Here is a 72,089-nt window from a genome sequence, read left to right as displayed (position 1 = left end):
GTATCATAAGGAGGAGTGGGGTAGTTCTGAGTCCTGTACTTACTGCATAAAATAACCTTGCCATACTTCACACGTTAGACATGTTCTACGTGATTTTAGGAAAGAAAACAGCCCACATAACCCTCTTTACTTCAGCACCAACAACAGAAAGAGGGCATCTGAGTAAGGCGTCAGGAGATATATGATGAGAGAGATCTTGGAGACCCAACGGCAAAAAAAAAAAAAAAAAAAAAAAAGTAGGACCTGGTTAAAAACGTGTGATTCTGGTTAAGAAAAATCTTCATTTATTTTGGGGATTTTTCTTAAAAAGTATCTCAAAGTATTTCATAAGGATTCTAAGATGAACTGCTGTCATATTTAGAGCATTCAAAGCAAGAACATATTGATCTCTTCATTTTCCAGCTGGGAACACTGACGCAACATGAAACACACTTCTGTTCCTCAAAGGATGTTGTGAAGAGGAGGAGAAGGCGCCAACCGAGCGGGAGAACACATCCGAGATACACATATTTGATGAGGTCTCACATACAACATCTTCACTAGGACCAAGACAGAGACCCTCACTCAAGAAGGATAAGAAGCTTAATCACGGAAGGGCTCTGAAACATACGAAAAGGTACAATCTGGTTAGTCATAGAGGAAGGGCAGATCGGAATTATAAGGACATACCACTACATAAGCAGCACCATGTTTATCATGTTTATCATAGACTACAAATAAACACGGGTCTGTGAACACGGGGAGTGACGGGAACCCTCGCACACTGCCTTCGGAAGCGTGATTGGCACCCATTTGGAAACTGACTGCGTCAGACAACTAATCCGTGTGATCAGAAGCACTGCCGAGGGGTGGGGCTGTGCTACGGAACCAGGGCCGGGGGAGTAGGGGGTGAAGACTTGGCATTCTGAGTCTTCAGCTGCAGGCCAGTCACATGAAGGTGTGACCTTGGTAAAAACACACCAAACCAGCACAAAGTGTGTGCTCCATTCTGTGAACACAGAACACATTGGGGATCCTGAAGTGATTCCATCTACCCCACGGGCCAGGACCCCACTAGCCATGGCTGCTCAGTTTCTAGGTAATTCGCTGAGGTTCTGCTCAGCTCCAGTCCTCTTGCTATAGGAGAGACAAAGACCTCCAGGAACTCTTCATTTGGGTAGCACTGGGAGAACCTTCAGCAATCTTAAGATTTGAGAATGTGATTGTTCTTAGGAAGCCCTAACTGGGGGCAAACAGGGACCAAGTTGTAAAAACACTCCTTCCCCAGTGGTGAGAACAGCGTGGCTGGAAGCAGACTCCAGAACTCACAGGCATTATCAAAACCAAATTCTCAGTAAACAAAAGCATTTCGTGCTCGTTGTGTCTGGAGAGAAGAGAATAGAGTGAAAGCATCAAGGATTATATGGTGGGAGCACCCATGCCTTCCTGTTTCTGTAACTTCAGCAAGCCATCTGCCTCTTCGTGCATCAAAATTCAGGGACATGGACACATAGGTCCATAGCTGAGCTTTGAATTTCATGGATGCAAGATACTGACCACAGAACAGGGTAAAGGCAAAGGGAGGACAGCCAGGCTCCACCACTTCTGGTAGTGAATTCCTGGATACATAAAAAGTAATGACAACTACAACTACTGACAGCCAGTAAACAAAAATATCTCTATTCCTTCCCAACAATGATATTGGTGTTTGGGGCGTATTTTCTTGTTTTGTTTTGCTCTTACTTTGTCCCCATAGAGTGTTTACTCCGTAGGGAGAAAGGCATTCTCTGTCTTGCTTCTTTATGACTGCATCAATCCACCTCACAGTCCAGACGCATGGTACATACTCAACAGATACCTACCGAGAGAAAGGGATGATGAATCACTATGGCAGGCTGTTTTTCCTTGCTGAGTGGAATATCCCCATTTTTTATGTCATCAGCAAAAGATGTCTATGTCACAACCTTGATTAAGACAGAGCTTGTTTGCTTCTACTTACAGATACATTCCTTTGGCCTAAAATATTTTTAGTATACCTGGACAGCTTCCAGAAGTTTTTTGTTTGTTTGTTTGTTTGTTTGTTTCCCCCCTCTTGACTCACCTGGAATTAGGGACTTCTCTTGAACAAGGATGAGCTGTTGAGAATCTTTGGTCCCAGAGTTTTGCACCCTCTCATGCTTACTCCGGTGGGAAGCTCCCCATCTACGCTGGAATAAACACCAAGAAGACAAGAACTTGGCCAGGGACAAGAAAGTCCAACGGAGCTGTTAGGTGACTAAAGAAGACTATCACACAGACCAGTTCATTCTCTTTTTTCTCTTTTCCTGAATCACCCTAACCCCTATGAACTCACAGCACATTTTGGAATTCCAAACTAACACGAATGGGTACTTATTTAGATTGTGTCCAACAAAGTCTTTCAGGCTGATTCTCTTTTTATTTAAATAGTGATTTTGATTCTTTTTTTTATTGAATTAACATGTTTTTGGAAGTACTCAATAAACTATTTCACTGCTATGTCCAAAGACCCTAGTCTGTGCCAGGCATTTTGCTAAAGATTTTCATATTTTTTTTTTCTCTCATTAAGTTTTCTGAATAGATTGATGGGTAAGTGATGATGTTATTAGTCTCTGGTCACTGTACATGTTAGGATAAGATGAAGTATAAGTAATAGAAAAAAAAGAGGAAAACTTAAAGTAGCTAAAACAAAGTAAGATGTTCTCCTTCCTCTTTTAGAATGTTATAAGTCATTGGTTCAAGGCTGGTGAGTCCTCCATGGTTTCATCATGAGGGTGTCTCATGGTTCAAGATGGCTGCTGGATTCCAGCCATTATATCCTCTTTGCATCCAGCAGGAAGAGGAGAGTGGATGGAGAGTAGGGGAAGGAGGGGGATAAGGACGTACTCTTCTTCAAGACACTAACAGAAGTTGCATCATAACTTCTGAATAGTCTATTGGCCAGAATTTAGCCACATGGCCACATCTATTTGTGATATGTGCTGGGAAGTGTAGTATTTGTGATGGGGAGCCAGGAGCCTAGCTAACATCAGAGTGTAAAATTACTAAGGGAAAAGGGGAAAGTGGATATTGGCAGTTAGAAGTCTCTACCACAATGTATGTGATCATTTGGCAATACAACATGATCATTAAAGTCAAAGAATTGAAGACTGTATCCCTATAGATTCTAATATTGACTTCCACATGTGGTCACATTTCCAGAAATTCAATGTAAGTACCGGCTGTTGTTCCTAGTTCACTACTTGGAATTTTGTCAACAGAAACTTTTCCTATTCTGAGAGTTTTTCTACACTGCAAAAATTGCACTAAGAAAGATTAGTTTGTAAGCATACTTCTAATTTATGGAAACTGAGTAAGCAATAATACCAAGCTGAGCAAAAACTATAAGAAAGAAAAAGAAGAAAGAAAAAGAAATCCTCCATTTTAAGAAGTTTGCAAAGCCCTCCATTCCATTTGTTGGAGCAGAAATGGGCTTGAAGTGACCCTCTGGGGAAGGACTGGGAGGAAGACCACTTCTGCTCATGGAGAGATGTTTCCCCTTCGTGTTTACTCTCTGTGTTCACCACTACTTCTCATTTACCAGTTTGAAACTCACCCAGGGGTATGGCAAAGACACCCAGTAATGCTCCTGGCCCATCGGTCAAAGATAACATCGTTTAATTCATGTCTTCAACAATATGGAGCCAAATCTAATTCAAACCCATTCACAGAGCTCTGTCAGCAAGGTCCCTGGTAGAGCAACAACAAACATTAACAAGTAAGGAAGTCTTTTCTTTCCTGCCCCATGGTGGGGGGGGGGGGGCTTTTAGGAGGAGGAGAATCATTTGGGCTTGAAGCTTAGGGTGATCATAACACTCTTGTCAACGAGAAATTATCCTTTCTACTGTTCAAATTTCTTTTTTTTTTTAATGATTCTTTTTCATTTTCAGTTCTGATTGTTTCATTCAGTTTATAATTGTCCTAACAAAAGTGGAAAAAATAACACAGATAAAGATTTAGAAGAGCCAAGATTCCGTGGGAGCCTTACACTGTAGCGTTTAAGATACTCCCTTTCAGTAGACCTGGCATCAGAACCTGGGACACGAAGCACCAAAAAAGCAACATAGAACATTTGAAAAAAAAAAAAAAACATGTAAGGTTGGGATTTCTGGAACTTTAATAGCTTTCCACTTAAATTTTTGGCTATCATGCACTTTAGCTAAGAGAAAAAAAAATAATGAGTTTTACAACATTCAACTTGCTTTATAACATATTACATAATGGCGTAAGCTCCATAAAGAAAGTTGTGTGCAATGCTGTAAAACTTATTAGGTCACCGATATTTCTAGTTTCATATTAAGAAATTAGAAATAATGGTTCAGATTAGAGTTACCAGAATTATTAAAAATCCTTTGAATTGAATTGGTCGTTCCCAAGAATACACTAATGAATGTGTAGCCTTAAAAAAGAAAAAAAAAAGTTTCATTTATAAATTCACCTGAGGTGAAAGAAGTCATGTTAACATTTTAAGTTTTATGTGGACTTTCCATAGGCTGGCGCGCTCTCTCCGCGTCGCCTCCTGCTCTATACAGCTCACCTTAATTTCCATTTTGTAGGCCCCAATGTGAGAATGATTTTTAAAAATCAGACATTTAGTCTGAATATAGTAATGACTAGCTATCCTCCTTCAAATGTTATTTTAAGTTTAAATGTTTAAATTACATGAAGTCGTCTTAGGTCCAACATGGTCTTCAAGTGCTCTTTGTCCTCCACCCCTTCTCGCTTCTCCGCCTTCCATGTCTGGGCGACATCTCTCACTTTTGGGTCCCAGCCATGGCCTCTGTGGATGGTGGGGCCACGGAACCCTGATCCTATGGTGCCTGCTGGTGCTGACACATCGTGGCCCGGTGCCCCCAGCTAGAGTACGAGTTTCTTGAGTTGGAACTATGCAACGCAGAGAGACCTTACAACGGGGGCTCGAAATGGTTCCTTCTGAACATGAGTGGGAGAAGAAGAAGGAAAGATACAGGATAATGTCATAGTTTATGCTGAATGCTGTTTCAGCAATGCGTTGGTGCTCCTTCTCTTTGAAAGCCCGAATGACAGCTAGCAAAGAGCTGATTCTTGATGCAGGTTATAATTCACTTGTCCTGCTCTCCAAGATAAAAAGGTGCTTGGATTGCACAAAGTGAATCTCCCTGCTTTTGGGGGCAGAGTGACAAAATACAGAGAACCCTAACCTGTTTATTAGTCTCACACCTCTTGGGGAGAGAACACTCCTTTATCCCTATGTATTCTTTATCCATTGATCGCTTCCATCCACCCACCGGTTACCATCCCATCACCTATCCCATCACCCATCCTATCATCCATTCAGCTCGCCAACCACCCAGCCAGCTTGACTCTACTCCCCACCCAGAACTGCTCCACCCAGGACTGTAGTGCCGTAGGTATCACTGATAATCTCTGTGGCCTCTGGGAACTCGCCACAGGCTGTACAGTCATAATAGAAAACATAGAAACAAAGCAAAAGTTAGAATACACAACTGATTCCATGGAAGTGGGATTTCCGACAGAGATTGTCGGCCGTTGGATCCACTTAACTTTCCGGAACTACTGAGATACAGATCTGTGCTTAATGACGGTCCATTCATGGGCTAATTTAAAACAAACAGGGGGGATACATGTATTCCTTTATACTACATCTAAGTCATGTTGCTCTGCAAGATGTACCTTAGTTTTATGTACTATTAAGAAAAAACAGCAACATGGACACTCTTACAGGAGACCTGTCTAGAGTGGGGTGATCAAACAGTCAGGACGTCAGTGTGAGGATTAACGAAAACAGAACCAGAACCCAACGAGGAACAGGGAGGAAACTTGCAGATCTCAAATCTGCCAACGGCGGAAAAATATTCCAAAATCTTCTCTAAGCATTCGCATCTCACGTGCTGACCTACACATGCGTTCTTAGTTGGAATTCACATTGCCAGCAAAGTCCAAAGATCCTCGGGCAGAGAATTCATCTTCAAGTGGTTTAAAGCTAATGGGGCTCCCAGATTAGGAAAAGTAGCAAAGGCAAATCCTCTTCAGAAGGCTCCGATCTCTATCCAGGCCTACAGTGATTACATGACACCATTGACAGAAAGCTGAATGTCAACTTCAGAGAAGATAAAATGCAAACATAAGTAATCACCTCAGAACCCTTACTTGTAGGCACGCAGTCATACGAATCGTAGGTGTGCATTCAAAATGTTTGTCTCCTGCTTGCTAAAACAGGTTATGAGATTCACATGGACTGGACTACTTAAATGTAAGGCCATGATGTAAATATGCGGCAAAACTTTGGTAAAATTGTTTTTGAGAAGTGTATTAACCATGCGTCTAGTAAGCCGTATGTCATGGATCGCTCCTCGCTGAGATGCACATTCTCCTCCGAGTCACTGTTCATACAAGTGCAACAGTTTGTACAGAGGACTCTGCTTCTGTGCACACACTTCCGCAGGTGGTGGCTACATTTAGAACATCTTACAAGGACTGGAATCTTTTCCCTTCACGATTGCCAAAGAAGAGAATTTTATCTTTATTTTTATTTTTTTAAAGATTTTATTTACTTATTTGACAGAGAGAGAAACAGAGGGAGAGGGAACACAAGTAAGGGAAGTGGGAGAGGGAGAAGCAGGCTTCTCATAGAGGAGGGAGCTCCATGTGGGGTTCGATCCTGGGACCCTGGGATGATGACCTAAGCAGAAGGCAGACACTTAACAACTGAGCCACCCAGGTGCCCCAAGAAGAGAATCTTAAAGAATAAAGAAGAGTAGGGACCCCAGGGTGGCTCAGTCAGTTAAGCACATGTTTTCAGCTCAGGTCATCATCCCAGGACTTTGAGATCGAGCCCCAAGGCACACTCCCCACTCAGTGGGAGGTCGACTTCTCCCTCTCCTCCTCCCTCTGCTTCTCCTCCCACTTGTGCTCTCTCTCTCTCTCTCACTTGCTCTCTCTCTCTCAAATAAGTAAAGTATTTTTAAAAAAGTATATGAAGATTGATGCTATATTGTCTTTATTTATGAGAATGGGGGCTCTTCATTGGTCTATGTGTTTTAGTTTTTTTACCAGAGTTTGGAATGAGTATTAATAAGCCATTCTAATTTCTTTGATAGACTTATTGAAAAGGTTCACTTTAGCAAGGCCGCTTCAAGGGTAAAGTCTGAGTGACATGGACCGCCATTTTCAACAGTGAAAAGAACCCTGAGACCCAGGAGAAGCAGGAATTAGAGTTAGATGTATGACTTGGCACCATGGGAGTTTCCGAGTGGCGGATGTGCACAGCTGTTTTGAAGGAATTCCTGTCACTTAACCCTGAGCTTAGAGCCATGTGACCAGAGGGTCAGGAGGGGTGCCTCCACATTTGGGGACAGAGGGGGAAGTGCCTTCTTTATACCTCAGTTTCACATCAGCATGGCATTCATTCAGCAGAAATTTATTGTCCTAATGTCTATTCTCAGTGCTCAGGGCATAATGTGGGATCAAGCCTTCTCTCATGGATGTCACATTCTGACATTTCCAGGAGCGAGCACATTATTCTCATGAGGATTTTGTGTACCCACCACGTTACAGCATGCCCTCGGTAATGAGGGATCAATGATATTATTATGAGAAAAATCAGTCATAGAATTCTCAACCGTTGAGTTGATAACTTTTGAGTTGAGAATATTTGTGACTCTGGAATATTTCAAAGAGGTAGCAATGAGATGCTTTGAAGGAAACATTCATGATACCAGGAAATGGAAACATTCCCTACCCGAGTATTAAAATATAAGTCTAGGATGTGTTTATTTAATTTTTACTTAAATTGCCCATGGAAATACATGAACTTTACCGGCAGGATCACCTCTGTTTTATCTTTTCCTCTATTCTTGATTTTTTCTCCTACGATCTTTGTTGAATGCCTACCTTGTAACTGGAGATTACGGAGCAAGGCATGTACCCTATTCAGGTCCAGCAAAGAGACAGACATGTAATTAAATATTAAAAATACCCTGTGACAAATGTTATCATCGAAAGATGCGAAAGGCATGGGAGCTGGTGATCAGAGGCAACGGTTGTGACTGCCTGGGGTCAAGGGCAAGGTGAAGTCTGGCAGAAAAGAAAGACAAGAGACAAAAGATTAGAATATGAGCCGCATCCTAAAACAAGGAGGAAAGCAACCCTGCTGAATTGAATTTGCTTCCTTCTATGCGTTCAACACTTCTCCCCAGGGACCTGCAGGGACAGACCTCCACGATGGGAGAGTGGTCACAGGAAACACACAGACACAAGTCACTCCCATGTTCCTGGGACTGCTCATGGATTCCAAAGAGCTTCAAAGACATCTGTGCATTCTCAGCTGCAAGGGATTGAAGACATGTCTCCGTGGTCCTGTCTGAGCAGAACCCAGGGCTGCGGAACTACAGCAGGTCAGGGAGTGCAGCAGGTCAGGGAGTGCAGCAGGTCAGGGAGAATCCTGCCGTTGCTCCGTTGCTGTCCTACGGCCCTCGTTCTCAGAGTGCGTGTTATAGACAACGTGCAGATTCTAGCTCTGACGGGGATGTGCAATTTTCCCTGGTTATCACGGTCAGTCCACGAAAGCTCCATGAATGGACGCACCGCGGCAAACTCTGTTTCTTGCACCCCGTACCCTCTAAGGATCTAAAATTCCGAGTCCCGCCTTGCCTTTTAAGACTTTGCCCTAGACCCAAAATCCTCCTGCAGCTTGCCTCATGTTTATTTTTATGGACTTACTTAAGTTGCATTCTTGAAGACCCAAATTAAGGTGTGTTTTTTTTTTTTTTCTTTCAAATAAAACAAATTGAAGTTAAAACTAACCACATGTCTCAGTGAAGTCAGGCTGCTTTGCAATTCTTGAAAAATAAAAGTAAGTGAGTAAGTGCTTTTCAAAGTGATATTTTAACCTCCTGCCAACACTTTTGTAGTAAAATATGATTTTTTATTATTATTCAAATGTGAGTTTGGGGACATGATTGAGGTTTTCCTATAATCCGTAAAAATGAGGAAACAACTTAAAAATGTTTGGGCAACCTCCAAATAGAGAGGAAAAAAAGTTTTTAAAGGTGAGTGAGTTAATGTAGCACATGTTATAATAAAAACCCAACAAAAAGTAGCCCTTATAGTCCAATATTCTGGCACACAAACTCAGCCATTCTTCAGGGAGACTTTACTACCTTATTTCTAATAGAGAGCCCTAATTATAACACAAACAACACGGAATAACGTTGGGAAGGTATGAATAATTATCTAGTGCCATAGTCAGAAGTGGGTGGAACCAAGTCTGTACCCCATCATGGGCTTTTTCCACCCCTTAAAAATTCTTTCGATTTACAATGTGTGACATTGAAAAAAAAATCTTGTCACTAAATGTAAAAGGTGAGGTAGCGAAAAGCAAAACTTTCAACGGCATTGAAAGCAGCCCTTTTTCTCAAAGAGGATAGTGTCTTGCTTTTATGACAACTTTCATCGATGCACCCCAGTTTCAGCTGTCCTCCGATGTCCTCTGCCACGAGGCAGAACTTAATGCGTGCTGACATAGGTCCTTGGGAGCCCTTGGTTCTTTTGACTGAGTTTAAAATTTGGTTAGTTTCATCAGAAGTGACAAACTCACCATCACTATAGCCTAATATATTCTAACTTTGCTGTTAAGCCATAGGCTTGAAGTTTATGGCCCAAAATATGTGTTGTTATCCTCTAATGACATATTTGACCACCAAGAGAAAAAGCGTTTGGAAATAGATTCGCGTGAAGTCTCGTGACGTCGTCATCCGAGGCCCCCGCCTGCCAGACCTGAGTAGCTGGGAGGACAGTGGAAAGTACTCCCCGCTGAGCATCAGCTGACATCAAGGACACTCAGGTGCCGGGCATGTTTGTGGAGCCTAAACTCCCACAGCCCATGGAACTCTGCGTAGAGTCTGTTCTCGTGTGATGGGTTTTATTCTGCTGTGGAGGAAAGTTGGTCAAGCCACTGACCTGCATATCGAACTGATCAATCTTGGTGCTTTGAGGAACACACAAAAATTCGCCCTGTTTTCAAATTCCAAGTATGCTTCAAGACTTAATGCCTTGTCACCTGCTGTGAAATTGGGTCATTGCAGAAAGAGGCGGCCAGAAGACATGTACAACACAGAGTGATGGGCATCTCAGGGGTGCCTGTTTCCCGTGAACAAGAGGCATGGAATAACCGCCCTTCCTCCTAAGGACCCCCCGCTGAAGGTACAGGGGAGGGTGCAGGAGAGGGTGCAGGAGAAGGTGCGGGAGAAGGTGCGGGAGAAGGTGCGGGAGAGGGTGCGGGAGAGGGTGCGGGAGTGGGTGAAGGAGAAGGTGTGGGAGAGGGTGAGGGAGAGGGTGCGGGAGAGGGTGAAGGAGAAGGTGTGGGAGGCCCCAGACAGAAGAGAGAGGTGGTGGCTAACATCCAGAGATCTGATGCAAGCTGGCTGCATAGACTCCCGTGTGAGTGTTTGAAACAAGTGTGGAGTCAGGCTCCCAAGTTGAACTTGGGTGAAAGAAAATGTGTGTGGAAGAAGCAGGCACCAAAAAGCAAGGATGGTACCTCATGGCCATAGTCAAGCGTGTGAAGTTATTCTGTCAGAAACAGGAAAGGGCCAGTGATGATGACTCCCACCCCCCCAGACTCCCCCCCCCCAGAAGACCATCAGCAGAAAACCAGGGCTTTATTCAGTGACCAGCGTGTATAAAAAGGGGGTGGGGGGGATTCCATTTCTAATCAGTATGTCACCTTGTTCGGTGAAAGGTTGAGTTCATCAACTTTTTGTGTTTTCACATGAATGTAGAGCAGATGAGCTCGACTCTTAGTTTCTCCAACAGCCACATCTTTCTTCACCGGGGACACTGCTGTAAGTAGAACTCGATCACCTCATTACAGATCAACGCGCAGACGTGTCTCTTCAGGGAGCGGCGTGTTCAAGGGGCACACGTCGTCAGAAATCTTTCAGTTGCTAAAAGAACTACTGTTTGTTTTAACACGTGTGTCTAATAAGAATATTCATTCAGCCAAAGCCTTGTTTTACTGTTGTAAAAATAAAATACGTCCTCCTACAGCAAAGAGATGAAAACTTGCTTCATGAACAGGGTATGTGTCCTCTTTTGAAGAGCCGAGGGCTCACTCCGTGATAGAGAGATGGGCCGTCACTGGTTTAACTCTGAGAGTTTATTCTGAACCTGTGTCCCTCTGCCTCTGCGCTGCTTTTGATCTGGGGGAACGGGAAGTTCCCGCATTTGAAATAGCTTCCTTCCAACACAGCTGCCTCTTACAGAGGATTGCTGATCCAGAATTTCTGAAGTTAACAAGGGAAAAGTCAGGGAGTAAGATCGATTCCTTAATCCCCCTCCTCCCAAAGTGCTTAAAACAATCACTTTTTATTGGATGATTCCATGTTAGGGTCTATTTCTAAAAATCTCCTTTTTCTAAAAAAATACAAAAAAACAAAAAAACAAAACAAAACAAAAAACCCACAACTTTTTCCTTGAAATGGAGAAGTTTTGAAGGAGAGGTATAGAATTTTATCCAACATGGCAGTGATTCTTAAAGAAAAAAAAATTGCCACCGTCCTGCACTTCTCTATTTCTTTGGGGGGTATTTCTCCTCTTCCTAATTCAAAGCTTTAAAGGAGTTCCTGGAAGCCGACTGGGGAAAAGCACCATTAGTCCAACTCAAAATGGAGAACTTTAAAGTTATGTTAAATTTTAGGCCTAAAGGTTTAATTTCCATGCTTTCTGGTTTTAAGCCAGACAGACTCCAAATACTCGCTTAATATGCTTTCTTATGGCTTAATGTGTAATAATTTCAGCATTTTAGAAATTTATTTTCCTGAAAAAATATGTGGTCCACTGATATTTCTGAGGGGTAGGGGGAGAGAATGTTTAAGCACAAACTTAACAATGAGAGTTATGATGCTCATTAGTAGAATTTAAAAAAAAAAAGCATAAAATAGTCCACATTTTCCCCCATTTAACCTGTATTTCATAAAAAAAAAATGAACAAAGTAATTAATAATAAAAATATGAATGCTATTTCGTATTCAGATTAAAATAATATGATAAGCAAATATGAAAACTTTATATGTGTCCAGGATGGCACATAACATTCTCTTGGTTCAGAGATTTCAATCTGGCGTAAGACGCAGAGCCTGCCTCTGCCTCACCTGTCCGAGAATGCCTCTATCCGTCAGAATCTGCGCAGTGCTGGAGACAGCTGACCGGCCAGACCCCGAGTCTGACCTGACCCCGAGTCTGGCCTGACCCCTCTTGCGTTCCTACACGCCAGCGAGGAGGAAGTGGAGGAGGCAGGAGCGCAGGTGCCTGGCACAGGTGCTCACCCCCAGCCACGCCCATGGCGCTCCTCCCACCTGGAGCTGCGCGGGCATCCAGGTGTGGCCAAAGGAAGAGGGAGCAGGAGCTCCGTGCCCATGATCCATCAGATCCTCAAAAGGCATGATAATGCCCCGACGACCTACATTCATAACATTTTGTGTAGTGGGTTACTTTTTGCACCCTCTACATTGTTGACCCTTAAATTGAGAAGAAAATGTGCTTTCTAACAAAAGGGGGAGAAAAAAGGAAATAAGTGTTACATAGCAGGAAGATGAGCATACACTTGGGGTGAGATTTAGGGTGGAAATTACAGGCATGTTTCCTCAAGCTGTGAAAGGATTCTTGGTGGTCCACAAGCCTCTTCCTCTCTGGCCAGGAATGGCACCGTGAGAAATGCATTTCTTCCATTTCCTCTGCCTCCTTGCTTTTACTCAGATATTCTTGGGCGCGGTGGGCCGATTTTGAATGCTCTCAAAGTTTAACGCTAGTCTTTTTCTCACGTTTCCTTTTTTCCCTGGGAGAAGCAGCATCCATTCCAGGAGAGAGTGTGGAGTGATAGGCAAGAGGAAGAGGAGGGCGGTTGACCGTCAGGTGCCACCTGGGTGACATCACCAGAATCTTTGCTTCACTGTCGAGATTTTTTTTTTTAATTTATTTATTTGACAGACAGAGGTCACAAGTAGGCAGAGAGGCAGGCAGAGAGAGAGAGAGAGAGAGAGAGAGAGAGGAGGAAGCAGGCTCCCTGCTGAGCAGAGAGCCTGATGCGGGGCTCGATCCCAGGACCCTGAGATCATGACCTGAGCTGAAGGCAGAGGCCTTAACCCACTGAGCCACCCAGAGTCCCCAAGTTTTTTTTTTTTTTTAATTAAACATAATTGACATGCAATCTCCTATTAGTTTCAAGTGTACATCTTGGTAATTCGGTATTTTATACATTCTGAAATGCTGGTCCCCTTGATGAGTGTAGTTTCCGTCTGTCATCATACAACGTTATGACACTGTCCTCCTCCACGGGATTCCCTACCGTGTCCATTACCTTCCCTGGACATATTCATGGTACAACTGCGACTCTGTACCTTTTATTCCATTTCACCCATCTTGCCTATCCCCACGGGCTCCTTTCTGGTAACGACAGTTTCTTGTACCTACATGTCTGTTTCTGTTCTGTTCCTTCTTTTTGTTGTTTCGTTTTGTTTTCGATTTCACAGGTAAGTGAAGCCATGCAGTATCTGTCTCTCCATCTCACTTATTTCACTTGGCAAAATGCTCTCCAGGTCCATCACTGGCGGAGGTTAATGGATTTTCCTTGAAAGCATACCTGAGAGCAGTGGTTCTCAAAGTGCCTTCCAGGAAGGTAGCAGCAATTTTAGGTGATTCTTGGTTATCCCAGACAGGATGGGCTGGAGACTCCAGAGGTGGGATGCCCTGTTCCAACAAGCATTCCAGGTAGTTCTGATGAGCGGGACAGCAGGCGGTTTCTCAGACAGCCTGGGCCAAGCACCCCAATCCTGCCTTGTAAGGACCAGTCATTCCTCTCTCTCAACGTTCTCCCAACAGGAGTCTCTGGGGAAATGGCCTCAAAACTTGTCATTTTAACAAGTGCTCCAGGTGATTCTCCTAAGCAGAGTACTCTGAGATCCAGGTCACACTGTCCGCAGCAAAGACCAGATCCCACCGACCAAAACAGAATCTGTTTGTTCACGCATTGACCACAGAGCTCCAATTTCTTCATATTCCTCTCTAAATTGTCTCTTGGTTGCAGCTTTCTTCTCCTTCAAGAGTTTCTATTAATTAAATGTAGAGAGGTGAACTTCTCCCTCCAAAATTACCTGTATCTCTTGAAAAATGAAATCATCTTATCAAATCCTTGAATCATAAAGTGATTGCATGTTCGGCCATATTTTTCGTGGGAAAGATTCTCTCCTCTATCTAACTGAATAAACAGTCTGGGAGCACTTATGGAGAAAACGGACTTTTCTTGTAAAAAAATAAAATGCAGCTCTAGGGGCAGCTTCAATCTGGAGACCAGTTTATGTGGAGGTCAATCTTGAGTTTCTATTTCCTACCCGGAGGGCTCTTGAATGTCAGACCCCAATCCCAGCCTCACTGACCTCAGATCACAGTGTAAGTCCCCGCACCCGATTCTGCTCTTTGAACGGCGAGCCACCCAGCCCCCAAACTGTGCTTTTTCTTGGGTCCTCTTGATCGAAGGTGCCTACGCTTCACCCTGTCACAAAGTGCGGATGTCCCTCGGTCGCCTTTCTCACCTCCCCCTTCCACTCCATGTCCAATTGGTCCACGTCATCTTTTCTTCCAAAATATCAATGTTGCCGGTTGTGTTTTTTCTTGAAGGGACTCTTCATTGCCTCATCCATCTGACGAGCCCCGGTGTTGTGTCCTCTCTCGCACAGGGTAGGATCCCAGGATAGAGTGTTTTGCCCAATGCTTCTGGCCAGAGAGCTAGGGTTTGAAAGTGGGGCTGCCCTAGAGACAGCTTCTGCCAAACTCCCGACCTCCCACACCTCCCACGTTGTCAGGCTGGTCGTGTCCATCATGTGGTCATGGCCAGAGAGGAAGCAGTGGTCATCCTCCAGAGGGGTAACATGTGCCCGGGCCCGAAGTGCTTTGTCAATGGTCCTTACAACCATGTTTAAGTTAGATTGTATATTTTATATGTAAGAGTAATGCTATGGTCTGAAAGGTCGTGGCCCTCCAAAATCCATATGTTAAAATCTTAATCCCTGAAGAGAGTAGTATCAGAAGTCGGGGCCTTTGGAAGGTGATTAGGTCATGAAGGTGGGACTATCATGAAAGATATCTGTGCTCTTATAAAACACACCCCAGTGAGCTCCCCCACCCTGCCTGCCATGTGAGGACACACTGGAAAGGTGCTGGCCGTGAACCAAGAAAAAGGCCCAACCTCGGCCATGCTGGAGCCTTGGACTTCCCAGCCTCCAGAATTGTCTGAAACAAATTTCTGCTTTTTATAAGCTACCTCGTCAGTGATATTCTGTTACAGCAGCACAAACAGACTAGGACACATATCTTGTGAAGCTCAACATTTTACAGGCAAGTCATAATTCAGAAAATTAGTTCTCCATTGGGGTGTGCTTTGCATTACCTGGGGAGAGCCCTAGAAATAATCTTCCCAGGATCCATGCACACATTCAGAATGAATCAGAATTCCCAAGGGGCGTATCAATCCCCGATCTCAAAGAAGCCCAGTGCCAGATGAAACGGATGTCCCCACTAACAGGACTCTCCATGTCTTGGCAAACATCTGTCTTTTCGTCTACGATGGTGGAAGTGGTCATGATTGAGTAACACGCCCCTCCTCCTTATCCATGATGGCATGTGGTTCTAATCACATCTCTGTGTGTTTGTTGATTTGGGGACTTCTGGGAGAGCTCTCAACTCACACTGTTGCCTTCAGGTGGAAACTGCGTCGTCACGGTCTAGAGTCCACCTCCTTTTCTCTGTTTTCTTTGCCTTAGCTGGATTTCTATTTCTCATCTTTCAAGGAAGTTTCCTGCTTATGAACTTGCCATGCACACAGCTGAGCTAGCGCAAAGCCTATCAGCTACGTGCGAGGCACCACAGGCTCGGGCGCTGCTGGCTTCCCCAGGCTGCTTGCTGAGGGGCGCCGGGAACCTAGTGACCCTTCGTACCGACGAAGGGTGAAGTGCGCAGGTGTTAGATGTGATGACGGGGAGCATTTCGTAATAACAATGGGAATGACTCGTGACAAAGATCATCAGCACATTCCTTCCTCCCTGTGGGACTTGAGTTGTCATCGTCCATGCACGGACCGCTTCTGTAATGTCAAGCTGCATTGGAATAGGAAAGCTTGACTCTAGTCCTGAGTTTGCTGGTAATGAGTGGTGCAACCTCAGTCAACTCACTTCCTTTCTTGGATCCCAGCCTCTTGACTTCAAAGAACTTCCTTGCTGCAAAACATCTTCTTCTCCCTTAATTCTGAGGGTTTTGCCAGGGACTTTGCAGCTGTGAACATCCATCACAAGTCTCTAGGATTCTCAATCTTTCATTCTTTCAGAAAGATGAGGCATCGGGCAGTATTTTTGGTCAGAGTCTGTATCTCCTTGGGATTTCTAAGGCTGTCTACTACCTTTGTATCATTTCTTTATTCTCTGTCAATATTAGCAAGAGAATATCTTGCTGGATTCTAAAATTGTTGAGATTGTTCCCCCCAAAGAAGAGGAATTATAGCTAGATGATAAACACACGTTGTCTCCAGCCATATGTTTTTGAGTGATTTATATATGAATAACCACACATATGCATATCGATAGATCACAATTGCTACCTATTCTATTTAGGTTCACGGTTTCTGGTGGTCGGGGGAAGAGCAAAGGTAGGAACAGACTCAATGATAGGCAAGAGACTCAACTTATAATGACTCATTTAATTTCAGAAGGTAGACGGTAGGAGAAAAATTCACAGATGAACAAATGTGGGTTCTGGGAAGTGATGAAAATGCCCTCGCACCCAGACAGGAGAGATGGAATAGAAATCTGGTCTGGGCAGTTAATGTAGGACATGGCCACGGACACAGTCTCCCCACGGAGCAGCACCTACATCTGTACTCTCCAGGAAGTCACTCTGTGGGGACCAAGTCACCGTTGAGAGAAGCTTATCCGCTATATCTGCATATCTGCCATCCAAATTCTATTTTCAATTATAGCTTCTCATTAACACACGCTTACACACGCGCGCACACCCCAAAACTCAAAGATTTCAAAATGGCTAATTTTGTTAGGGAAAAAAGATGAGTAAAAACACGACTTGTGTTACAAAGCACTTTAAGCACTTTAAAACAAAGGCTCTTAGGGAGTAAATCTTTCTTAGGGAATTTTGGTGACTGTCTAATCCTCTGGCTGCTTCGGATTGAACCAAAGAACTTGGTGTATGCTGGATTTAACGGTCCCTATGGTAGCTCAAGCAGAGGCCGTTTCCCAGACATTATTCTCATCTTCTCAGGATAAGAAGGAGGATTTCTGAGTTCCCTCTGGTTGGGGGCTGATTTGTCCTTCTCACCCGTTGCTCCTCAGGAAGTTGTAAATAGACAACATCGCCGATTTATCTGGCAGAAAATATGCCCACTAAATTTGGAATAGTCATTTCAATGGAAATTCAATAAAACTATATTGTCAAGTCTGGAAACTCTGATAGGATAATAATTTGATGTTTCAAAAGAAAAACAAATGGCATTGCCTTTATATGTATTTCAAAGTCTGGGGAAACCAAATAGGTTTGACCCTTTTTTTAAAAAATTTTTTTTAAATTTATTTATTTGTTAGAGAGAGAGAAAGAGCGAGCACAGGCAGACAGAGTGGCAGGCAGAGGCAGAGGGAGAAGCAGGCTCCCTGCCGAGCAAGGAGCCTGATGTGGGACTCGATCCCAGGACGCTGGGATCATGACCTGAGCCCAAGGCAGCCGCTTAACCAACTGAGCCACCCAGGCGTCCCAGGTTTGACCCTTTTAATACATTTCAATAACTACCAAATATCTTGAGTGTCACCTTCGTGTATGTACTTGTTTCCAAGGAAACGTCACGGGACCCCGGAGCCCACTGCTCAGGGTGAAGTGCGTTCCTCACAGCCCTGGGGGACCTGTGCGTGGTGATGGTCTTTGGCGTCTTCTGCGCTGAGTCAGGACTGGCTGTGTTCCAGAGCAGCCCCTAGACGGGTGAGCTGCCTCTGCTGGGGGTTCCACACTGCCTTGCGTCACCCCGCTTCAGCCTCCGGGAGGACCAGGCGAGGGCTTTGTCCGTATCTTCTTCCTGCTTCTGGAATAGGAGCTCCCGGTGCAGGCAGAGGGCGGCTTCACAGTTCCTGGCACTTGGCGGAGAGGTTACCCGCGGTAGGTGCCTCCCACATGCCATGTAGCCCATCGTTGTGTGGCATGCACAGTCCTTGTCTTCATGGAGCTAAAACCCCAGAGGGACAGCCCAAGAGAATAACTGAGCACATTCAGAAGACACAGCCTAGCGGCAACGTTGATGAGAGCAAAATACGGAAACCTTTCAAATGTTCAAGATTACGAGATTGGATAAATAAATTATGGTTTCTCTATACAGTAAAGTGTTCTCTTATTATAAATAGTGAAGTGCCTCTATTTGCTGTAGCCCTGAGCAGCGTTAATAACGTGTTAAGTAAAATGAAACGGGTTCTAAATGGTGTAATCCCATCTTTGTTAAGGTCTATTTACGTATGTATAGATGACAAGGGAAGCATATCACAGTTTTAACAGTGTTTTTCTCTAAGTGATGGAATGATCGATGTTATCTGTTCCCTTTTCTCTTCTTTCATGTGCATATTTTCAATGTCTTCTGCACGGCCACGGCTAACTGAGTAATATGAAAATATCCGCAGCAATATCAGGGAGAAGGAGCAGAAGAAATGAATGACATGCGTGAGACAGGTCTCAGCCCAGGGGAACCTGCTGCGCCATCAGAAAGGACTTCTTAAGGACTCAACCGTGTCCTTCCCCAAATTCCTATCTTGCAGCCCCTACCACCAGGACCTCAATGTCAATGCTTTTGGAGATAAGGTCCTTCCAGGGGTGATTAAAGTAAAATGAAGCCATCCGGAGGGGAGAGGCCCAGTCCAATATGACAGGTATCCTTGTAAGAGGAGATAAGGACACAGACCCGCACAGAGGGTCGGCCAGGTAAGGACATGGGGAGAAGAAGGCGTTGACAGTCAAGGAGAGAGGCCTCAGGGGAAACCAAACTTGCCCATACCTCGATCTCCGACTTCCAGCCTCCAGATCAGTGGGAGAACCCACGTGTGGTCCTCAAGCCACCCCAGCCGCAGTACGTGGTAATGGTGGCTCCAGCAAATTCACACAGAGGACCGTACTCCTAACCATCAGTTCCACGTTTGTAGCCGACTTAGACCTTTACATATTTTATCCCATTTCAGCTTCCCCGCTACCCTTTGAGTTCAGTACTAATTTCAATTTACACATAAGGAAACTGAGGCAAACTCAAGGATCAGTCCATTTCCTTACCAGCTCAAAGCCCTGGAACTTCCTATCCTCTCTGCCAGTGCTCCCAGGAAGCTCCCATCCACAGGCCCCATGTGGTGAAGTCCCCTCGGCCCTGTTCCCCATCATCATGCATTCCTGATATCCCATCCCTGCCCATTAATAATGCAATTAATGCATTATTTCCTGACTTTCGATGCTGCTATGCCTAACTCTACGCCACCTGGCTAAGATCTTTGCATCTCCTCAAGGGACCCAGGGGAAAACCGACTTACAGGGAGTCCTCAGACATCTTAGCGAAGTCATGTTAACAGTGATTTTATTTTTATTTTTTAGCCAAGTTTTTATTTAAATTCCAGTTAATTAACTTTCAGTGTCATATTAGTTTCAAGTGTACAATACACTGATTCCGTGTTTCCATATATCACCCAGGGCTCATCACAAGGGCATCCTCGATCCCCCCCACCCCCCTGTCCTAACAGGGTTTTCAGGGGGCCGTTTCTGAGGACCTTTAAAGTCACCATGTGCAAGCAAATGAAGGACGAACAAACAGAGTCTAGCCTTGAACCTCTGTGTTTTGTGTGCCCGTGCCACCATGGGCCTCCTGCGACTAAGCCGTTCTCACTATCTGCTTCACTATAGAAGGTCACACTGGTTTCCAATAAAACGCAATTCACTATCAGGAACAATCTGGTGCAGCTATAGATTTTAATGCCCAGAGTCCCTGGCAGTAGGACATTTCCAACAGACAGTCCGGGTTGTCTCATAAAGCTCTGTCCTGGAAATGGGATTTGCCAGAGTCACCAGTCTGTTTCCAGGACTTGAGTAAAATGACGCTCACGACATCCCAGCAGTTACAAAGTTGGAATTCCTCGTAAGAAGCCAATTGAGATAGATAAGTCATCCGTTACCAATGTGACAAGGGTCTGTTATGGAAGAATATCTTCCTGCAGAAATTAGAAATTAGAGGCATGGCAGCCCTCCCTAAGAGGGGAGATGATTGCAAATTGTTCTAACACAACTGTTTCCTTTTCCATTTCATGCATAAGATGCCCATGAAGAGTGATGGGTCTCTCTCTGCCCATCTTTTATCCGGCACAAGCCTAGCATCCCCCAAGAAAAATAGTAAAAGCTATCAAGATCAGAATTGCATCCTAACTTTTATTGTGTGGGTTGCCAAAGGCCACTGGGTTTTGATTGTTCAGAAACAAGATGGCAACAATGTTCTTGCAATTGGAGATCCCATGACAAGCCTGCTAATTTATAGGCGCGGGCAGCCGTGTGCAGTTGTAGCTCTCGGGCTGGTAATAGCTGTGCTCATCTTCACCTCCGAGGCAGGCCACCCTGTATTGTGCGGCAGACTCGTGCTGAACGGCCAGAGCAAAGGTGCTGTGCTCAGCCATAATTTAAAAGACTCTGACACGAAGAAAGTGTTATGATGTTTAACTTATAGGGCATCCAAATGTCATAGACCCAAGCAAGCTCCTATTAGCAATAACTCAGGTCCTCTGAAGGGATTTGACATTCAAAACTGATGAGCACTGGTCCCCGGGGCCTGCTCCGACCTAGCCTCGCCCAGGCCACTCGGTAACCTGAGTGGCCCAGGGGTCAAACCATGAGAGCCCTCTTCAATTTAAAGAGCGGCTTCTCTCCGGCTGCTGGGGTTCTGACTCGGCACAATAAATTTCCCAAAGAGCATAAAGAGCCATCTAGTGTATATCAAATCAATATCACCGCGGCTCGCAGCAGTGTCTGAGGCTACAGTTCACAAAGTAAACCAGGCCAGGGGCTGGATTCCTGCCCTTGGCAATCAATCAGGCTCCCGGGTCATGGATTTTAGTGTAAATTAACACAGCAGAAACCATCACGCTCCCCAGACGATGATATAATACAGGATTTGTTTTTTTTTTCTTCTTCTTCTTCTTCTTCTTCTTCTTCTTCTTCTTCTTCTTTTTTTTTTTTCCTGTAAACCCGTTTCATTGCTTGTGCTCGGAGGTAAAGTTACACAAAACAGGAATAATAAGAAACAGTGGTTAGGAAGGTGGTGGAAATCGTAAAGTAAAGCATTAATATTCTCCTGACAAATACACAGAAAGTGAGTTACATTAGGTAAACAGTTACAAAGCGCGGGAAAGGATATAATTGCCTTGGAATTGACCTCGTGCAGTAGATAGTACAAATTGTATCAAATTACTATATGTGTGTCAGGGAAACATGCAGAGGTGGATATGTTATTACAGTCTTTCTCCTCGTTTCCAGCCCCATTTTAAGAGGGGGCAGCTGATATCCCTTTGAAACAATTAACATGCGCGCCCAAGGCATCCCTCCCCATCCCACCCCGAGTTACAGCATAAACAGCCCCCGTAACTTCTCAACTAGGAAAATGTGTGCTGCTTACTGTCCTGGCTTGTGTGCTGAGAAAGAAAGGTAATCTTATCTTCCAGGAAGAGACACCTAAGTGTCTCCATAATTTATAATGTACACTTGCATATGGAACCCATAAACAACAGTAAGGTTTAAAACAAAACCTGCAGGTTATAGAAACTTCACGAACACGACGAGTTGGTTTGAGAGAGGAAGTCTGCACTTAATTTATTTTGAAGGAACGAAACAAATCCTCACACGCCTCGCCATACTTCTTAAGCATTATACAGCCTGTCAAGTCAAATTGCACGTATACACTGTGATGTACGGCCCACTTTTCCCTCTGTAGCTTATGATACATAATATCTGGGCCTGGATCGATACCTAAAGAGCGTTCAAATATTTGAATGAATACTTTTTTAAATAATACATTTTGTAACTTATTAAAATGCATGTTAGTTGGCAAGATACTGTTTCTTTTGATGTCACCTGAGAAGGAGACCCTCGTGCTTGCCAAAGGGGACTAGCTACATTGTGCACAGGGGAGTGAGTTCCCGGAGCAGCCGCCAACCACAGCTTAGGCTCCATTTTCCCAAAAAGGAGTAGAGAAGGGAGTCTCTGGTCCTTAATGATCTCACAGGGTTTTTGACCATCTAGTGAAACAGTGTAGGAAGGAGAACGTGGAGATTCCAAAAAATGAGTTTCGCATAACAGAGTATTACATTTATTGTCAGAGGTTTACACTTCTGTCACCTCACAGATTCTTTAGGAGTATAATGAAGATCTGCTTAAAGCCTCAAGGAAAAAAAAAATATAGATCTCTTAAAAAAAAATGACAGGCCCTGAGACTTTTTTGTCTGAGACTGTCTTGAATTAAGCCAAATTTCTAAGACAAAAGTTCATTTAGCTGAATATTCTTACAACTTTCAAAGCAAAGCAAAGTGTCGTCGTCAGCCGAACAGAAAACACAGCTGCAACAGCAGAGCAGGCAGCGCGCCGTGGGGAAGAAGGCCGTGTCGGGACGGAGCACGACGGGAGGACCGCGTCCCTGTCGGCAGCTGGCCGCCCTTCTGTTGAGAGGAACCGTGCTGTGTCCACCCAGCGGCTTGAGCTCACAGTGAGAGGCTCCGTGTCAGCTTCCGTCCACGTTCCACCCCTGTTAGCCTCGCTGAGCTCATGAATGTAGCCCACTTCTGGGCTACCTTGTCACAGGGACACATGCGACAGGGGACCACTCTCTGGCCTGCTCCTGCTAGAAACTGAGTTTTGCGGATAATGCCTAGAACAGCTTAATTTTATAAGAGACACGTATGGGTGAGCTTCACCTCCAAGTCAGCCTATAAACCATGTCAACACCAGTGGGATTTCCTGAGAACAGAAAGGCTGAATGAAAAGAACTCTGAGAAACTCAGGATGGAAGAAAGCAATTTTGGTGCAGAATTCCTGCTGACAGACAACCCGTCTGTGACTCGGTTGAGTTGCGGAGCAAGAACAGGGCCTTGACTCCAAGTTAAGGGCTGGGAGAGAGCAAGAGCAGAGCGGAACAAGGCGTCCTTGCAAAGGACTCAGTATTTAGATGACCCTCGATCTCACCTTCCCAAACTTCATCCCAGCAAGGTCACCCAGGCACTGGTCAGGCGCCCCCACGCGGGCAGGTTGGGAAGAAGAGGGCGGACACTCCGTTGACTCGTCCCTGCTCCTCAAGCACGAGGAGAAGCTCGAGTTCAACAGCAGCGGGGCTGGGGCCAAGACCTCCCGCTCCAGGAAGGGACCGTTCCCATGGCTGCTGCCTGAGAGAACACGCAGAACCCCAGCCGTACCGTACCCTCCTCTCCAGAACCGCAGGAGCCCGTCGTCTGTTCAGGATCTGAAGCAAACATGACTTGACTGATGAGTTGTAACTGCATTGACGGACCATAATGGTGACTGGGGCCTTGTGTGGGCAGTTCCCAAGGAAAGTGCCAGTCAAGAGAGTTCTCAGTATAATGGGAGGAACTATATTTTCATTCTCCTAAACAGGTCTGGCATCAGACAGAGGCGGTTTAATGATAATGTTCTGAAACTTCCTAGGGAAGGCTGTACAGCTAACTGGACCGCTAACTGTCAGAAACATGTCAGAAGAAGAACTGTGGCAAAACCAGGTTTCTGTTTTATAACAAGAATTCTGAATTGTCCTTGGAGTTAAATATCGTCTTTTCCATGTGTCACATATCATGTGGAAGTTGCCTAGCGAGACCTGTACGTTGTCTAGAGCTTGGAAAAACGGCGTGAAAAGCCTGCTGCGTGTGATGTGCGGAAGGTGGTCACTCCAGATCATGGAGTGGAGATCACGGACCAGATCGGAGGACTGAGGAACTAGCTAAGAAGTGGATGAAGGAAGCAAAAGCAGTCCTGAAGGTCATGGGGCCAGGAGTCCATGAGCAAACAGGGCAGGCTCCTAGAAATCGTCAGCCACTGGAAGTCTGAGAAAAGAGACTAAAAGACCCACGGTCATCTGGAGGCTTCATGGGAACGAGAAGTCAGGATGAAGGAAGGCAGGATGGCAAACATTCAATGCCCTAGCATCCTTCCGGCCCCAAACTCCCGAAGCCACCCTGGATTCTCTCCGTTCTTCCACATTCTACATGCAGGGCTTTGATAAATCTTGTTGGAGTTACCTTTAAAACAGACGCAACCCCCACATGTGGTTCCAACCTCCTTTGCTATGACCCTGGCCTGAGCCCCCGTTGCACTGCGCCTGGGTTCTTTCGTGTTCTCCCGGCGTCTGCCTTTGCCCTTTTGGAGGTTATTGTCAAGGTGGTGCCCAGAGTGAGCCTTATAAGACGTGAGTCAGATTGTGGCTCGTCTTTACTCAAACCATTGCAGTGACTTCCCCTTCGATCCCCTCCGACGGGCCCCATCTTCTAACCCTCTGCTCCTCTCCATGGCTCCCAAGGTCCCGGCAGCTCTGCCCTCCTTTACGGATTCTCCCTCGCAACTCATGTGCTTCCTCTTTCTGCCGCGAACAGTGGCCATTCTCGCCCTGGGAAGTCTCTTTCAGGGCTGTCCCGGGGGATGCCCTCACCTTCAAATCCCACCTTCTCAATGATTCCTCTCCCACCTATCTTGTTCCAGACGCAAGCACGCCCATCCCCCAGGCCTCCTGGAACCCAGGCTCCCCAGTTGTCTACCACACTTCGCCTCGAACACGATGTAGCATTTGCTGGTTGATCCTGTTCCTGTGGATGGCCTGAGCTCATCGGGAGAATCCAAACCCATTGAGGGCAGGAATCTTGTCTCACTTTGATTACTCACCTACCCGAAGGTCTTAAATGATATCTGCCACATGGCAGGGGCTCAAAAAATGTTTGCAGAATGAAAACAAGACAAAACAAAATGGAATGAATATTTGGCAACTTTTTTGTTTTGTTGTTTGTTTTTTTATAAAAATGAGAAAGGCAGCCTGCTATCTTGAGACAGCTGGTTTCGCTTTCCTCTTAGATCTAATTGGATCTGGGCCTGAGGCCTGAGACTAAGACAAGTGAACTGCTGACTCGGAGCGGGGCTGGGGCGTGGGGAACAAACACAGACACCTGATGCGGAAACGAAGCTGGCGTGTCTCCGTGTATGAACAGGTGTGCCGTGCGGCTGGGGCACCGGGGCTGGGGCCGGGCCTCCCTCCGCCAACATCTCTTCCTATTGTAATCTTGGACCAAGTCGAGGATCAGAGGGACCGTCTGGGGCAGCGTGAAGGTATATGGGTGTGTGTTTACGCGTATGGTCGCTAAAACACAATTTGAGATAAAGACACTGTAAGATATTAAAATCTGTAGGAAGATATGAAACAGCCTCAATTTAACAAGTGGGCCAGTAAGGTTTTTATTAAAAACAAAACGTTTAGACCAGCATTCTATCATTCCATTCACCACCATGTTTCAAATCTTCCGATTAGAAAACATAAAAGAATAAAGAGGATTGTTAAGAAAGCATCCATTTTATTGTATTATTTTGTTTGTACAGAAAAAGTCGGCACCTCCAATCATGGTAATCTCCCCGAATAAATCCTCGGACAGTGTGTCCCCGCGGCTTCCTAGAAACAGAAGGAAGGCTGTGTGTTTGAGTGTATTAGCCCTTTGTGCTCAAGGTGCCGAACACCAATTTGAATAACTTTTAATTTATTCATTTATCCATTTAGATGACAGTGAAGAATATATATATATATATATCTAATTTAGAGGTATGTTTTTAATTTGGAAGAAATGCACAGAAATCCCAATAGGTACAAGGTGCGGATCAAGCAGCCAAGAGACATTTTACTATCTAAAGTGATGATGGTAGCATCTGGGTTTAGCTGATTTGTTTTTTGACAAAATGTCATAGTTTCCAAATTCCTTGCTAGAAAATATTTACATTTTAACCTAATATGATCAGGAAATCACTGAGCTGGAACTTTACATAGGTTGGTTTTCATTATAATTTATGCAAAATGTTGCTCCCATTTTCTAGGTAGTAATTAGATGCATTAAGGATGAATGATTCCTTCGGGGCTTCTTCTAGAGATTTTTTTTTTTTTTTCCAAATTTGGTTCAAGGGTCATCTGGGGTGGAGAACAATGACTGTCACTAAGGAAGACCGCGGATAAAAGCTTTTGAAATGAATCAATGGTCATGGGCCAAAAATTTGGACACTTAAGTTATTGTAACACTCAAATATTCTACCCTGAGCTGTACCTCAAGTAGACTTCTGATACAACAGGACCTTACACTCATGTATCACTGGAGCTTTGAGATACAGACACACTTCAGATTAAATATATCCTATGTATCTCAAATATATATGTGTGTGTGTGTGTGTATATACGAATAGATGTACACACCCGTGTGTATACATATACATATATATTTTACTAAAATTACATATACATGTGTATGCATATCTTTATTAAAATAAATGCAGGTTTGGATAAAACACAAATGTATAATTGGTAGGCAGGTGGATGTTAACAAAGGATTGTCTATTTTCGATCTGGGTGATTTTCATTATGACTTTTTTTTTTTAACTTTCCTGGTATTTCTGAGCCTCTCTTCTCCTCCACATTATGGGGTGGTACACTAGATCGTCTTTAAAGTATGCCCAAGCTATAAAGCCTTCGATACTTTGCAATATTTGTATTGTTTTATATGTTTTGTGTGAAAGGTCTACTTAAATATATCTCAGAGCATCTTCAAGTGTTAAAGTTCCTCTTTCTTTAAAGATTTTATTTACTTATTTAACAGAGATAGAGAGCGACGGTGAGAGAGGGAACACAAGCAGGGGGAGTGGGAGAGGGAGAAGCAGGCTTCCCACTGAGTAAGGAGCCTGATGTGGGGCTCCATCCCAGGACTCTGGGATCATGACCTGAGCCAAAGGCAGATGCTTAATGTCTGAGCCACCCAGGCCCCCCTTAATGTTAAAGTTTCTTTTTAGAAATATTTATATGTATGAATCTTTTGAATTTGCTCCATGCAGTTAATATATTTGGATCAATTTCTTTTAAACCAAGTTTTCTTTTGCATTTTCCGAAGAGTCTTGTCACAAATCCGTTCCTTTTTCTCTTATCCATCTTACAGAAAAATACTACTTAGAAAAAAAAAATCTAAAATAGCATTCCAAAAATGAAATAAGGTATTTATATCTAGCAAATAAAAATAGAGGACACCCAGGTAAAATTGATTTTCAGATTAAAAAAAAATTCAGTATAAGCATGTTCCAGATTTTGCACAGAACATACTTATGTTACAAAGAAATGACTTGCTTATATAAAATTCACATCTGAATATGAATGTCAAACTTTAGTTTACTTCTTTAGAGGAGTAAATACACAGAATATCTGGAAAAGGCGAAATCGGAAGGTAGTGAGCTCATTTTCTCAGTGCACACAGCTGGAACTGACCTGTAGATTATGAACACTTTGAGGTTCAAGGTGGCACTCCCAGCCCCTGGGTCCCCTGGACCCCAGATCAGCCCCGGCTGGCCGGCCCAATGATCTTCTGGAGGCAGTGTGATGGTTTATTTTATGTGTCCACTTGACTGTGCCACAAGGTCCCCACACATTTGACTAAGTCTGTGTGTTTCTATGAGATTTATTTTTGGATGCATTTCACACGTACATTGGCTAACCGAGCAGATTGCCTTCTTGTGTGGGTGGCTTGCATCTAATCATCTGGAGGCCAGAATAGGACAAGAATGCTGACCTTCTCCTACACAAAAGGAAGTTTTTTGCTTTAAGCTAGAACATTATTTTTTCCTCCTTTTGGCATGAAACTGAAACATGGGCTCCTCTTGGATCTTGAGACCAGAACTACACCCCGGCTCTCTGCATCTCCTGCGTGCCGGGGACAGATCTGGGATCCATTGGCCCGTAACCCCCTGAAGCACATGGAATGAGGGACGGGTTATTGGAGAGTGGAGGAAAGGCTGTCCTGGTTACAGAGTGTTAAAGAGTGTGGCTGAAGCATAGGAGAGAGTTTTGCAGAAAGTAGAACGTGTGAATGATGACGCAGGAAGCTTAGCAGAGACCGTTTCGAAGCCAGGTGCTGAAGCAGGAGCTTGGTTTCTTCAAATGAAAAAGGAAAGGAATAAATTAGAGGAACTGTTAAGCACAAACAACCAGAACTTAAAGATTTTGAAGATTCTTAGCCTGTCCATCTGGTAAAAAACAAAACAACAACAACAACAACAACAACAACAACAAAACAGCGGGATTTGCCCTAAAGAGAATACTGGGCATATGGCCAAGCAGCCATCTGACGGGACCATGGGGACAACTGGTGGGTTTCACCAGCTCTCTCAGCGGAGGCCAGGATGGGGACGGGATCGGGGACACATCAGCAGAGACAGCGCCAGTCTGTACTGGAGGAAATATGAATGGGGCAAAATAGAGGAAAATGTCTGCATTTCTGGAATTCTACAGGACGTGGGGACACATATCCCTGGCCCCATCCTCGTGGTGCCCTTTGAGAACAGGGGAAATAACCAGGAAGGCCACAGGGGATCCCCAAGGCTGCCACGCCCACCACAGGCTGAGGGCAGGGCAGGTCCCTCCCGGATGCAGAAGGTTAGGTCTCCCTTTTAAGTTGCAGGGGGAGGACACCTCTGCCGAGTCTTGCGGGAGGACCTTCTCCCATTCGGTGCCTCTGTGCCAGCAGACCTGGTCCAGGGGAGAAGCGTGAAACCAAAGAGGATTCCTTCCCAGCCTCAAGTTCTAAGTAGAATTTCCCTTGCTGGATTTGGGAGCTGCTTGGGGCCTGTCAGCCCTTTCCTTGTCCCCGTTTCTCCTTCTGGGCATTAGAAAGCTCATCCTGCGCCTGTCTCACCATTGTACTGGGGAAGCTCATCACCTGTCTGTTTCCACAGGCCTGTGGAGGGAGTGGAATTTTGCCTCAGGATGACTCAAGCCCGGGCCCTCGCTGTCATGGGATGGAGATGGCATTTCCAAGAGACTTAAGGGGTGTCGTACGATGAGATAGGACTTTGGGGCTGAGATGAATGAGTGTATTTTGCATGAGAGAACATACATTTTGGGGTGGAATGTGATGGGTTCGATGTTTGTATTTCCCCAAAATTTGTAGTAGGAACCCTAACCCCAGCGTGGCTGTATTTGGAAAGGGGACTTAAAGGAAGTCAATGAAACTCAACTGAACGAAGGGAAAGGGCTTCCAGAAACACAGACCGTAGGTTAGAGGTCTTCAGCTACGGACGTCATTGTCTCAGGGCTCAGGGAGGAAGACCCAGGTTCTCCCTGATTCAATTTCTGGTGAGAGACCTCTTCTGGGCTCTCGGATGGATGGCTCCTGGCTATGTCCTCTCGTGGCCTTTCCTTGGTGTGGGCTCTAGGAGGCGGGCAGAGAGCACTCTGATGTCTCCTCTCGTAAGGACACTAATCCTATTATACTAAGGCCCACCCTTATGACCTCATTTAGGTTTGTTTACTTCCTTTTCCCCTTTATTTATTTATTTATTTACTTTAAAAAATCCTTTTTAAAATTCAATTTAGTTAACATATAGTGCATTATTAGTTTCAGAGGTTGGGTTCAGTAATTCATCAGTTGTCTTGGCCTTCTGGGGCTAACCGTTGGGACCGTGAAGGCTGTCATCCAAGGAGGCTGAACAACCTTGAGCTCGCAAGGCCTGGGGACTAACACAGGCTCTAAGTGTGAATGTAGAGTACCGGAGAAGAGCATCTGGGGGTTCTAAACCTGCCTACACTGCCGGGGACTCTTCTCAGAGGCAGCAACTGTAACGGACATTGCCGGTCCCTGGTATTAAGTCTGCAGGTGGGAGACCAACCATTAGATGCAGGCTGGTACCACCCAGAGCACATGGCTCTTTCCATGTTATTCTGAAAATGAAAACGCTGTTGCCACATGAACCAGTCATTTTGCTTTGCATTGTTTAACTGATAATGGAAATGACAGATCCAAATATTGCAGGAATGTTCATCTACTCTGGAGGCCAAGCATTCACACTGAGTGTGGGAATATTTATGAATTTTTTGTGCAAGAACATTTCCATGAGCAGGTTGCAGGCCTCTACCATTTCAACCTATAGACAAATTAGTGGTCTCCAAAATAATATATTTCTCTTCAGATTCTCAACTGTGCCTGTTCTGACAGTTGGGTGACATGCATTTTTAGACTAAATAGGAAAAGGCATTTTCTTTTTGTTTACACTCAAGCAGCATGGGAATAAATAATGGGAGTAATTATTGCCGTATCTCGGTTATTTTCATCATTCATGGTGATGGGGCTGTTTCATAGTCATTTGAAATGACAAAAACTATCTTCAAAATATTATTTGATATATTTCAGTGCTTTGCTGACAGTATATCTAACAATATCTAACTTTTTAATTATATTTATTTACTTTTATAATTAAACAATACGATTTTAGAAAATGGGTTTGGCCTTTAATTACTTGGGAGGAAATACGACAGCTCCAATTACCGCATGTCAAGGCTCTGTTTATTTCTGTTTTCCTTTTCATCTTTTCATAGAAAGGGAGCCCGTTTCCAATTACGGCTTATATTTTTCATCTCCCTTTTATTTATTGCAGCGGGAATATTTTTAAAGCATCCACTTGTTATAATTGCCTTGTGTCACTAGCACCTCAAAAGTAAATGTCAAAGTTCTGTACTTCTTGCTACTTAATATTGATAGAAAGTAATGCCCAACAACACCTCCATTGATTAATTTGTCAAATATTACGTAAAAGTCTTGATAAAATGTTGTCATAAAAATATTCTGTCTATTGAACATTGACATATGAGGCATCTGAGGAAGGGCTCTTGGTAAATTGACTATTTTTCACATCACAGGAAGTGTTCATATGCTGCTGGCGTCTCCCTCATTACCGCTGAGCTCGGACTGAGCACCTGGCAGCCCAGGCCTGTCCTTTGGTGCATGAGTTAGTTGCAAATGAGGGCTACCATTCCTCCTGGCTTTCACGGATAGCGCCGAAGCTCTCTCGGTTCAACACCATCAGACTGTCTAAAACTTTGGAGGATTAAAAAAAAACACAGCCTTCCTCACCACTTTGGTCATCATGGGCTTCTGCCCTGTTGGGTGAATGAAAATGTTAATTGTCAAAGAGTCCGATATGTCACCCCTCGCAGAAACTGGTCAGTGGGCGTTGCGGCCGTAGATTGAATATTTCCTGTCCTGAGGTCTAATGATGTCTAGCTAAGTGCTGAAGACATCTGAGCTTATATCTCAGAATAAAACCAAGACTGCTAACGTGCTCGAGAACATTTGGGCATGCACAGCTGGTTGGCTTCAAAGAAATCTTCACTCTTTCTAACGAGTCTTGCAAGGATACCTAACCAATGTGTAAAATATCAGGCTGGCCCCAAAACGGGTTCTCTGTTCAGTGCACTAGGCCCAAACGCTCTGCATGGTTCGCTTACATGGATTTCTGACCGTGTTAGAACCGCGGTGACAGGAAGCCCCTCCGTGGCTAGCAGGGTTGGCACAGGGAGAGGACATCGACAAGCAAAGGGGCCCGAGAAGATGTGTGGGTGCGACGGGGTGTTCTGTAACGTCATGTGCTGTGGTGGCTGGAAAACATGCATACTTGTGAAAACTCTCTGTATTTTTCTCTTAAAATGGGCAGCTTCTAGTATATCCATGTTATACATTAACAAAGTTGATTAAGAAAAAAAATAAACAAAAATTCACTTGCTGACAATGGACCTTTTTTTCCTACTTAGAGGGAAAGCACAAATTAGTTTTTGGTGCTTCTTACCTATTTATCTTTCATGGATTCCTTTATAGGAAAACTATAAAATAATTGGGGAAATGTAGTTGAGCAAGGAAGTACAACATTTTATGTATTTTAAGGATGTGCGTAAAAACGTGTTCGTGGTATGACCTTGGGTGTCCTTGTCATTGGGAACGCCTGTTTTTTGTTTTTTTTGTTTGTTTGTTTCCAATGAGAAGGGGTCTGGTCAGCCCTTGCCTTGCTGTGTCCTGGGGTCAAATGTCCTCCCCCACTCGGAGCACAGGGGAAGCACCAATGTCAGCGGAATGGTCTTCTGGCTTCCCAAATTTGTGAGAGATAATCAAGTCTAGTTTTTAGCTTGTTGTTATCGGTAAGACGTAAAGGAATTAATAACATCCAACTTTAGCTATCAGTAAAGATTTAAAGGACCATTTTTGCAATATCTAATCCTTGAAAGAGATAACGGAAGACTGGCTAGTTCTCTTCATTAAAGCTTTTTAGGTCATTACAATTTACATTTTCTTCATATTTGTGCATTATTTATTTAAATTTCATACCTGGAAAACTTACTGTTTCTGACTACGACTGGGCTTATTATCCAGGCTTATTTTTCAATGAAATGGTGTTATTTGAAATTAGCATTGAGGGATATAAACATGAGTCTTATGCTAGCTCTTAACGACAACTTAATGCTCTCAAATTGAGGTCCGTCTTAATCTATATGAAGTCAAAAAGCACATGTCTTCCCACGTAGAAGACGCAAAAGGCTCAGCAGGTCTGAGCTACTCAAGCCAACAGTACAGCAAACAAAGTAACACGTATGATCCGCTGTTGTAATACGGTTTATTAACTTAGGATGAAAAATACAAAAACGCCCACTTTCACTGTACTTACGAAACACTGTACTATTATTGCTAATACTGTGTCCGATATTTTCTGTTCATCATATTAACGTTTAACTTTACTGTTTCCATCACCTGCTCTGCCTAATTTATTCACCATCTCTCAAAAACAAAGAAAGGACGTGCTAATGATGATGCCATTTTTCTGGAATGAATGTTTAGTACCATGATGATGAGTAACATTAGGTGCTAAAAAATGTGAAATGTGTGTGTGTGTGTGTGTGTGTGTGTGTGTGTGTGTGTTTCAGTTAGACGCAAACAAATAAAATAATGAATCACCAGGAAGTTTGCTGCCTCACCAACGGGTCAGTGGGGTGATCCACTCAGCGCAGAGCGTAGTCTCTCTCAGATGTGTATTTGGGTGACAAGTTGGGGAGCTACAGAGGGCTCTGGCCAAAAGCTGAATGCAGAGTCCTCAGCTCAAGAGGTTTACCAAATGCCTCAGACTCAAATCTCAGTCGGTGTCTGACACAGTAATAAACCTTCAGCAATGATAACGGCTTCTCACCTGAAGGGCTGACAGGGTTTGAGTTCTCTCAAAAACAAACGTGTATTGCTCAGGCTCCCCTGGCCTTGGCGTTGACCCAGGCTCAGGGTTGATCCCCCACACACTGACCCGACAGGTCTCTGAGTCCTCCCACTTACGCTGAGGTACAACCTGCTACCTTCAACAATTAAGAATGCTTCCTTTCCTATGTTTTGGCCATAGGATTGGGGGGAAAAAAAAAAAAACTGCACTTCTCTACTGAAATGATGTATCTGTGAATGTCTGTCGAGAGAAGGCAGGACAAAGGCGCGGTTTCCGCATGCAGACAGGGTGAGGAAGACCAGCAGGCCAGTTCCAGGGCGCCGGTAGATACGCAACACTCATCCATCACTCAGGGAGGCCCTGACGGATGCGTCTGCCAACACCGATCCTTCTTCTGAAGGTCATGAACAACAAGAACATATTCTGGAAAGCAATAATCCGTTGGCCTCCTAATGTAACATAAAAGTGTCCCGACTGGAATGGCGTGCCATCAAAAATCATTTCTAATTATTTTAAGTAATATTTAGATCAATTCATGGTAATCTTATTAACTTTCATGTTTATGTCTGAATTAGATTACTTTCATGTTTGTTTAAGCTCTTTTGCTTTTTAAAATGTCTCTTTCAAAGACAAATTGAGCCTGGTTAAAATAATCAATGGCTTCTGGGGGCTCAACATATGAAGAAGTCAGGTCTCCTGCTTCCCCTGGAGGGGCCCTACCCTCCCGTGGCAGTGCCAGCAGAAGGTGACGGGCCAGCGGGGGACCCTCCCTGACCACGCCCGGGTCCCTTGAGGAAGACACTTGCTTTATGTGGCTGCTGACGGATGTGTTCTAAAGGGCTTGTATTAGGGGACGGATTTGAGTGTCCTTTGTAACTCAAGACCTCACCTCCAGAATGTTCTCACTTTTGCCGCAGACACATGCTCACATATAATGAAAATATAAACAAAGAATTTGGAACATGTAACATGAACATGCCAGTATAACCCATTCTTTTCCTATTTTTCTTTACATTTTTTAAATTAACTTAAAAAATTAAGAATCTTGGGGCACCTGGGTGGCTCAGTGGGTTAAAGCCTCTGCCTTCGGCTCAGGTCATGATCTCAGGGTCCTGGGATCGAGCCCCGCATCGGGCTCTCTGCTCAGCAGGGAACCTGCTTCCTCCTCTCTCTCTGCTTGCCTCTCTGTCTACTTGTGATCTCTGTCTGTCAAATAAATAATAAAATATTAAAAAAAAAAAAATTAAGAATCTTTCCAAGTTAGACCATCATGCAAATTTAATTGCCACCATAATGACATCATGACTTCACACAAAGGAAAGACTGCTTTTAGTACCCTGTTTCTTTTTTAGCGAAATTTATTGTGAGCAGAATCAGCAGACACGTATTCACGGTTATCAGACAACTGGATGATACGGAAACCCTAAAGTTAAAAATGAGTGGTTGTCAAGTTGTAGGCACGAAAGTTTGGCAATACTGCCCCTGGTTTGCAGCTAGGATGTGCGCTGTGTTGTTACAGAAGGTTTCTCTGTTGGCGCTCAGTCCCGAGGGGGCTGGTTTTGTTTTTTTGCTCTTCTTGTGGATCTTTGAGAATCTGATGAGAGCTGAGAATTCTGCTCCCAGGAAAATCACTGCTGTCTGGGTTGGGCCACGTCATCGAAAGAGTGTGGCCGCGCCTGGCAACGGCACCCGGACCTCCGTCGAGATCCAGGAACCCAATCCCGCAGCCCAGGGCTGTGTGCTCCTCACCTCACAGAGCCCAGTGTCCTTCCAGAAATCTCTCCTGGATGAAGGGAGACTCCTGGCTGGAAACTATACCCCATCCGCCCTCAGTGGCTGCCCTGGGATTCACACGCCCAGCTCCTTCCCTCAGCTGGGGACAGCTGCAGAGTTCATTCCAGCCGCAGAGCCCTCGGAAACCCGCCCCTTCCCTCGAGGCTGCCCCTGTAGCTCGCCCCCTTCCACTGCCCAGCCCCGCGCCCACCCTTCCCTGTTCCTGGCGCCTTTCCCAATGAGCCTCCTGCCCAAAATCTCGGTCACCACAAGCTGCCCTTCAACGATGCTGGGCTTCTAGGGACTCCTGAATCACAGGGCACTTGGGAACTAGAAAATACAAAGAGAAACTAATGCTGGCGTAAGGTGAATTCCATCTCTCTCGAGCGAGACGGGAGCAAGGCGCCATGCAGGACGCCAGCTCTGCTTTCCAACATTCTCTACAGGGAGCGATCGGATCTGGGGGCCACGTTTCGGGCGTTACAAGTGCCAAAGCAGGACTGATGGATTCCGGGAAGGAGTCCGCGAGCGTCCCCATCACAGTGCCCAGGAAGGGTAATCCTGGATGAAGGTGATGGTGACCCCTCGGGCCCTCCTTGCTCTTAGGAATGTGGCCCAAGAAAGGCCAGACCCGTGACAGAGCGGTCCTGCCCGACAACACGTGTGTTCTGGGGGCCTGGTCTCCAGATCGGCTCCGGCACTAACCGGGCCCAGCCCAAGGAAAATGGGCGCGTGTGATGGTGCTCAGTTTGGCGAAGGTGACGGAAGGGTGAACAGATTGTTGCCGTGCAACATGAAGTGGGTCTGTGGGAGGACCCGCTGGGTGGCTAAGGACAGACAGGCCACCTGGGAAGGATATTTGGCTGGAAGAGGAGGTGAACAGGCAGAGATGCGGTCTGAGCAGGTTTCTGGGGGATGGAGGCCGGGCGATTTCTGAACGTGAGCTCTATTTGTGGGAATGGCACCCCAGGTGAAGGACCGCTTAGAGTGACACCAAAGCAGTGAAAGAAAAGGGGAGAGGCCGGGGCCACAGAGGGTAACGGAGCTACGTTGCCATTAATGCGGAATGGGCCTCACCTCCGAGGAGTCTGACTCGAGCCCCCGTGCACTAGGCCCATCATCCCGGGGGAGGGGTAAGTGTCATGGTGGAGGACGGGATGGCCACCCTCCCTCTCAGGGGAATTCAACAAATGCCCCGTTCCCTGGGGTGCTCATCTCAACTGGGTGTTCTTGCCTCTTCTTTGCATGAGCTCCTGTACCAGGCTAGCAACACTCTGAAGCTGGCGGGAGCATTTTCTCTACACTGACGTTGGAAATGTGAGCAAGGGGGGTCAGGAGACAGGCCCAAAGCCACGCAGCTGGGAAGTCACGAGGCCAGTGTGCGTGCCGGCCCAGGTGGTGCTCCCAGCCAGCCCCCTACAGCCCTGGTCTACAGGAACCTCGATCAGCAAGAGGAGGGTACCTTTCTTTGGAAGCTGGGGACCTAACAGCCTCCCAGAATTGGCTCATAAGTACAGACATCCGTTGCAGGCCCGGAGGGTGGATGGTCAGTCATAGGAACCTCAAGCCTAAACTGAAGCCGCATTCTGTCTCCACCGCAGTGTGCTCAGAAGTGAGCTCCCGAGTCTGCAGGAGGAAGCCGAGGTCCTGGGTCTGCCAAGAGCGCCTGAAGATAGGTCAGGCACTACTCCCGCCACGGTCTCGGGAACTAGATCTTTCCCGAATAGAGATGTCCCTCATCCGAGGTCCTTACATCGCAGCCAGGGCCGTGGACCCCATGATGCTGGCGGTTGCTTGCGGTGACAGCACCTCTTGCCCCTGTCCCCTCTCCTATCCTCTGTGACTCGCTCAGGTGGCTCTTTCATACACAGCAGCGGCCGGAACCCTGTGTGCCCCCAACTTCAACAACTGCCCAGACCTGCAGAACTTCCTCCTAGGTCAGCGAGACACAGGGCAAGGAATGGGGACTCCCAGTAGGACACTCCTTTGAAAGCACTTTCCACGGTGTCTCGGGCCGTGCTCACTAATGGAAAGCGGAAGAGAGAAGGAAATCATAGTTTATTTGAGCTAGTTCCCTGCACAGCACTGTTCTTGGTTTATTTTTCTTTCTTTAAAGTATGAATTTTCTTTTAAAATATGAAGCTCTTTTACTGACTTCAATTCGAGAAGGTAAGTAACATAGATCACTTGCCAGCCCTTCAAGGAAAGACACTTTTTCTATCTGAAAGCGCATATTTGATTTTTCCAGCCTCTTTAAAGAAAAGTCAGCGTCCTGAGGTACATGATGTCGTGTTAGCAGTGTGATAGGCGTGATCATCCAGGGTCAAGATGCTTCTAGAATCAGACCAAAGTAAGGACTGTCTTTCTTAGGTTCAGTGAAGAGAATAAAATATCCATGCCAGTATGCCTTCAGATAGCTTGTGTGTGTGTGTGTGGGGGGGGGGGTTAGGGACTCAGATATGGCAGAGCAAAGAGGGCCATGGCCAAGCGTGTCCAGCCAAATCTCTATCCAGATCCCCTGCCAGCTCGGGGAGGGTGACGCCCACCCCGGCTGCTGCCTGGAGCAAGGGCAGCATTCCGTGCTCACCTCTTCTCAGCCGGTCCCTGCTACAGAGTAGGACCTGTGGAGGTGAGAAAACCTTGGGTTTTTGCCTCAAGCTGGTCATTAAGTCTTGCTAATGATTGCTTTCCTAAGGAAATTGGAAATAACAGGATGGGATTTCATATAAATATGGTATGTCAGAAGCTGGCCCCCGCCAGATGTCATCACCAACGTGGGTTAAATTGAATTGCCCAAGAAGTATTGCCCTGTTTTCAAACAGAGTAGAAAAGAGCTCTGATCCCTGAACAAATCTCGCCACTGCCATTCTCCATCAACAGCACCTCGGTGGGAAAGGAACGCCGCCCCTGCCTGGATCTGGGCTGCCGCCGCGTGATTGCGCCGTATCGCTTCTCCCTTATGGGCCCAGGCCGTGTGTCAGGATGAAGAGGCCTCCTCTTCAGAGTCGAGCCCTTCACGTGGGAGCTCCAGCTCAAGTACCAAGTGGGTAAGAGTGAGAAATTGAGGAAGATCGGGGATAAATGGTGGTTTGAAACAAATCACTCTGGAATTTTGGCTCGGCCACTCCAGCTTCTGAGTAGAAAGTTGCATGTGTTTTCTTTAAAAGGGTTGTGACCTAAAAAATTAACAAATAAATAAAAATCCTAAGTCTAAGCAGTAGGGGGAGAAAATGACTACTTTAAGAATATATTTCATCATCCCGTTTCATAAGACCTCCGCGTATGTCAGACAACGGGATGTCTGGAACCAGGAGGTACAGAAAGGCCCAGGAGAGGGGACAGAGGGTCCAGGAGCTGCCCCTGCCCCTTGCATGTGACTAGGACCTCTTCAGAAGGGGACCCCACTTTTCCCAGGACCACGCTGAGCCACAGCGACGTGCGCAAGCCCGTGGGCGGAGATGGCGTCTGTGACCTTGGGCAGGCCGTGGGGTCCCGCAGAGCCTCAGTGTCCTCATTTATCAGTGCGTAAAGCTGGGGGACGAGCATCTGTGCGTACGTATCAAATACGGTAACGTGCGAAAGATGACGACCTCGCACCTGGCACAGGAACCTCAGTGGAACAGGATTTAGCACCAGTTTTGTTAAAATGTTTTAAGTCTCAATGTAGAATCTGTTCATTTATGTATTAATTCCTTCATCCTTAAGTTTCCCTTCGTGCCTCTGTCCTTTCTTAGTCCGAGCTCAACGATGCAGCATCCTTGGGGCGCCTGGGTGGCTCAGTCAATGAGGCGTCTGCCTTCGGCTCATGTCTTGATCCCAGGGTCCCGGGGCTGAGTCCCTGCTCAGCGGGGAGTCTGCTTCTCTTTCTGCCCCTCCCCTTGCTTGTTCTCTCTCTCTCTCTCTCTCTCTCTCTCTCTCTGTCAAATAAATAAATAAAATCTTTAAAAATTAAAAAAAAAAAACAACACCTCAGCATCCTTTGATTAAGTGCATTTCCAAGTAAAAAGCAGCAGGCCGCCCGCTTCCCCATGTGCCCGTGTCCTCCGTGCAAAGGAGTCTAAGTGGCCGGCAGGTGGGATCTGCGCCTCTGTCCAGCGGCAGCGCCACACACAGCTGACCTGTCACCCGTGAAACCATCGTGTGAGGGGTGTCCCCGTCTTTCTTCACAATTCCCTCCTGCTATACTGATTTATTTGTCTTTGCAATAGGGAAGCCTTACCTTTGTGATTAGAACTTCTCAAAATATTGCCGATGTTGACATAGGCACTGGCCAGAGTCCCGTTTGTGACCACAGCTTGAACCAGCAGTCACACCTGGGCCTGTCTTAGCAACCCCAACTTCCCCACGGCTTGCTGCCTCCATTTGGTTATTGCTACAGCACTAAGCTGAGAAGTGCTTCCCCAAAGTGTATGTTCCCCTAGAACCTCACACTGCAACCTTTTGGAAAGACATTCTTTACAGATGTAGCCCAATTAAAATGAGGTCATATTGGGTTAGGGTCATCCCTAAATCCAATATCTGGTGTCCTTAGAAGAGGAGGAGACAACACAGAGAGATAAACACAGAGACACAGATGGGGGAAGGCCATGTGGGACAGGTACCTAGGTGTTCCTATCAGCCCAACAAGGCCGGGAGCCGCCAGGGACTGGAGGAGACCAGGAGGGATCCTCTGGATGGAGCATGGCTCTGCCACCTGGATTTCAGGTCTCTGATCTCCAGAACTGGAAGAATACATTTCTTTTGTTTGAAGCCACTGTCTGTGGCCCCTTGTTCACCACAGCCCCGGGAACTAATGCAATGTCCAGCGTGGATTGCTGGAGTGGACTCGCCCTGTGTGTTCTAGGACAGACTTTGGCACGGGGAGACATGGTTCTGGGAGAAGCTGCCTGACAGCCTGGTCATGGGCGTGCAGACACCCCCTCTGTTTCTCAATTTCCACATTCATTAAACAACAACAACAACAACAAAAAAACAGAAACAGGCAGTTGAAATAGTTGGTGTATAACATTCTACTGACAAATACCCAAAACTCTGTTAATAAATATATTTATATTTACCCCTTTGATAATAAGAACCCTCTGAAAAACATTTTCATGCTAGATCAAGATCAATGGAACAGCATATTTGATGATTTCTGTAAGTAATTTAAAAAGAATTTAATTTCAGCTATTTTTGTCACTTTTGAAATATGTTTCATGTACATCTGAATTCAAAATATATTTAAAGTAAAAAAAAATGTGCATCCTAATAGCAAAGGCATGATAAATGCTGCTTAAAGTACAATTACAAGCCAGTTCTGGATTTTTGGGGGGAGAGGGGGAGATGTGTGTATCATTCTATGCTCTAGGCGGAATGATTGCATCCTTCCAAAACTTGTGTGTTGAAACCTAACCTCCAGTGTGATGGTATCAGGAGGTTGGGTCTTTGGGAGGAACGTTTGGGAACATCTTGATCTTGGAACTTTCAGACTCCAAAACCATGAGAAATAAATTTCTGTTGTTTGTAAGCCTCCTAGTCTATTGGACTCTGTTAACAACAGCCCAAATGGACCCAAATCTTCTGTACAGGCAGCAAGGTTGACAAAATGAAAACCTGGTCGATTAACTCTCCCAACCGGCAGCTAGGAAAAGCTGGCGTGAGCCTAGTCCTTTCCTAAATTCCCCACACGGAAGCCTGTGGTGCCGTGGGTGTGCGGGGATCCCCGGGCTCAGAGCAAGGACAAAGTCGGTAAGGATATGAAGGAGATGAGGTTTGAGTCTCTGTCGTCATGGTTCTCTTCACCCCGTGTATCCCTGCCATTTCCTCCTCTGGGTGGTTCATCCTCTTCCCGAGTCTCCCCGTATCCTCCTCCTGTGTGCTCTGTGCCCTCTTCCCTCCCAGCTCCCGCTGAAGGCAGAGGAGTCGTGGGCAATGGCCTGGGCCACAGTCAGTTACATGGAGAACACGGCAGCCTGGGCTTCGGGGAATGCCACTTGGGAGCCGCCGCAAATACGTGGCAGCCGTATCCTCGTGGTGGGAGAATAGCTACGCTTTGAAAGGGACCCCCCTTACCTCTTCTGTAGTCCTTCATGGCAAACAGTAAAAGAACATGAAGATACATTCAAAAGAAAAGTGATATTTTCTCCCCTCAACAATATACTGATTTTGTACATTCTCTTCCAGTATTTACCCACTTCTACACAGATGCTTTACAAGATCATGCTCAAAGACTATATACATTTCTGCATCCTGCAGTTTTTTCATTTAACATGCACATTTTTTTTCTGCTGTTATGCAATTTTGTACACACATTTTAAATAACTATGATGTTTCATCTAATGAATGTGCTGGGCTTTACCCTTGCCTTTACCCATAGACATTTAAATAAAGTTTTCTCCAAATAAGGATTAAGCTTGCATTAATTACATAGTAGTCCTTTGGGTCTAGGTGATTAAACACGTAGTACACAATTTTAAACCTATTGTATAACACCGTGCTTCAGAGTTGCAGTATTTGTCAGTGAATATCTCACGTGTATAAAGTCGGGGGCGCCTGGGGGGCTCAGTCGTTAAGTGTCTGCCTTTGGCTCGGGTCATGATCCCAGGGTCCTGCTCAGTGGGGAGCCTGCTTCTCCTTCTCCCTGCTGCTCTGTCTACTTGTGCTCTCTCTCTGTTGAATGAATAAATAAAATCTTTAAAAAAAAAAAAGCACGCCATTCTTGACATACGATGGCTCATTTCCTTGGCATCAATTCTTCAGATGGAGTTTCTGGGTCAACCCTGTGTCACCATGCCACGGGTTGGGGCCTTAGAGCCAGTCATCACCCACATTCAGGGCTTCACAGTGGCTCATCTTTCTTTGCCGAACACTCTCTCATTAGGACAAGATTAAGTAAGTATTCCATAAAGAAGACGTAGTATAGCTCGTCATACTCAGTTCCCATGGCACTGTGGCCACACTGGATCCCTCCATCATTGCATAGCATCTCAGAGAGGCTCCTGGGAACCGTGAGCTCCCATAACGAGCTGCTGATGGGACAGACCCCGCCCCACAGATTCTTGAATTCCAGAATATGCTTTCTGCGGGGTCGTTAGTGCTGGCATCCCATAAGACCAGTACCTGTCCAACTAGACAGCCACTGATGATTTCCTTTTTCTATTAGAGTATGAATATCTTTTTTTATTTTTTTTAAGATTTTATTTATTTATTTGACACAAAGATAGATCACAAGTAGGCAGAGAGGTAGGCAGAGAGAGGGGGGAAGCAGACTCCCCGCTGAGCAGAGAGCCTGATGTGGGGCTCGATCCCAGGACCCTGAGATCATGACCTGAGCCGAAGGTAGAGGCTTAACCCACTGAGCCACCCAGGCACCCCTCTTTTTTTTTTTTTTCTTTAGTAAAAGAATCTACTCATTTACTCATGCAGCAAACATTTAATACCTACAATGGGCTCAGAACTCAGTTGTAGAAGTCCCTGCTCTAATAGGGGCCCTGCCCATCCAGCAAACACAGATAAGCAAGAAACTGAGGAACAAAGAAAGTAAACCCATGCCAGACAGAGGAAGAAACCTGGTTTACGAAGGTGGTTAGGAAAGGCTTTTGGATAAGGCGATGTTCGAGCAGAGTTCTACAGGGAGGGAAGAAGAACGTCACGGGTTATTAAGGAAAGAGCAGCCCGGCCCGAGAGAAACCTGAGGGCAGAACCTCAGCAGCGGAAGGGTTTGCGGAGACGTGAACAGGGCGGGGCGGGGCCAGAGCCATAGCGGAGGTGGAGCTGACGTCGGGCCCTGCAGTGGCCTGGGTGGTGCAGGGCCCTGGTGGCTACGGTGAGGATGGCCATCTTTTTTTTTTTCCAAAGGGATGAGAAACCATTGGAAAATCTTGAGCCAAGAAGCAACTTGATCTAAATTGTGGTGTGTGTGTGTGTGTGTGTTTGAGTGCATGTGCACATGCAAATGTCCTCTGGCTCCCCTAAGAATAGGCAGGAGATGGTCAAGGGAAGAAGCTGTAAGATCCATTAGGGGACCAGGAAACGAATCCTGCAAAAATGCGGTTGGCAAGTGATGGCAGCGTGGAGTTGTGGGTCGGCAGACTGTTAAGATGGGCGGGTGCGTGGAGAGCACCCTGAAGGCCGAGCCGGCGAGATTCAATGAAGAATTGGTTGTGGGGTGAGAGATAAAATCGGAATTGTGAATGACTGGATTTTTTTTTTTTCCCTCAGTAGTCAGGGTGACTTGTGGGGGTTCGTGAACAAACTGATGAACATCGTCTCCACAGCGGACTACCCGAAGTCCATTTAGAATTGCTCTACAGCATTTCCCACGGTTTACATCTGAACATACCGTTTTACTGAACGTACATCTGTGCAACTGTTTTCTTCTCTTTGAAGGTGACTTCAGCTCAAGCAGCAGCAGAGGTCCCGTGAAGGACCAGCGTGTCACTCTGAGCTGTGAGGAGCATGGCATTGAGAGGCGTCGGGTGTCCCTGGACCAGTCCTCCTGCAGAAGGACGAGGAACAGAGGCATGTGATGGGCAAGATGGGAAGTCTGGTGAACAGAGGAGGAAGAAGGCGGGCTTTCCCCCTCCACAGGCGGTGCAGTCGAAGTAGTGACAGCCCCAGAGAAAAGTCTTGGCTCAGTGATGAGAGAGGAGCGGGAGGGCTCAGATTCAGCAGTGGGAGAAAGTGTGCGAGTTTGCAAAGGAGTCATGCACAGGGTCACACATTGTGATCTTACTGCAGTTGCTGTTAGTTTTTTTATTTTGAAGTTGTTCTTTCAAACAAATGTGATAGTTTAAATTTGTTTAATAGTAAGGTTGTGTGGGTGGCAGGACTTGAGGAGTTATGGAAATGGAGAACAGATGGGGCAGTGGGCTTCTCCACGGCAGGTTCCTCAGGGCCCAGGTGGATGACCCCCAGGGCACACTGCTCTTCCCACCACCTTTGTCCCACCTGGACAAAGACCAGGCTTTGTCCTCCTCCTTTTGAATCACAGAATCCCTGGGGGTTTGGATTTTTACACAGGATTATAGAGGGCACACCAAAACGAAGCAAAATGGAAATATTTGTGGAAACTACCTTGTTTTTTTCCTTAGACCTAAAACACATCACAGTAGTGTATCTGAGAAGGTGGTCGGTCAGATTGTGGGATTACATTGGGATATATGAGTTGCTTTCCCCCAACAGAGCAAGAGGAACAAAGAACTGAGAAGAAATTCGACTCAAACTCCAAGGGCGTGTTTGATCCAGAATCCAGAAGTGGAAAATATGAAGTGGCCGAAATAGTTTGTCTACACAAGTGGGTCAGGTAAGGTTGGTTGATAGAACCTAGAGATGCTTTGGTCTTCAAATTCTCTTCTGCATGCCTTTTCTGCTGCCCACTGGTATCAAAGGTACCGTTAGTAAGGGGACTAGAGTTCAACGCCGACTGTTAATGGTGTTGCATGTGACAGAGAAGCGAGAGGGTGGAATTTGCTGATGACACAAAATTATTACATTAGTCAAGACCAGAGAGGATGATGAAGCATCGTAGATGGGCTGAACAAAACCCAGTAATTGGGCAACATGATGGCAGATGAAATCCACCGTAGACAAGGTGAAACTTACTGGAAAGAACAAATTAAACGCCTCGTCTATGCTGAAGGGCTCTGAATTGGTTGTAACCTCCTGAGAATAAGATCTAAAAATCATCCTAGCTCAGTGAAAACATCTGCTCTATGCAGAGCGCCAGTCAGAAAGAATGAACAAGACGTCAGGCTGTGTGAAGACAGGATAAAAAATGCATGAATGATTTAAAGTCATTATCGCAAAGACCCCTTTTATAATCTTTTGTAAAAACCGAGGAAAGAAAACATCGAAAGAGGGAAACACTGTAACGGGGTCAATGAGGTGTGGGTGTATCAAGTGGTAGCACAGAGAGAAGGAAAAGAAGCAGCGCCGTCCCCTGCGCCCACTTCCTATAAATGGACGCTATCATGTGGTGTGTGCAGAAAGACGAAAGTCAGCTCGAGTCCTCTTCGGGCAGGAAATGATTGTAGAGGACTAAATGTGTCACGACATTCCAGAGAGAATGTACTTCAGACAAAAGGCTGTGAGGATTTCCTTCTAAGGAAACTGGCTTAGTTTCTGCAGGTGGCAAGCAGCGTCCACTGGAACCAAATGTCCAGGAAGGAGTTTCCAGGGTTTTCTGCCGACACAGCTGGCCCCATCCTTCACGCAGAAACACGTGGACGACCTCATGCCACGTTCACCGTTCCCATTCCCCACTTCCCTCCCCCAGCCCCGCTGCCTTCGCCGGGGCTTTGCACGTTCTCTGTGTGACACACTCCACTCACGACCCTCCCAAGCCCCAGGGTTAGCCCTAATTAGAAATATTGACAAGTTAGTTTTCTCAAGTCATCGATTTTGTGTTTATCGAGGAGCCTCCCAGGATTTTACTGATGCAGAACTGGCTCTTCTACTCTACCTTTATGACCCCGTCACAGTTTTTTATTCAGGGAGATGAACCTCCAAGGAGAACGTGCCTTATGGAGGACTGATAAAGGAGTGATTATCACTAAAGCATTAAAACCCTCAACTTACTGTGAGCAAACTCCCCTTTGAAACAGATTAGAGTGAGCTCTGAAGGGTGACTTATGTCCCCCTCTTTCTGAAATAAAATTTCACTGAATTCATTCCATGCCGCGTCTGAATTTGCCAGAAGCAGACTCAGAGAAGTACTTCTCAGAGCGCAACCCCCAGAGCCCCAGGCAGCCCGTGCAGGGTGAGCCTGGGGCCGACTGAGGGTCTGGAAGTCTCCTCTAGACGGTCTCCTTTCCGGTTCTGAGTCCTACTTACAGCTGCCCCGCATGGCACACCGAGTTCCTCCGCACTCCCTTGTGTCTTCCAGCACGTGTGTCCACTGCAGACACACTGTCATCTGCGGTGATGGCGGATTGCGCCACAGCCCAGCTCTTCTCTTCTCCCTCTGTGGGGACCTTCGTCAGGTTGCTCCGCAGTGTCTTCTGACCACAGATCCCGAGTCTCTGCCTGATTTGGTTGAGCCAGCCGATTGAGGCAGAAGTGACTGTGTGCACGTTCTGAGCCCGAGCCTGGAGAGTCTTGACATGTTCCATGGGCTCCCTTGAGCTTCTGCCCTCATCATGGAATGGGGACACCCGAGTCTGCCTGCGAACTCCAAGAGGAGGAAGAGATCAGAGCCACCCATGCCAAGCCCCATTGGGATCTGTGTCTTCCCACTGGATATACATTCACAATTGCCCCAGCCAAGCCCAGCCCAAGCCGGTCATCTCAGGCCTCTCATGAGAACAGGAGCCCAGGTAGACCAGCAGAGACCCCAGGTCCCTTGCACACTCAGGGACCTATAAAAAATAACAAACAACGATGTTCCCTTGTGTCCCTGACATTAGGCTTGTTGTGCCACAAGAGCTAACGGCTGGGCTTCCCATTCACGGCCTCACTCTCTCTCCTTGTGGAGGGTGGGAGTTCTTCTCTGTGTTATTTACCTATTTCCCCTCAGAGGAACTCAGAGGAACATCTGGCCCTTAGTAAGGACTCCAAAAATATTTTGAAGAACAGCATCAATCACTCAGTCAATTAACTTTGGACATCGAAGAGCTCTGAGCTGACATTTCATTGTTTTGATTGCTTGGAAGCAGGGGTTGGGAGACCCTTTCTGTAAAAGCCAGATAGTATGTATCTTAGGTTTGCAGGCCCCGGTTCTTTGTTTGTTGCCTCTGTTTCTGTTTTTTGTTTTCTGATAACTATTTTAAAATGTAAAATAAAAGCATTCTTGGTTCCAGGGATGAAAAAACAAAAAACAAGAAGCATCCCCCTGGCTGTACCCTGCAGACCCTGACCTCGAGGGCGCCTCTTACTGGGTGCACATCGGGCCACCCTGATGCTCCTTGGAGCACTTGCTTGTGGAGCTCGTTACTAGATTCCTTGTCGATGCACCGGCGGCAGCTGCCGCTTCACTCGTGCTGTGGTTTCTCTCCAGCCCCGTCCCAGGAGGAGCGACATCCTTGAGCCACGGTGTCTATTTAGGTGGTAGACATAGGGTGTGGGGAACGGCTCTGTTTGCAGCTCTTCAAGACTTGCATTTGGCCACCGTGCCCCCAGGACCCCTCAGGGATATCTGTTTAGGGGTTCTTCTGCCTTCGTGTCGTAAGTCTGGTCGTTTGGCGGCGTCGTCCTTGTCGTTGTCGATTCCTTTACTCCAAGTTTGCCCTACACTGATTTGTCCCTTTATACAAATTATACGGTGCTCTAGGTTCTTATTAGAAGAAGAGGAAGTATATGAATAGATTTTTATTGTTTTTTTTTTCATTTTTAAAGATTTTATGTATTTATTTGAGAGAGACAGAAGCGGACTCCCTGCTGAGCAAGACGCCCGATACAGGGCTCGATCCCAGGACCCTAAGATCATGGCCCTTAACCAACTGGGCTACCCAGGCAGCCCGGATAGATTTTTAAAGCACAATAGTTATACATTAAGAAGATTGAAGAAAATTGCTTAAATTTTTTCCAATTTAAGAAACCAAGCTCAGTGTTATTCTACCACAACGAACTAGTCAGAGCCGAAGAAGGGCAGTTTCCTGGGTTTTCTCACGCAGTTGCCGGCTGCTCCGTGCTCTGCTCTAGATGGAGGGACACCCAGAGATACCGACCCTCTATGGCTCCCGCCCGCCAAGCCAGTGTGACAAGTGTGTAGAGTTGAGTCCTGGGAAGACTGATCTATGTGTTGCGTATGCAGAGACTCTCATGACAAGGACAATACTCTCCAGATTATTAATAAAGTTAGCACTTACTATGTTCTAAAGGAATTATCGCCCAAATGCTTCCACTACACTAGAGACTGACCACTGTTGGGTCTTCCTCTCCTTTGTGTTCTCAGACCCTAGAATGGTCTCTGCTAGAGCCTTCGACACCTGATAGAATTCTGCTCAGTTCATTTATTCTTAAAACACTCCGATTTTCCTGGAAGGAGAGTTATTTCATATGAATAGAAGATTATGTGTTTTTGTGTTTCATCTTATTAATTCTCATAACAAGAGCATGTATTCCGAAAGAAGAAACTGAGTTTAGGAGTATCTGATGTACCCAAATCAGGCCTCTAGTGATGGCAAGGCATTGACCAGAATCCATACCTCCTGATGACTAGTGCTAGCTCACTCGGAGGATCACGGCCTGCTTATGGGTATGAAAATGTAAGCTGATAGAGCTCTACGCAGAGGGGAAAAAAGATGTTCTCCAGCCAAGGATGTTTTATTATTATTATTTTTTATTTAGATTTTATTTATTTATTTGAAGCCAAGGATCTTTTCATCATTAAGGCATGGAATTCTTGTATTAAAATGAGAACATGGAATTCTTGTATTAAAACAACGCCTATGGATTCGCCTCCCTGAGTCTCTCTTGCCCCAGTGCAGCGGTGGCTAATGCAATTATCGGAAGCTGCAAGAGAGATCTTCATAGTCCACCCTTTCTCTCCTCGTGCTTAGTCTCCATGGCCTCCAAGACACTCATGGGATTCCCCTGCCTGTGATGATAGGTCTGACACCCGCCAGGGATGGTCCGGATCACTCCTAAATTCTGTTTGTCTAGAGTCCACCTTTGTCAATGATTTTAGCAAAAGGTGAAGAAAGTGGGGCCCCTGAGTGGCTCACTGGGTTAAGCCTCTGCCTTCGGTTCAGGTCTTGATCCCAGGGTCCCGGGATCGAGCCCCACATCAGGCTCGCTTCTTGGCGGGAGGCCTGCTCCCGCTCCCCTCTCTGCCTGCCTCTCTGCCTACTTGTGATCTCTCTCTGTCAAATAAATAAATAAAATCTTTAAAAAAAAATGGTGGAGAAGGTTAGAGAGCTCCTGTATTAATAATTCCACGAAAGGGAAGAGACAGCTGCACAGGAAGCGGACATTCTCTCTGCTTCGTGTCTTCCGGGCCAGTGCCGGCCATTGTCTCCATCCTGGCTAGCTAGCCCGCATTTTTTGGCCTCAGTTTGCCTCTGGCTGCTGACTGCTGGCTGAACGCTGCAGAAGAGGAGGAGTCAGAGTATTTCACGTCAACCTCTGGGCTTCTGAGAGTGTTTCTGAGGTCTTTATGTCCTCCCTGACCAAAGCTTCTGGGCAGTGCTCTCCATGGCCAGAGGTCCATCCTCCGCTTCGGGTTTGCTAGCACAGCCCTCCGCACTCTGCAGTTAAGGGACGGCAGAGCATCCTCTCACAGCTGGTCTCCGGGTGCCTCGCCGTCTCCGGTACAGCTTCCTTGCTCTTACGCTACCTGTGGAACAAATGAATTACCCCCTTTGAAATACCTAGACTGGTTTTGTTTTCTCTTGGAACCATGAGTAGCAGAAATCCATGACTCCTCTTCAATTGAATTGGAGGCAACGGAGTCCCACGAAATCAAATATCTTGTTGACAACAGCTGCACGTCTGGTGAGGGGCAGCGCCAGGATTTTAACACAGGCGCATCTGTCTGTAGGATGCATGCTTTCCTACCAGGGCCCACGCATGGAGCAGTGCGCCACACAACTGCCGAGCCGGGCCATACTGGTTCTCCCGGTGCTGATACTGGATGGTGTTTGCCATCCTCTGGCCCCAGGGACAGACAGGAGAGTGAGTGTTTTGACACTTGTTTCTTAGGGATTACCAACGACAGACTTTCTAAACCCATGTTGGATGGGTCAGTGGGCTGTTGCTGACCTCAGGTGGTAAGCCACACCCAGTTCACAGGGCTGCAGTCAATGTCAATGATTAATCTTGCATGAGCCTGAGCAGGAACAGGACCTAGACAGGGAGGAATGGTCTCTGGGAGGCACTTGGATGTGCAATAACTAATCAAAATCATCACGAGCAGGAAGTGTTGCAAGCCCCTGCAAGGATTAATAATGGTAATATTTCCCAGCATACCGAAATCCATAATTACGCTATCAATTTTTTGAGAATTGCAAATTGAGTTGCTATCTTGAAAAAAAAATAGAAAGCAAGAAAGAAGAAAGGAAGCCCTCATGCCTTGCACCTTGCAACGGCTTTGGAATATTTACTATTTTGTTGGAATCAGAGCTCTAGTGCTGAAAATCTCAGCATCTCACCTCTGAGGCTCTGGACCGTGTCAGAGTAAAAGCAATCAATATTGGTTAATAAGCCAGATCAGTGTTATTAGTATTCTTTACAACCTTGGCATACTTCATTTTATGTACAGATTGCCTATGAAAACTTGGGCTTATATCTTGTCTAGACAATGCCTTACATGGCCATTCCAATTAATAATGTGCCAGAATTATCTTATGCTTAATGCAGCTGGCTCTATATTGACTCTGGAAATTAAATTTACTCCACAATGGTATTGACAGCTGGGTCTCTGGCATATTTAATGGATTGAATGAAGATGGGGCGGTATCTCGTGCCTTCAAGCAAAATGTTGATAACTCATCATTTTCATAAAAAGTGAAAAAGTGCTTTATCTATAAACATCCCATCTCTCAATAGACTAAATCAATGTAAAAGGTGGTTGCCACCGGTAGAACTCACCTCTGTGAAAGAAAACGGAAAAGAAGCCATCCCAGGAAGTCTGTTAAACAGGGGCTTGCTGGTTCATTAAATGTGTACTCCAGGAATCAAAGGGGTAGTTGTAGTCCCATGGAGTAAAAGTGTGTCCTGTGAATTTGATTTGAGCATAATGAAAATTCTCATAAATGTGTATGTCCCCAGTCAGCCTTGGAAACATGGCTTTCAAGGTTTTACCTGGTTTACTTCAGGCATGGGGGCGTTCAGTATGGACTCTGGCCTGGGCCATCCCCCCCACTCACAAAAGTTAACTCCTGGGGAAGAACAGTGTAGACCACCTAAAGGAAGAGCTTTAATGTAGATGGGATTGAGAAAATGAAATCAGCGCACTGACAGGCACACGCTGGTAGATTTTGCCGGCCTCCCAAGCCACGGGCCCATGGGAGAGTGCACGAGAGGAGGGGGCCCAGCTTTCCTAACTCCTGGTCACTTGCTGTGTTGTAAGTTCACGGTCAGATAGATCATTCTCCTCATGTGGCTTCTAAATTAACACAGTCCAGGGTCGTTCTGGGGCAAAAGCCTCCTGAGAGTGTGGGGGGTGGGGCAGGGGCTCACCCACTCACCTTCCACTCCTAAACCCGCCCCCCGAATATTTTACTGTGACATGATGAGCTAGGGCGAAATGTTTTCTTCTTATAAAAGTGGAAATAACCCTAGAAGAGCATCGCCGAGTGCTCCCAGTTTGCAATGACAATTCATCGTATCCTTTCCACTCCAGAATGGGGCTGCAGCCCAACCCCACGGGAGTAGACATAGGGGAGGGAAGGTGGGAAATGTTGCAGGGAGTGGGAGATCAGCGCCACGGGAAGAGCGCGGCCCCGCACGCAGTCCAGTTGTGTAGACGGTGGCTCGGGAGTGGGGCCTCACTTCTGCATGAACTCACACGGGGACTGGGTGACACTGTGGGTCACAGGGGACAGCAGGTTGCACAGGCCAGGGAGGATGCCAGCTTCCAAAGTGAAGAAGTCCCAGGAGCCAAGAGAAAGCCGGAGCTGGAAGCTGAGGAGGACAGGACCCCTTGCGTCCACCGTGGTCACATTCTAGCAGGGCTGGCGCTCCTACAGGACGGGAGTGTGTTCAGTCAATGCCCCTGCCCTGACGGTGCAGGAGACGGTGGACCGGGCCTTACCAAGGGGTAGGTCGGCAAGGATGGAGATGAGGGTCTGTAAAATGTGGCATCGTGACTTTCTGGACACAGAGAAGCTTGTATTCTGTGACCTAAGTTGATTCTTGGGACAGGTTAGGCAAATGGGGGGTAAGGATGTCTTGATACTCTTTCAGAAGTGATCCCCATGGGTATGAGACTCTTGGGGCGACCAGAAGAGAGTGCCAGGAGCCCCAGGCCTGACAGCAACAGAAACTTCTTCTCTCACAGACCCGAAGACAGAAGTCTGAAATCCGGGTGTCGGCAGAGCCACGTCGCAAACTCCAACGGAGCCTCCCTCATGCCTCTGCCGGCTTCTGGTGATCAGTGCTGTTCTCTGGGGGACGCAGCTTTGGGACAGCATATCTGCCCATCTCTGCCTCTGTCATCACTGAGCCTCGTCTTGTGTGCCTGTGCCCGCATTGCCCTTGCCTTGCAGGACCCTAGTCACAGGACCATGACGTCATCTTAGCTAGATCACATCCGCATAGACCTGATTCCCAGTTAAGGTCACATGCACAGGTCCTGGAGTTAAGGCCGCCACCCATCTCCCTGGGGACATCATTCCACCAGTCCCACGGTGTTCTACTGATGAGGAGAGACTCGGGAAAGACCCGCTTGCTTCCCTAAGATAAGCAGTTACTGCTATAAACCCCCCACTTCAGCCCTGCTCCAACTTCTTCTCCCAAATTTTCATTCTATATTTTTGTGTGCATTCTCTTGAGATTTCCTCTTGATCCACTGACCATGGAGAAGCATGTTAATTTCAAATGGCAGACTTCCGGAAAGGCGGCCGTAAGGGTGACACCGTTCCTGTGGGACAAATCACTAGCCTCACACCCTCCCGTGCCAGGTCGAGGAGATGGTTGGGAATATCCAGGCAGTTGTTCCCTTGGAGCGACAGCACCCAACGCCAACAGGCATCGGTGGGGTTTACACTACCTTGTCCAGGAGGAGACAGGCTGGTTAGAACTGGGGAGACGTCTCCTCTGAGAGCCAGGGTAGAAGCTGAAGGATCCAGGCTTCCCAGCTCCCTCCTGGTCATAAGCGTTCAGGACACCTTCCTCTGGTGGCTTCTTTGTCAAAGTTTCCATAGCCCGTGGTCACTTTATCCTGGTCAACCACCATCTACACGGAACAGACCCTTTCAAACATAATTAAGGTGCCGGTGCCCATTCTTTTATGTTGCTTAGATTCTTTTGCCTTTTCTTGCCAATGTAATCATTCACCCAGTAATGGAAATCTCCTGACTGTTCCTGTGGTGGGTTAATCAGGTAACTCAAGTATGTTAAGAAATGGAACGATAATATAGCTCCCCTTACAAAACTCAGAGTCATTCTCCAGAACATCAAGATAAGAAAACATCCTGAACAATAATGTTTTATTGTGACACAATGAGAAAGCTTTCAGTGCCAAATCAAGCAATGCTGTTAGCATTGCCAACTTTTGATCCCTACCAACAACAAAAATAGAGAGCACTTTTGTAACATGAAATCGCCCATTGTTCCACTAGTCTGTCCCTGACAAGATTTAACTAATCATCCAAAGCAGACAATAATTTCCTCTTACATGCATTTTTAATATTGTTTTTGTCAAGGGACCTTCCAGTAATAAGGCCCCTCACATGTAATGTTGCTACTTTTAAAAGAGAATTAAGACTATCAGGGGGAAAACGCTGTCTTAGAAGCATCCTAGTTCCTTCCTTCCCCATGCACAGAGCGACTGTGTACGCCAGGCTTGGAACAAAGCACTGTGGGCAAAGCATGAATTATAGAGTCATAGGCTCTGGTGCTCAGAGGATTCATAGTCCCCGCGAGCGGCAGAAGATTGGCCATAGGGCAAGGCAGAAGTCACACATGCTGCCTGAAGGATGTGTCTGCTCGGGGGTCGTCAGAAGAGAAGCAAAGTGCTTCCGCATCAGATTAAGGAAAGCATGAGAAGTGCACTGCTGGGGCCGGACTTCGGCAACGTGTCCCAGGCCAACAGACAGACCAGACAGAACAGGACATAGACGTCCAGATCAGGCCACCGAGCAGGAGGCCTAGTGAGCGCCCCCTCCTGTTCTCTGCGCCACTGCCCAGGGCGCCATGACAGATGGGGAGACTGCCAATGCCCAGGGGACCGGGGCTAGGGTCGGAGCAGGGTAGGGCTGGGATTTGGAACCACAGACTTTCCTCAGAACACCACTGATGTTTTCTTAAGTAAGACCATTCCGGATTGTTTCGGTTTGAGTTTTCGTGCTGTATTCACTGTATGCCCATCCTTTATTTGTCCGTGCCTCGCTGTTGTTCGAGAAAAGAATAAAGAAAGAATACACATGAAAGCGAGAATAAAGTGAAGCGTCCTCTGCCAAAACTTCTGGGACGCTTGCCGTGAAACTGAGCATGACCTCCTGTCATATACGGGACTTTCCGGCTGAGAAGCGTAGACATGGGATGCAGGCTTACGTGCAGGTATGGACCGATCGCGGTGTATCTCACGGCGAGGAAGCCCCCCGGCCGGGAGCCCGAGGCCAACACTGAAGGCCACACTCGTGGGGTGCTCGTGGGAGGGCTGACATGACCGAGATTTAATGTAAGAAGAAGGAGTTGGCATTGTCTCAAGTTGTTTCCTTTTCTTTTCTTTTTTCTTTTTTTTTTAAGATTTTATTTATTTATTTGACAGAGAGAGAGAGAGAGATCACAAGCAGGCAGAGAGAAAGGGCGGGGGAGGGGGAGGGGAGCAGGCCCCCTGCTGAGCAGAGAGCCCAATGTAGGGCTCGATCCCAGGACCCTGAGATCATGACCTGAGCCAAAGGCAGAGGCTTAACCCACTGAGCCACCCAGGCACCCCAAGTTGTTTCCTTTTCAAGAAATAAGTTTGTACCTTCGGTTGTTTCTCTGTAAAATACTCTCTTTTCCCATTACAGAGTTTCTTCAACAGGTCACACCACTTAAGTCGAGTTTCTCATATCATGTTATGTGAGGCTGCCCAAGTTTGCCAACGTCAGCCCGATCCCGGTGTCAGAAATTACAACTCTGACATCTTAGTTCTTCCTGAGTCTTGAATTATTAGTACCCCTAACAAGAGCTTCTAGCAAAGTGAACACACACTAATGGACTCTCAGCTAACTTTACTTTGATATAAAAGAAGGTATTTGATCTGTACTTGACCTGTTCAAATCCAGAATTTAAAATAAGATTATGCATGTGAAATTATCTTTCTTCGTGTGCAGAAAAATCCCAGTGCTGGAACTCACGCAAATTACAGAAATATCAAAACAGATCAGAAGCTACTGAATGGGATGTATCAGTTGGACACACATCCTCTCTGTTTTGTTTCTTTATCGTCTAGTTATGACTTTTAACAATTTTACTAACGTTATTTCACAATTGTCAAATGGAAGTTTTTTGGTCTGTTTTGGTTTCAGTTTTGATTTTTTTGTCTCTCCCTGATGGGACTCAGAAGTCTTCAAATAAATTGTTGCAGAGCAAACAATGCACTGTCTTTATTAAAGGCAAGCCTGTTTGGGAGGAGCTGTATACTTCAGTGAGAACATGTTGTTAAATTCCTGTATGACAGAAAAATCATGAGATTTAAATATGCTGCCCTAAATTCAGAATGAGCTTCACTTAAAATTGAGCAGTTTGAAGGAAGAATGTCCCATGCTTCACACAGGTTTTCCTGTGTTCCCAGTCTGGTTCACTTAGCCTAATTGCTGCATTAACTCTACAGAGGTTTCAACAAAACATGGTTTAGGGCTGGGGGAGGAAGACCTGTCCGCTCCACTGGGAAACGCCTGGATTTGTGTCCTGTAAGTGTCAACTATCTATTCCAGAAAGAGGATCTCACAAATTATAAGATTCTTTTTTTTCCTTATGTGAAATTCATGTGTCCATATTAATCTGGGGGCTCAATCAGTGGGGAAGCACCTGACTCTAGATTTCAAGGTTGTGAGTTTGAGCCCCTTGTCCAGCATAATGTTTACTTAAAAAAATAAGAAGTAAAACAAAATTTAAAAAGTGGCTTTTGGGGCACCTGGGTGGCTCAGGGAGTTAAAGCCTCTGCCTTCAGCTCAGGTCACGATCCCAGGGTCCTGGGATCAAGCCCCGTATCGGGCTCCCTGCTCAGCACGGAGCCTGCTTCCCTTCCTCTCTCTCTCTGCCTACCTCTCTGCCTACCTGTGATCTACGTCTGTCAAATAAGTAAATAAAATATTTTTTTTAAAAAGTGGCTTTTGTTGTTGTTTTGTTGTTTTGTTTGTTTTGTTTTTCTGTGGCACATGGCCCTCATGAAGAAAGGGCACATGCCATCTTCTCATGGTCACTGACCACCTTACTTGATTGCACAACAGAGATAATTCTGGAAAGGGTGCGTGGAATAACCAACCCATTGCAGGCTGGGCTGTGACGTCAGAGAAGCTACGTTTGTTCTAACAGTGATCTGACTTTTCTACATTCATTACCTGGGGCACATCCCAGCACCTCTGAGGTACCTGCTCCCATCTGCAAAATGAGGACGGCAGGGCCTGGCCCATTCGCTGTAAGAATGAGAGGGAACGAGGCGTGGAAAGTGCTGAGACACAGCGAAGGTTCCAGACACACAAAAGGAGGTGGTGGGAGGCACTGGCTGTCTGCATGCATGACTTCCACAAGGGAAGGCCAGAAGGACCAGCTCTGCCCTGAACGTGGGAGAAGAAGGGATGTGTCAAACCTGGATGCGAGAGAGGGAAGCCAATGACAAGCCTCTTCAAACAGTGCCTCAGGGTGGATCAAAGTTTTCTTCTCTTGGAAGCTGTAGGCATTCCCCCCTTCATCTTTGGGGCTTTCCTGTTCAAATAGCTCACCCTACCCACATGAAGGGAAGCCGGCTCCGAGGTATGCAAACATGCTTGTAGGGTTGTGTCATCTACATTGGCCATATGTTAATGGTGGGCTACACATCAATAGTTCTGGAAAACATATAAGTGACTAGGGTTTTCAAAGGGTATGCTTCAGTGAATGTGCATTCCTGGGGCCCATCTATAAAAAGATGTGCAGGCATGCACTCAGCACTTGGTCTTAATTTTCTGTTGATTTCTAAGCTCTACCAAACCGCAGGCCGCTCTGTGGGCTTCTCCACCAAACTGGTTTCACAGATGGAGGTGCAGCAACAGATCTCACCCCGGATCAGAATTACGTGCAACCAAGGGAAAAGAAAGGGAACGGAGCCCCAAGGCTGTACCCATTACGCTAATAAGCCCTTTTGGAACAGTGGTCATCAACTATCCTAAGCACTAGAGTACCTATCCCCGGAGACATTTTGATATTTCCATGCATTGCTTCGAATTCTTTTTTTTTTTCCTCAATACATTCTTATCTTTGAGAAAATTTCTTCTATGTCCAATTTTTTAAAAAAAGGTTACATTTTTTCAATAATGCAGCATAACTATAAAGTACAGCTCATTCCTTTATTAATTTTGTTTAATGTGACTTGTATCCTGCATGCATCTTGGATGAGGGATTGTGTGACAGACGCACTGTGGACCCTGTCAGAGCGGCAAGAGGGTTTCCAGCTCACCAAGTCCTCAGCCCTGGGCCTCCGCAACCCAGTAGCTGGCTTGTATGCAAGTCAACAAGCCTTCCTGTGTTCAGAATGTGACCCTGAGCTAGCTGCTGATCGGCTGCAGCGAATGGCCAGGGAGTCAGGTCCTAAGATGTTTGTAAACACAGGAAAAATACATGGGACTATCCCAATGAGTGAATGAAGGAAGTACCCAAACTTCCCTAACCACCGTGTCCTCTGCCGTGCAGGGCTGCTGGTCGTAGGCAGGACGCAGCCGTCTCGGGAACGAGCTGTGTGGGACCCCCGTGACCTTCCACTACGCCTGGGGCGATCTGGCCTTAGAGAAAGCACTCCCGTGTCATGGAAGTCAATATTTTTTCACAGACATTATGCATATCATAAATTAAAAAAATAATTAAATCCATCCTTGGCCAAAACCGGGGGCAGTGGGGAGCTCACTGGTAGTGTATTTTTTATAAAAAATGAAGAGCTTGCCTTATCTTTACAGTGTTTTGTAAAATCTGATTTCAGTTGTAATATCAGATTTTCCTCAAGGATGACACTCCCTCATTTCTCAGGATCACACTGAACCCTTTAATTCCCAAAGAACACACAGGAGAATCAGGTCGCTACCCCTTCAGACAGAAGCACATCTACAAGACCGATCATTATTTTGTGATAATAGAAGACACATTGTCCAATTTTTTAAAAAGTGAGGCGAAAAAAAAAAAAAAAAAAGAAAAAAGAAGACACATTGTCCATAAGCGTTCATCTCTCTCTTCCACCCTTCCCCACTCCTTCAGGCTGGAGTTGGCTGAAAGGAGTCCAGATAGGAAAAAGAGATCACTGCCGTGTCCGGCTGCAGTTGGAGAGGCCAGTCGTATTACAGCAAATAAATGCAGACAGTGGAGTAAAGGTGTAATGTCCACCCTACCTAATTAGACCGGCTTCTCATCTAAAAGATTTCCAGTTGAAGAAACGCTATTTTGCTCGATTATATTAGATATCTTTCTGGGCCAAGAGGTGAGAAAAGTCAACACTGTGTTTGGAAAGACAAGAATATTGTTTACACATGGTGTATTTTCATAGAGTAAATGTTTTTTCTTATCTTCCCGAGAAAATATGTGACCATCATAGTTATCAGTCCCAGGGCTTTGCCCTTATGTAGGGCAAAAGTTGAAATGATGCTAGAGTTGAAGTTACAGCAAAGTGGGGGGGGGGGGATGGAAGTCTTAACGGCAGTTAATCACATAATCAGAGAAGGAAAAACAAGCCACTACCAACTGCCTCTCTGATTTATTTACTGAAAGAACAACCTTTAAGAATAAAGTTTTCATTTATCTTTTATATCTTATCCAATAATTAATTTAATTTAAATATCTTACCTCATTTTCCTGCCAGACATCTCGTTTTCTGCACCATGACGGCCAAGACGCATCACCATTTCTGCAATTTGCTCTAGCTGTTGGCTATTCTGGTAACAGTCCATGATGTTAGTAAATAAGGACAGTTTTATTTAGTCATATGGATTTTAAGGCCTTCTTAATCTTTCTGTCTTTCTCTTTCTTGGTTCTCATCAGTCAAAGAAAGCACCAGGTATAACTCTTATCGGATACTCTATAATTTCACTGGCACCTCAAAGACTAAAACGTCTTGAAGTATCCTGGGATGTGTAAATCTCTGTGTTTTATCTTCCACACTTTACTTTTCCTCTGCTACTTTTTGGTGTGTTAAAATTCCATGTAAATATGAGCTCCAGCTACCGGTCTACACATAATACCTGCTTGTAACAGCAACTAGCAGATGATCTATTATGACTCTGTACTTCTGTGGTCAAATAGATGTGTGTGTTTATGTGTGTGCATGCATGTGTGAGTGTGAGTGTGTGTCCATGCATGTGTGAGTGTGTATGTGTGTGCATGTGCACGTGTGTGTGTGCATGCATGTGTAGGGTGTGCGTGTGTGTGTGTGTGTGTGTGTGTGTGTGTGTGTGTTTTAAAAGTAGAGAATCCCGTTTCTTCATTACTTCAAGGAATCACTAATGGTTTTCACAGCTCTCAGGTTGCAGAAAACTAATACCCTGATTTGGTTAATATATTAAAAAATTGTTAAATACGGATGGTTAGGATCTGACCTGATGTGAATCCATAAGTTTTACACATTCACATATGTTGAATACAATAAAGCAAGAAAATTAAGGAAAAGTTTTGGCTTATAAAGTTTGGTACTAATGGAAGACATACAGTAGATTGGAAGAAATGAGATTCAAAAATCCATGTTTCATAATGCCTTTTAGTTGATATAAATATATGAAGGGCCTGTCCTCATTTCTCATCAATCAAAGAAATCTAGAGCAATTTGAAATAGAAAGGAAATACATACATTCCCTAAGGTCATACGGCAATTAAGATTCCAACACCTACTCGTGCTCTTTTTCTTAAAAAAGAAGTCCTCGCTCTCTGAAGATGGGCATGTCCAATGCATGCATTCTCAGGATTTCCTGATTAGGCACCCCAGAAAGGAAAGGAGAGGTTGGTGCTGGCAAAAGAGCTCCTGAGAAGGTACATCAGAGCCCAGGTCACTCTCGACAGGACTATTCCTCCTAATTTCCCTTTCTTTCAGAGTGTCTTCTGCTCTGAAACATGTGACTCTTTTTCTGTTGAACTAAGTGAATTTTATAAGAAATTATGCTGACAAAAATGTTTTAGACTCACCCATTGCCGTCCCCAACACTCGGTCTGTGTCCAGTGGTGTGGACTGGCCGCCAGCTTGCCCTCAGAGCCCTACAGATCTCACAGTCATGAATAATTCACACCAAGGGATATCTTCAGTCCATCTTCACTATGGCAGTGATTTTGCTAAATGGATAACTATTATTTCAGAATCATTATACCATTTACATGTTTTTAATGGGTAAACTCCTGAATAAACTATTTTCTACTGGGGGTGCCTGGGTGGCTCAGTTGGTTAAGCGTCCAACTCTTGATTTCAGCTCAGGTCATGGACTCAGGGTTGTGAGATCGAGTCCCAGGTCTGGCTCTAGCCTCGGTGTGGAGCCTCTCCCTCTCCATCTGTCCCTCCCTCCCCCTTAAAAATTATCTTCTTCCAGATTCATGCACAATCCTTCTTCAAAGCCATGAATAGAGTATCAAATTTTTAAAAAAATGATCATGAATCAACATAAAGGCATGAAGCTCTGTGCTTTTATAACTTAAAATCCTCCTTCAAGCAAAAGGTTAGCCTGCTGCTCTGGTAAGGAGTGTGGAGTTGAGTTCTAGATAAAATGAGAAATTGTCCAAGGTAAAGACTCCTACAGCAAAAGTATCAGAGATATCTCTACTTTGTAAGAATTTTTTTTTTGTTTTTCTATTGTAGGCTTTTTAAAAAAGATTTTCTACCTTTAATAATATTGATAATCATTGTGCTTAATTTAACTTTATTGCTCTTTGGCTAATCACCATCCATACACAATGATGATTAAATCCAAATGAAATATTGGGCTTATTTTACAAATGTGTTATTACAAGTTTGGTTCTGGCACAGATCCACAGTAACCCCTGCAAATAATTAAAACATTATTTACCTTGTTTTCTGTATCCAATTTGTCTACTAATACTTCTGTTCCCCAAGAAGGACTCATCGATTCCTAATAGCGTGGTTTGAGGTCCACTGAGCACCACGCAGGGGACTCTCTATTCTGTGGTCACTGCTGCTTCCCAGTCACGTCTTTTAAAAACACCGTGGTTCAAGGTGTTCAAATGCATATGCATGACGAATGACCTCTGCAAAGAGGGTACGATCATTTATCATAGATAGCCAAGAGATATTTAGTGTGCTCGGAGGTCCAAATGGCGACACCAGAAAAACAAATAAACAAAACACCGGGTAAGATCTTATTATTCAACTGATGGTTTTAGTGTCGAATCTTACTTTGTTTTTTATTTAAATTCAATGAGCCAACATATGGTACATCATCTGTTTCAGAGGTAGAGCTCAGTAATTCATCAGTTGCGTAGAACACCCAGTGCTCATCACATCACGAGCCCTCCTTAATGCCCGTCACCCGTTGGGGGATTGACTAATGGACTTATTTTTTTTTTCCCAAAATTTTAAACTTTGTTTCTAATTGCTAATGCCGAGATGCATTCGGCTGGGATCAGCTGCTCTCACTAGCTCCGGGGGTAGGTATCTAGCTATGTATTTAGAAGCTAAAACTCACAGCTCCAGGAAGAACCCAGTGTGCAGGCTGGCCTTCTCTATGAACCCCACCTTCCTGAATGGCACTGCACTTTACTCAAGTATCCTGGATTTGTGTGTTCGCTGGTATCCCTCACCTTTCACATTCAAGCCCTTCAGGATGTCCCCCGCGTTGTCCCTGCTCTCTTTCCCACTGAGCCCTCCTACAAACCACTGCTACGCCCTGCCAGAGGTGGCCAAGATCTCACCTGCCCTGCACCTACCTTTAGAATGCTCTCTTCCAAATAGAAACCCTGTGTCTTACTCGTAGGCTTCAAGGTTTCTAACAGATTCCCACTGGGAACTCTTGAGATAACCCATTGAGCTGGAAATGGGCCTCCCTGACCTTCTGTCTTTTCCTCCCGTTGCCCGTGGCCTTTATGGTTTCCCACCTGGACAGCTGTTCCCTCCAGTCATTCAGCGTCTTCCTCCTCATCGTCCAGGTTTCTGCTTAATGTGTCCTCCTCAGACAGGCACCCGATCACGCCTCGGCACTGTGGTCAGGAGAAACCGCCGTAACTGGGTTTGAAGGCTGCTTTCCAGACTCTTATCATACATTTATACACAAATTGGTGTACTGATGAAAGGTCATAGACTTCTTTTCAACTCAATAATTATCGTTTTCAAAACCATTGGCTGCTCCCTTTCCTGATTTGAGAGGTTATCGTGGGGACATTCATCTTCATCCCGGCTCACACAGTTTTATCTCTTTCTTTTAGAAAAAAAGTTTTTGGATTTTTTTTTTTTTGGTTTGTTTGTTTGTTTGTTAGCTGCTACATAGTATTTTTCAGGTTTCTTTATATTAGTTTCCTTTTGTTTAACTGCATGTTTTAAAATACTTGCCAATATATTGACAATGAAAGTTGAGAGAAATGAATGAACCAGAGACAACACAACACCTGGGCTCATCTCCCGTGAGCCAGCCCATCAGGTCTTCCTTCTAGAACACTCTCCTGCATGACTTTTCCTCCCCTGGGCAGTTTGGCCCTAAGACAGGCAACCACACATGGAGCTCTTCTTCCTCAGATACGTGTGTTTTTGTTTCTAGGATATACTGCCAAGCTCACTTCCAAAATAGCTTCGCTGACATTATCTGCACTATCTGTATCTACACTCTCTAAACCCATCCGCACTAACCACAGCCAAGTATCAGACGCTTCACCTGACTGTATGGGTTGAAATTTTCTAAACTGAACCGATTTCACAGAGCATACGGTCCTTTTCTACAATACCGTGAACCCGAACAGAAAGCTTTTACTCGAAAATTCTCAATCTGACATGATGGATTTAGGAGTGTAGGGAGCTGCCCAAGAGGAAATGGCCATGTAGCCTCTGCTCCCTTAAGCAGAACAACTCAGCAAGAAGCCAGCCACGGGCTCGGGGCCTGCTCTCGATCGAGCCAGAGCCGTGGACCAGAGAACGTTTCGTCTTCTCCGATTCCGCCCTTCCTCCAACAAGTCAGTTCTTGTGGTAGAGACTCAGCATTATCTGTTCATACACCACGGAAGCCAGCGTTCCCCAGGGTGACCTGTCAGACACGTAGCTTGTATTTGTGGGAAGACTTTCCAACCCTGTGATTTTGACCAGATCCTAAAATAAAGATTATTGATTATTGAGTACATCAAGACCTTTCTTTCCTTCTGTATTTTTCTTTATTTGATTTCTCTAAGGTCTATTTATTGCCTTAAGTCTTTTGGAAATGTACACATAAAAATTCATCATTTAAAGTAAATGTGGCAAATACAATAATCTCTGAATCTGAAGCTCAGAAGAGCTCACCAGGGAGTCTCAGTCATGAAGGCCAAGAACATAGAAATCTCTCTGAGGAGGGATAAAATTCCAAAGAAGATACTTTTTCAAAATGAGTATCAGGAGAACAGTTTTCTTATATAGAACCCAATGTAGAATAGTCAGAGTTGAGACACCATTCATTTAAAATTGCCTCTGTGTGGTCAGAAAGATGCCCTAAGAACTGAAGCCTGGAGAACCCTCCCAAGAAACTCAGTTTGGGCCAGCCTGTGGAGGTTGTTTTATTCTAGGAAAATATGGGAAACCACTTCTCATAAATGTAAGAATGGGGTCAGAGACTGTGGTGTGGATTATCTGTGGGCTATTGCCTCGGGAGCCCAGGGTCAGCTGAATGTCCTAGGCACCGGCTCTCTGCCATCCTGGTTTCCAGATGTGCCCCCACAGCGGCAGTGGGAAGTACGTCAGGAGGTGGATAGCATGTGTAGGATAAGGGAGGTGTTTGTCGGGTAACGGGAGGCACATCTTGTCCCTCAGTTCTTCTGGGGGAAAAGATCTGGGGCACAAACCCAGACCTCCTGCCTAGTGTTGACCCATCGAAGCAACCACGGCCTTTTTAGAGCCAGTCCTCTGGTGCTTGTTTCATTTCTATATTTTAGAGGAAGAATCCAGATTGGTGAGGATGCGGAGAAAGGGGAGCCCTCGTTTACTGTTGGTGGGAATGTAAGCTGGTGCAGCCACTCTGGAAAACAGGGTGGACAATCCTCAAAAAGTTGAAAATAGAGCTACCCGACAACCCAGCAATTTCCCTAGTAGTACTTACCGCAGAGACACGGATGAAGTGATCCGAAGGGCCACCTGTGCCTGATGTCCATAGCAGCGATATCCCCAGTAGTCCAAATACGGAAGGAGCAGAACTGTCTCCCGGCAGAGGAGTAGACAAAGAAGACGTGGTCCATATATACAATGAAATATTACTTACTCATCAGAAAGAATAAATACTTACCATTTGCAATGAGGTGGATAGAACTAGAAGGTGTTAGACTGAGTGAAATACGTTAATCAGAGAAAGACAATTGTCGTATGGTTTTATTCATATGTGGAGCATAAGTAATAGAGGATCATTAGGGATGGGAGGGAATACTGAGGAAGGAAACAAACTGAGGGCTGCTGGGGGGGTGGGGGATGGGGTAACTGGGCATTGAGGAGGGCATGTGATGTAATGAGCACTGGGTGTTCTGTGCAACTAATGAATCCCTGAACTCTACCTCTGAAACTAATAATGCCCTATATGTTAATTAATTGAATTTAAATAACATAAAACTAATGAATGAATGAATGAATGAATGAATGAATAAGACACCTCTCTAAAGGACACCGGATAAACGCTAGAGCATTAACAGGTAGAGCATCAGATAGCAAAGGAACTAAAGGCCCCAATCTAGGGTTTTTCAACCTTGGTACTATTAACACCTTGGGCCAAGTAATTCTTTTTGTGAACACTGTCCTATTTATTGTATGATGTTAAACAGCATTTCTGGCAAAGATGCTAGTCATACTCCCTCTGTTGTGATAAACAGAAATGTTCCCAAACATTGTCAAATGTCTCCAGGGTGGGGGTCAAAATTACCTGTACTGAGACCCATTGACATAGACAATTAATGCTTAACTGAATTCTGAATTCTGTCTCTGAAGTCACGGTTCAACAATCACATCTCAAAAAGTACAACTTGAGGATTTTTTTCAGGAACTTCAAGAAATGTTTGAAATTAAATATATTATACATTGATTCTATAAAAACCCCAATCATAGTGCCCATTTTATTACTGTCTAAGAGTTATAATGACAAATACATGTGTCATTTCTAGGTCTAGATAAAACAGCTACCTAGATTGGAGCACTTGAAGTGCAGGAGTATCCCCCACATGATCCCTAAATAAGCTGTGATTTATATCAGAAAAAAAAGACAAAAACAAAGACGTCTTCTGAAAGTTTAAAAGAAATAAGATTTTTCAATAAAAGTCCTCCTAACAGATTGATTGATTGATTGATTGATTTTGCTTAGTTTCTGGGTCTTGTGGACACCTGAGTCAGAGTGCCACACTGTGCCTGCTCACTGCTAAAGATGACAGCCCAGATGAACATAAGGGCTTCTACCCTTTTTTTTTTCCTGTTGATTATTATTTTAATTTATGTTGGTTTAACAGACTTGATGGGGACATTACATGACTGTTATTTTCGTAATTGCATGCACAAACCAAATTTAGAGTGAAGTTCTCTTCCACAAGGAGGGCAAGCAAATCGAAAGACCTGAAGAAACTAACGTGGAGGGAGAAAAAGGGAGCCTCTCATCACAAGCATGGGCAAAGGGCAAAAGAAACGTTTGTGTCAAAAGTCAGAGACTAAGAAATGGGACTTCTAGGTAAGAGTGAAATGTGGTTGATCTCAGCCAAGGACGAATTTGAGATTCAAGAGGAAAATAATGAGTCATTGTTCACTGTCCACACAATATGGTTCATTCTGTCCCTTAAAACAAAAGCTTTTCAAATTCATTCACGAAAACATTCACAGAAAGAAAACTCTGAATGTTGTTTTTGGGATAGGAAAGAATATTCCCTCAGGTTCCTTAAATCATCGGGACTGGACTCCGTGAACTGAGGAAGAGCAACAGTGGGCTCTTGTCACCAGCTTCCAAGCACCTGACAGGCCAGTGTCAAAAGCGAGGTGTGCAGCCAACAGAGCACAGAAGAGCATCCGCTCTCTCCCCTCCCCTGCCCCCCTGCCCCCCACTTCTTCTCCTTCCTCTTCTCCTTCCTGCCCCTCCCCTTCCTTCACTTGGACCTTCTTCTCCTCTTCCTGCTCCACTTTCCTCTCCTGCCCTCTCCTCTTCTCTTTCATCCCGATTCGCTTTCTCCTTAGTGACAGATGTATATGATAATCATTTTCATTTAAATTTTTGTTTCATTTACATGTATTAAGTGTATAAAGCCCCTTATTGCATCATGATCGCACGAGCTGGTCAACTTGATTCCACCGCAACCTTCCTTCCCAGCCCCACTGGGCATGGGTATAGCAAGCGTGAGGGAGGGCACAGGACACCAGCTGGCACATTCACGGCTGGTTCCCTGCTCTTGCAAGGAACGGGCAGATGTCTTCTGTATATCTCAACCGCCTTTTTATTCTCCTATCCATAAACAGAAATAAAATAATCGTTTCATAGTTACCTTCCTTGGCCAGTACAGAATTTGTTTTCTGAGTTTCTGAGGATGGAGGTGAGGATCTATGCTATTATTATCAGAATGACAGATTTCACTATTTACTTGTTTGAAAATGTCCTGTAAGTAATCATAGGAAGGATATCATGGTTTTCATTTTTGAAAGCTGGCACAAGCTAAACATTAATGTTTTTCATCAAATGTCATGCTAACAAATGATATTTTAAAATAATACCATGCTAATAAATATTTTATTTAATATTTTACTTATTTTTTAAATAATCAAGCCAATATATTATCTACTTAAAATTGAATTCAGCCTTAGATGATTTTCAGAAGGTCATAGGGTAAAGTAGTTACAAAGAATGAAAATTCTGGAGTCCATTTGTTTGACTTCACACCCTGTTTCTGATGCATATTTTCTGTGCAGGATAACCAGTCTCCCCACTCAGTTTTCTAACCTCCCAATTGGTAATAAAGATAGTAATTATTTCACCTGTTTTGTGTGAGAATTAATTTGAAACAATATGTCTGAAACGTTTGGGCCATTGCCTGACACACAGATGTTCAACGCATGTCGGCTCCGATTTTTACTAATGGGCTTCCTCTTGGATTCAAGGTACAGGGACAAGAGAGCGAGGACATAGTATTTAGGCAGTCTGGTGTCACTATTAGCACTAACTAGTACATATTCAAGTGCCCACTGTGTGCAGCGGGCCCTAGGCAAGCCACATGTTTTATTTCTAAGTCTTTAAACCCAAGAACAGATCCAAGAAGAGATGACGCCAACATTTAGGTCTTTCCCACTCAGACCGAAATGCCACACTATGTCTCTGTGTGCTTCTGAAACCTTTCAATCTAAAAAGTACTTTGAAGTTTTGCTTAAAACCATCTACCTTACAATTTGAGTTATCTTGAGTTACTGTCAGGGACACCATGGAGAAGCACACTTCGAAGACATTCCTCACAATCACGGGACCCCAGGAGCCCATCTTTCACATGGCAGACCAAACGGCAGCTGAGAAGGGGCGGCTGTCAGCACACTACCTCAGGATCCATGACTTAGGGGTCTTTTACCTGGAGTTAAAGTGTGGGGACGAACCATAATCTCACGAAGCAGTAACAGAGATCAATGATTATTAAAGACAGCATAACGAAATCTGACTTGTTTCCTCCGTCTCCTCTGATCCACGCTTCTCTGCTACATACACTCCTTGGGCAATAGTTCCATAGGCCCAACTTCACTTACTTTGATAAAGTGAAACTATTTTTCCAGTGTATGGTTCCACAGAAGTGTGATTTCCAGAATTTGGCGTCCTGCACATAATCCAGGAAACTCTGTGCATCCCTCCCGGTGCCCTGCGAGGTGGGCTTCTTGGGAGTCTGGCCCGGTGACCCTCTGAGTCCACCGGCACGTGAACTCACCCGTGAGGTGGGTAAGTATTCTAGCCCTGCCTCGCCAGGTCCTGGCCTGTTGTGATCGTAGGACCTCTGCTCCTTCACAGATGACATGCCAAAATGCAGATCAATCCTCCACTTAGTAAGTGAATTAATCACCTTGAACTTTTGACTGCAGCGGGGTGGTAAAAGCTGCTTTTCTGAGGAGAACAGCACTGCGCTGCGGAGGGAATTATGGAAACATTACGTGTGGACGGGCTCTCTGGCTCCTATGAGTCAGATTCGGGGAACCTTTTGATCTTTCTGTCGTTAACACCAGGACTCCCACTGCAACATGAGAGACAGGATTATAAAAATGAACAAAAGGTTATATGTGCCCAGAATATTTCATTTCAGAGAGAAAAGGACAGAACTCTTCTTACAGTCTACTCTCTCCTACTTTCTCGTACACTTTGTTTTGCTTTGTTTTCACTGTAAAATGAAACACACACACACACACACACACACCATCTCTCATTTTATTTTTCTTACTGCAGATTTAGGACACTTAGATTCTATCACTTATTAATGTTCAAAGGTTCCATTTGGTGTAACATTTTTAATGTTTTAGGACCATAGCCTTTTTACTGCTGTTCTATGAAAGACAGACATCAGTAGAACTCCAAGCCTGTCAAAATTAATAATACTTCACAAAGCACATTTCTAATGAGCATTGAAGATGGCCTCCTCATCATCGCTCCAGAACATATCACCAAATGGACGGAGACGCAGTGGGCACATGGGATCATGATTTCAAGCGTCATCTAGAGAAGAGTTGGGTTAGTTTCCATCCATTCCAGAGCCCCAGACAACTGCGCCCATGAGGGGTCCTGAGTCAGGGGGCCTGTGTCTCAACGGAGAGGTCTGCAGGCATCACGAGTGACCCCTGCTCAACCCTGCAAGTGCAGCCCAGGAAGAGGGGGTGCTCTGAGTCTGTGTGCTTAGCAAGACCGTATGAGACAATGGTTTGGGAGTTTATGCAACAGGAAGTGTGGGGGCTGAAAGGCATTTATTTGGATTAGATACCGCAGATCTTTATTTCGCCCTGAGAAAAATTACACTGGAAGGAGAATATTTGGAATGGTTCCTTTAATAGATCTAAAGGATAACATTCATTTTTATTTTTTTAAGGCTGAAGAGTACAGAAAGAACATTCTTCTACCTTATTTATTTTTAATTGAAGATGCTATACAAGCATTTGCCAAATTATTCAAGTGAGAGCCATAATTAGGCAATGCACGTGGGGAGAGTAGAATGGTAAGTGCCGACAATGAAGCATCTATTTATGGATATTACCACACATAATGAAAGCAAAACTGTTGTAGCTGTGCATTAAATTTAGAGTATCCTTCCTAATAATACTCAGCATGTGTGAAACAGTTGGCAGGAAGTATCAACATAAGGACAAGTTCATGATGGTTGGACGGTTAAGAAACTAGTGCAAATAATTAAGGATTAAATAAACAAAAGAACGGAATGTGAACAAAAAAAAAAAAAAAAGATAGCATAGGCTAAAGACTTTGTGTACAAAGTGAAGTAGTTCTGTTCCGAATTATCTTTCTTCTTATTGCTTTAAAAAATGGTAACCACATAATTGTCAGATTGCTCCTTTGCAGACAAAGCCAGATTTTTTTTTCTTTATTAAGCCCAATGAAAATAGATGAGTTTAAAAGCAGGTTTTGTTGCTCAAGCAGACGCAGAGTCGTAGGTTAAATTTGTTAAAAAAACAATTACTTGCAAATGTAAACATTGTGGTCATGCCACAGACTTCTCCAATATAAGTGGAATGTTTCTCTCTTTTCTGGATCCTAACTGGAATGTAAGCTCACAGATGTACCACATGGATATACCTGTTGGATACTGGGTCCCGAGTTAATGTCACTTCTGTCTGTTAGCCAATGCATTCAAGGGAGAAAATTTGCTCAAGACAAGAATTGTACTGCACTCAAGAAAGAAATGGCACTGTAGGAGATCTATCTATGTTAAGATTTGTATTTTCTTGTTTGTCTAGTTAGAGTCTTCACAAGGTAAGAGCAGCATATCCCTCAGAAAACACCCATGTGCTCCAAGGTCAGTGTAGGGAATGATACCACTGGCCTCACCAACACGGTCATCACTGCACTGTGAAAATCCAGGGGGGAGCTCCCATGAAGGCCCTGGGTTTCCGTGTCACGTGTGACACACTCACGAGAATGGAGAAGAGCCAAAAAGAACATCATGTGACCAGAAACAATCAACTAAACAACTGAAGAATCAGAATGGATGTTTCCCAGGGTGTGGGGTGGCAAGGACCTGGCAAGGCTTCCTCTCTCTGGAGCACTCATGGTTATTTCTCATATCTTCCAGCTCTCCTCAAGGAGAGCTTTTTAGGCACACATGTTTTGGGGTGTTTTTCACCCCAAGTTCAAACTCTCTTCTAAAATAAAATAGAAAGTAATCCAGGAAAGTTTTTTTGTTTGTTTTGATTTGTTTTCATTTTTGCTTTTTTGCCAGCTATTTAAACACAACAAAAGTTTGGAAATACATTTTCCATCACATCCTTACAAAGAAAATAAAATAAAAATCTCCAGGCTCCATTGTCCGGATTTCGTCCATTTTCTCCACATTCAGGAGTGATAGCTGAGAAGGGTTTGCGAGCACTTTGCAGGAAGTGCAGACCATGTTTCAGTTCATGCAGCAGCAAAGTTCTCTGAAGGAGCGTCTTCATGATTGGTCCCCTTCATCCTTCTCTGCAGAAGCTGAGCAATTGCTTTGCAGCCCAAATCACACGGCCATTCCCCTGCTTGGGACGCCCCAAAATGGCTTCCCTCTTCCCTCTGCACATGGTCTTCCCAGAACAGAAACCCCTGGTGACCTGGTCCTGGCCTAGAGGCATGAAAGCACATTGTGACCCGGTTGCCCAGGGACTGAGTCTTCTTCCCAGGGACACAGGAGACACACCCCAGCCTGTAGACCTGGCTCCTTCTCTCCCATCCCTCTCTGTACCTACATCTCAGCTCACAGTGTCCTTTCCCCAAAGGGCCTTCTGGGGCTCCTGATCTCTGGAAACCTCCCACTCACTGTCTGCATGCCACTCTCTGCGAACCATCTACACAGTGATATTGGCTACCATCCCCTAAGACTGATGTGTTTCTATTGCCTGTGCAAGGCTCACAAGAGCAGAGCTTCTCAGCAGCTCCTTCGCCTGGCACGTCGGGGTGCTCAGTGGGGGCTTGTAAAGCCTTTGATGAGAGGACGGGTGGATGTATAAATAATTAAGTGAATGAAGGAGGCAATACAGGGGTGGTGGTGGCGGAGAGAACCATGAGGGGATCCAGTCAGTGGGAGGAGACCGGCTGCAAGCGTGAACTCAGTGGGGATGGGCAAACCCAGTTAGATGAACTGGTCCAGGCTCAGACACAGGCTCAGGAGGAGTCTGAAAAAGTGGACACTGTAGCTCCTGACCTCAGTGATGGAAGAGGACCATTCTGCACCTCTGTTGGCCACAGATGAATGCACATCTGGGCCGAGGGCGTGTTCCCTGTCTGGGACAGCTTCTGTGTTAACGTGGTCTTGAGCCACAATTGCTTAACACGATTTTACACATGAGACGGCACGCACTGATGCGGCGGACGAGTTTCCTCCCAGATCTCTCTTTTTCTAAAAGAATAACTCATATACCCAGTAAGTACCATCCCAAGAGCTCTGCAAAAGATTTCTGTAGTGCTTCACTTTTTATACCCACATGAATAGCCACTCATTATACTCCAGCTGTGTCAACACCTCCTCCCTCACAAAGTCCCTTTTCAATTGTCTGTTTGCTGTTTGCTTTGCTTTGTTTTCCTTGTCGTTTTCTTTGACAAGATTCAGCGTGGGCGAGTAAAGAAGTGACTAGCCCATTGCTCCCAAGAAAGCAAAAAAGGAACTAAGATTCCAACACCCTTTAACATGTAGCTATTCATCCTTTAAAGGATCTTTGGCAGCTAAAGATTATGCCAAGACGGATGGTTAAATGGAGGAGGTTTACAATAGCCTTATTATTTTACAAGTTAAAAAAAGAAATGAGTGTACTCAATAGCGTGGCTGTTGAAATCCTT

Source organism: Martes martes (genome assembly GCF_963455335.1).
Source record: "Martes martes genome assembly, chromosome: 5".
Classification (NCBI taxonomy): Eukaryota; Metazoa; Chordata; class Mammalia; order Carnivora; family Mustelidae; genus Martes; species Martes martes.
The sequence above is the reverse complement of the archived record's forward strand: the minus strand, read 5'-3'. Positions refer to the sequence as shown.